The sequence below is a fragment of the Microtus oregoni genome, unplaced genomic scaffold (assembly GCF_018167655.1).
Source record: "Microtus oregoni isolate MIOR12 unplaced genomic scaffold, Mior012 000031F_ref0000149, whole genome shotgun sequence".
Lineage (NCBI taxonomy): Eukaryota > Metazoa > Chordata > Mammalia > Rodentia > Cricetidae > Microtus > Microtus oregoni.
The window spans coordinates 17,486,622-17,558,710 of NW_024543090.1; positions in this window are offsets into that span (position 1 = coordinate 17,486,622).

Sequence of the window (72,089 nt, forward strand, 5' to 3'; positions counted from 1 at the left end):
CCTGGGGATTAAGCTCAATTTCTCAAACTTGGCGACAAGTGCCTCTACCCCGCGGAGCCATCTCACCCTTCCCACCTCACCACCATCTCCACCGTCTTATCCTCTTTGTGGTGACATTGCTATTTTTTTTTTGAGTTACTTACTTTTTATAAAGATTTATTTATTTTATGTGTGTAAATGCTTTGTTTACCTGCATGTCTATGTACCACATGTATGCCTTGGAAGTCAGACAAGGGCATTAGAGCCTCTGGAACTGCAGTTAGAGGAGGTTAGGAGCTGCCAAGCATGTGATGGGAACTGAACCTCTTCTCCAAGAACAGCAAGTGCTCTTAGCTGCAGAGCCATTTTCCCTGCCACTGTGACATTACCGTTTTCAATGCCAGTCAACGATGTCTAGACTTTGGTTTTCAGTGTAGTATTTGTCATCTAGAGAAGTGTCTATAAACTTGGGCTGAAACCCGAGTGTCCTTCAAGACTCCACGTGCTGATCTTAGGAATGATCTTATTAGGAGGTAGTGACACCTTTAAGAGTTGAGCCTGATGGGAGGCTGGGTGTTACTGGGTAGCTCTCCAGAGAACTAATGTGGGCCAAACCTTTTCAACACTCTCTATTCTCTACCTCACAGAATGGTTTTCTCCTGCCATGAACTTACTCGTGTCTTGATGTACTACTGCTTTGTCATAGGTTCAGAGCAATAGGGCTGTCCAGTTCGGGAATAAGACTGTCAAGACTGTAAATTAAAAGTGTGCTAACCCTCTTATAAATGAAGTGTCTCAGGTAATTTCTTACAGTAACGGGAACCTAAGTCAGGCAACAAACATGTAAGTAGGTTTATATAGATATATATTTACATACATTTATTTTGTCTAAACTCTTGTAATGACCGTCTTTGGGAATAAAGCCTTTGTCTTTTCTTCAAAATCAGAATAGATTTCCTTGAATTAAAAGAAAGATGGGTTGAGGGCTTCTTGAAAATTTAAGTCAGCATCCCCAAGGTTTTCTCATATTTGGACTGTTTTGAGAAAACCCCCGGGAGAGTCTTTACCTCTTTGACTGAAGGGTTCAGAGTTTGTAGGAAGTATTTCTGAGCCTGCACACTCCCCATTTGTGGGCAGTCATCCTCCGTAAGTTGTCCAAATTCGACAGGGACTTTAGAAGGCATTCTCCCCTCTTCTCTCCTTTGTCTCTTTCTCTTTCCATCTTTTCTCATTCCTCTCTTTCCTTGTTCCTTTCTCTACCAGCTACTCAGAACCTTCCAACTGTTCTCATCTCTCTAGTTCTCCCTGTTCTACTTCCTGCCTCACCTAGACCAAGGTTTTCTGCTGTGAGTTTTCTCAATATTCTCTGCTCCATAGTCTTTGGGACTCCCTGCCCCTAAATCACAGTGTTACTGTTTTTCATGCCCACTAACTATTTTTCTACTTCTGTTTTTCATGATGTACTTGCCACAGAGAGAAGAGTGCAGACATTAAAGGAGTATTTGTCAACCAGCTACCCAATATTTTTCATCTTCCGCTTCCCCTCTTGGAATAAGTACTGTCTGTCCTAGTCAGTAGTTGGTCAGTGTGCATAATATTGAACTGTATGTTAAATCTCAGATGAATGATCTATATTATATATAGTAGATATCATATGTTATTAATATATTTACCTGTGTACACACAGAGTCACACTTATGTCTATTATGGCTTATGTTCTGTCTTATGTAAAAGATTTTTCTTGTTTTCTGAGGTTATAAAGATAGTTTTTCTGTGAAATTATTTAATTCCTAATTGCTTTTTCTTTTCATATGACTTAATCTATTACCAACAGGGGATTTCTTTTTATGCATAAGAGCGTGGGAAGAGTCTTCTTTTGTATTTTCTATATAATCAACCTGCTAACTCCATTGCTTCTTTGGTGACTCTGATGTCAGTCTGTAAATTCTCCTTGGGTCTTCAATTCATGCTGATAAAAGTACTATTGCCTGCAGAAAATAATAGTTTCTCCCTCCCTCCCTCCCTCCCTCTCCCTCCCTCCCTCTCCCTCCCTCCCTCCCTCCCTCCGTGTGTGTGTGTGTGTGTGTGTGTGTGTGTGTGTCTTTCTTTCTACTTTTAATTCTCCATCCCTTAGCCCAGCCCCCACTTCTCTTACCGCCTTATCTCAGATCAGATCTCCAGGACAGGGCTGGAAAAGGGGCATTCCTACACTGAACATGTCATTATCTCCTCCCTCTGATCTCTCCCTTACTGTTTACTGTGGCGAACTGACAAGCATCTTGATCGGACTGAGGGACTTCACCCCCACTTTGTGCCGAATTTACTGAGACCTTACTGTTTTAAATGAATGGTAAGTATGGCAGTGAGTTATTTGCTTCCTCTTCTCACCATGTGGTATTTCGCTTACAGTACTAGAAGGCACCTGTGTATCTCGACTGCATCCATGACTACGGTAAGGTACTGTATTGTGTAGCTAGATTTGGCTAATGTCATTTGGCTTCTGAGCTTTGGGTTTCTGCTGCTATAAGAGAAGAGCTACTCATCTCTCCTTTCTTTTTTCTTTAGCATTTTTAGAAAACATCATCTTTGCCTAATTTTGGTAAGAGGATTTTGTTACCCTCACACAAAGAATCACACATAAGGAAGATTTCTTTCCAGTTTGTTTTCAGACAAGAGAGTATCTGATGAAAATGAGTGATTTCTTAAAAATGTGGTAGTGTTCATTTTCAAAATAATACTTTTAAAGAAAAATTCCTTTTCTGCTTTTTCGAGACATGGTTTTTCTGTATAAAAGCTCCGGCTATTCTGAAACTTTGTAGGCCAAGCCTTGACAAAGAAATCTGCCTGCCTCTGTCTGCCTCCCAAGAGTTGAGCTTAAAGGCATGTGCCACCATTGCCTGGCCAAAAATGGTTCTTTATCACTTTTTCAGTTTTTTTTTGCTTTTTCGAGACAGGGTTTCTCTGTGGCTTTGGAGCCTACCCTGGAACTAGCTCTGTAGACCAGGCTGGTCTCGAACTTTTTCAGTTTTTTTTAAGAATTATTAACTCACATCTGTTTTTCTTTTTAGTCATGTTCTAGCACATAAGTTATTTTTATATGAATTTCTTTATATCTTATTTGTTTTTAACTCCTTTCATATTGAAGCATATTAGTTCACTAATAAAATATTTTAAATGTCTATTTTTCTACATGTATACTCCCCTTTTCACCCTAATTTTTATGACCAGTAAAATTTTGTTTACAAGAATGGCCAGTGTTTTTTCTTTCTATAGCTTAAAAGAGAAAATAACAACAATAAAATACAAAAAAAAAAAACAAAACAAAGAAACAAGTCGAAGTATAAAACTGAGCTGCATGGCATGGGTAATTTCTCACCGAGATAAACTAAGCATCAACAACTAACCTCAACCATTAAATTTTATAATGTATTCATTCATGCAAATTCCAAGAGCTACTATACCTGAGAAGTGGGTGTTGAAAAGAAAATGGTGGTTGCCTGGGGGTCAGATGACTTACTTCTTGTGGTATGACCCTAGGCAGGGCTCTGGAATTAACTGTGGCTGGCCCCTTAGATAATATCAAAGAATGTCTCCAGACCTATGGGTCTTATGTATTTCAGACAATAGAGAACTACCTGGTCTCCCCTTTTACTGATTGTTCAAAGGCATCCTGTCTCTATAATTCTGGGAGCCTCTGGATAAGATTAAATCATGAATAAATAGCTCAGGGATCACAGGGTAGAGAAAACACAAACTGATTCTGCTCTATGAAGAACTTCATTGTCGACTCCTGTTAAGTGTTTCTTATTTTGAGCATCCATCCCGTTATCTAGGTTTCTAAAATCTAAAGCAATCTTGGTTTGCTCTTATCATACAGATAAGAGATTAAATGTGAGGACCTTAACATATTTTAAAATTAAATATAGTTGATCACATTCAGCAGCTGGAAAGAGGAGCAGGAAAATCTGAGTGAATGAGAACTAGAAAATCACTTCATTGGTGATGGAGTGGTGTCATTCTACTTTGCATTTGTGATTTCAAGAAGACCAAGAAAATTTATAGGACATGATAAATGCTAAGGACCAGCAGCCTGTGGTCTGAGACCAGCTGACAGAGCATTGAACAGGTGGCTATGAATTCACCCTTTGCTTTAAATTCTGCTGAGACAGGTAGGACACTTGAGTTCTGTGAGCTGTGAGGAGGCAGCAGGAAGCTTGAATAGCTTTCTCTGAATATCATATTCTACTTTCAGAAAGACATCTGCGTTGTGGAGATGTGACTGGGCGATGCTGAGAAAAGAAGCTGAAGGACGTGCTGCGTGTTTACACTTGAGCAGAAACTCGGGCTCTGGACACTCGGGAGTTTACCTCCCTCAACCACTTAAAATGTTTCTTGGCTTCAGGAAATAGAAAATCCTGATTTTCTTAAGTCATAACACACACACACACACACACACACACACACACACTTCTTTATTCTCAAGACTGAGGCTGGTCCTGTCCCTTCTCTTGAGCTCTTCCATCCTAAGCTTTATCCTTAGACTGGAAACCAGATTTTACAGCAGTTCCACTTTCCTGTAACCGCACTGTGAGGAAGAGTGTTTGTCTTCCTCTGGATGCTGTAGGGGATGCTATGGTGATAGACAGAGACCAGAGATGGGGATGGGGGGTGGGGGAGTGCAAAGAGAGACAAGGACAGACAGACAGACACAAACAAACATACAGAGAAACAGAGATAGATAGATGATAGAGAGATGACAGATATAGAGTTAGGGAGGAACAGAGATGGAGAGAGAGATAAAGATAAGTAGATAAATAGATGATAAGAGAGAGAGAGAGAGAGAGAGAGAGAGAGAATGAAAAGAGAGGGACAAGAGGGGGCAGAGAGATAAAGGGAATGAGAGACAGAGAGATACAGGAACAGCGACAGAGACACAGAGATAGAGAGTGCTCCAGCTCATTGCCTTGACCCTGTGGAAGGCTTCAGCAGAATTCCAACCAGAGCATGGGTTGGAGAGAGGTCCTAGCCTGAGAGTGGGGTGGACGCTTGACGCGTATTGTAGATGCACAGAGGAGGCAAGGGATAGATTTTGAGAGGACAAATGTTGCTCATTCTAAGATACAATTAACTAGAGACTGGGCAGAGTTTTGGTAAAAATTAAACCATAGGGAGAGCTGTTCTGTGGTGAACACGGACCAGGTGCCAGCCAGTATGCTAAATCTCCATTTGAATAATCCCAGTGGATTTTCATAACAATGTCAGTAAGGTGGGTTCCCTGTTCCCCAGGCCCTAAGATTCAGTCTCTCTGAGTGAGAGCCTCGCTCCAATTTGCATAGCAATTTAGTAAGAAGTATCCTAGAATGAGGGAGCCTAAAGCTAGAACCCCTGTTTTTAGAAGATTTCTACCTCCCAGGAAAGAAAGTTCACTTTTGTAGGTCAGAAATCAGGCTGCATGCAATGAACCATTTAGCCACAGGTCCAATTACAGTAGACTTTTAGGTGCCTTAAGGTAACAGGATGGATCTATGAAATTTGGTTTCCAAAGTAGGGGGAGTAATATTGATAGCAACAGTCATACAGACAGTGATAAAGTTAAGAAAATAACTTGAGTACTTTGAGACAAAGGGCAACAACAGCAAAATGCTTCCTTGCAATAAAAAAGAAATGAGGGACTGGAGATGTGTTCAGCAATTCAGAGCACATGTTACTCTTGCCAAGGACTTGAGTTCAGTTCCCAGCACCCACATCAGATTCACAACTACCTAAAACTCCTGCCCCAAGGATCTCTGCCCTCTTCTGGCCTCTGTTGGCACCTGTATGCGCACACACACACCCGCATACACACACAATTAAAAATAAAGTAAATTTTAAAATGATTACCGAAAAAATTAGCATCTTTTGAATTGATATACTTTTACCTAGGAAATATTTATTACTGAGGACCAATGAGAAGTTTGTAAAATGTAAATGTGTCCTTGGCTACTCCAGATGAGCTGAGGTGTGTGACTATTCAGATTGGAACTGGGCAGTGAAAGTCAAAAGTGTCCCATCGCTTCTCTACAGGTGGAGCATGAGAGCTGAGCGATGACTCAGTGGGGGAAGTATTTGCTTCAAAAAACATCAAGACTTGAGGTCAGACCTCCAGAGCCCAGATAAAGCCTGACACGATATTACATCTGTAGTCCCAGTGTTCCTACAGCAAGAAGAGAGGTGTGAACGGGGCAGTTCCAAGCAACTCATTGGCCAGCTAGCCTCACATGGCAGTGGTGAAAACAGCCAGAGACACTCTCTCAAACAAACTGCAAGATGAGGATTGACACCTGAGATTGTCCTCTGACAGTGTGCACACGCACGCGCGCGTGCACCCCCCACCCCCCCCCCCCCCCTCGCGCACTCACACATACACAGCAACTACATTGTAAACCCATTAGCTTCCTATTTTAGTACAGGCATAAAAGAGATTTGTCTATCTGGATATATATAGGCTGTGTGGCATATTTAGTTGTTTGGATTTTCTTAGAAATCGAGATAGGATCCAGAAATCAGTTATGAAAGAGATGTTCTCGACTCCACTTTTTAAAAAAATATACTTTCAGTTTGTCCTCAAACAGGTTTTGCAAGAAGAAGCTGCTTGTTCCTTAGTCAGGTGGCTCGCTGTGCTGCAGTTGGGGAGCTTCAATCATCTTGACAAGCTTGTAGTCCACAGAGTCCTGGGTGTCTCCTCCAGCTCTCACTGTCTGAAACTTTGCAGAGGTTTTTGTAGTCCTCTCAGGTCTCTTCTCATGCATTCCACAGTGCAAGTGAAGAAATTCATCCACACTCAGATGAAGAACTCTATTCTGCTGGAACTTACTGTTTTTTTTTTTTTCACCAGAAATAATCCTTTCTTTTGTATAATTCTCAGGCTCATCCACAAATTCTTAGACTCCTTCTTAAAGTCATAGTCCAGCAAAATCAGAGCTCCGCCTCCCGAAATTGACACCAACCAACAAGTGGATGCTACTTTTAATACCAAAGACAGGTTGTTGGAAAGAATAAGCTTTCTAAGTGGCAAGGTAGAGACAGTAGGCTGGGACCTCAAAGAGTCACTCATCAGCTGCTCCTGCTGTTTTTAAGCCGACTTATTACTCTTTAAAAATTATATTACTTCAATAAAACAATCCGCAAATAAACACACAACAAAAGGGCACGTGTAGGGACATATTGAGAGGAAGCATGCATACCAAAAAGGTAAGTGCAAATTGGATTTGAATATTCATGAGTCACAAATCATTGACAGTTTGAAATAATGCAAAACAGCTTTATAAATGAGGTTAAGGCAAGGGACATCAAAGAAATGCATCATTAAATCAATAGAAGTTTGATTGTGCATGTACTTGTAAATTGTGGTTACAGTGTTTGTGACAAGACAGAAAAAAATACTGTGTACCTGATGAAGAGGGACGACACATAAATATTCCCTTGGTACGTTATAGTTTTGCAATTCATCATGTGCTTGGAGCCAAGCCAGGTAGAAAGTGGTTGGACATTGTACTTCCTGCTCAAGAGTTTCCTTGTGCAGAAAGTGAGCTTCAGACCTCTGCCTGGACAGTCTTTATTTTCCCTGCTAAAAAGAGTTAAACATACAACCATTCACACAGTTGATCCCAAAAGCAGAGGTTAGCATGCAGCATATATAATTTGGAGAAAGACACCTTTATATCCGTTCACGAGAAATAGCGCCCACCTGAGAGCACTGGGTCTTAGAGAATGCTGTACTACTGCTTAGAAGGGCACAGAGGGGGGGAAAAGCATGGGGAAGAGTTTGTAAGACCCTACTGAAATCAAAGCAAGAGAATTTGCTACACTATGTTGATACAATTGGAGTTGCAAAATGCGGACAATCCAACAGCTCGAGTGGAAAGGTTTTCGTTTTGTTCAGCAGTGACCACTCACTTGTAGGAACCTGATAGAGTCTGTAGGAAATACTTAGCCTGTGATTGGAGCCATATTGAGACAGTAGGACTTAGAAACCAAAGCCATGTTTGAGGCTTGTGTTAACACAGGGGCACTTCTAAGTTAGGCAAGTCCTCTTAGAAGTTTACTTTGGATGATCTGTAAGTTCTGAAGCGTTTCTAGAAGACGCTACTCAGCAAATCTCTTTCTTGTATATTCTGTCTTGGGTTCCTGGATGATGACTCAACACAAAAGTCATGGTGCCTATGGCACTAATTTGAAAGAAGCTAAAGAATGTCGTCAGTTTAGAAGAGTCTTCTCTACCTTTTCGCTGGGCCATCCATCCTTTAAGGCAAACATTTAGATTCAAGAACTACAATCCAGCTGAAACATGGCTTGTGAGAAAGAAATGTCTGCATTTCTCCAGTTCACTGCCACGTAGAGAAAGAAGGTAACACAACTTGTGTGGCAAGGACAGTAATAAGTTCAGAAAACAACAAGAACAATAATGTGGTAGTTTTTAATAATTTTTTTGAGACAGGACGAGATCTCATGTATCCATAGATTGAACTCAAACTCCTGTTGAGGCTGGGGAGGGGGATGACTCAATTAGTAATAGTGCTTGTAACCAGGGGGACCTGAGTTCAAATCCCTAGCACCATGTGGAAAGCTAGACATGGCTGTGTGTGCCTGTAACCTCAGCATTGGGAGACAGAGATAGATGGGTCTCACATCCCAGGAAGTTCTCTGGCCAGCTAGCCAAGCCTAAATGGTGACTGTGTGGTTCATTGAGAGAGACCATTAAAGACATAAGACAGATAACAATAGAGGAAGAAAGACACCTCATATCCTTCTTTGTCTACCTCTGGCTGCCATATGCTTGCCTACACACCCACATGCATGTGCCACATATATACAACATGCACACACATATGCATGCAAAATAGAGATTAAGTAAAAAGTAAAAAACCCTAATTAATTAGCTTTTAAAAGTGCACTATATAGCCGAGGATGACCTTAAACAATTGCTCTTCGTGTCTCTACCTCTCAAGTGCGAGGATTGTAGGCCAACCCTACCAAAGCTGGCTCACGAAGTGCGGGGGATTGAATTGTGGGCATCCCACATACTAAGCAAGCACTGTACCATCCAGCCACATACACCTGAGCCCTTTAGTATTTGACAGAGTTTCTCTGTGTAACCGCCCTGGCTGTCCAAACTTTATATTCGTTAAGTATTAGGCCCAAATTTCCTTGACAAAGATGATTAGCAATACCTGCAAAGTTGGTCCTTTTCGGTAGTGTGTATGTGTATTTTAAACCACACTTTACATCTAAACTAAAACACAGTATTTTGTGCTCATCAGGAGGGAATCCAAATATTGCCTTCCTCACAGGGTATTAGGCGAGACGAAATTCATTTTCATTTTTTCTGTCTTTCCATTATTTTAGTGTTTCTTTTTGGCTGTCTTGTGGATTGAACACAGGGCATTGTGCATGCTAGGCAAGTGTTCCATTATGAAGATACACCTTTAGCTTATCTTTGTTTTTATTGTGAGAGTGTTTCTGGCCGTGTAGCCTAGGCTGGCCGAAAACTCCTCCTGCCTCCTCTCCCAAGAGTTTTACTTATAGGCAAGCCAGCATTTAAGTGCTTCATTTTAAAATAGGAGAGACTCTAGTGGACTTCTGGACTTCCGTCCCTACAGCGGGTGTGTCTGACAAGCTAATGCTAGCACTGAGGAAGTCTTTGGCATGTTCCCCCTCTTGTCAGAAGCAAAAATTTAGAGGATCTAAGAACTGTCATGTCTCGTAACTCAGTATCAAAATGGATGAAAGTTAGAATAGAATAAAAACTTAGCTTTGATTCTGAATTATTTAACAATAAATTACTGAATTCTAATAAAGTCTTTTCTTATCATAAAAAAGAAACAGTCTCTATCCTAAATGTCACCTTGGTAGACCCTTGGACCTCATGCTCATTTTGCTATCCAAATAGAATTAATTTTATCTTGAAGGAGCAGAGAAATGACAGCTAAGTCACTTTCATTTACTCTTCTGCCACTAACTCCTGTGATGAACTTTGCACAAGGTCCTTCAAATTCTTTGGATCTTTATTTTCCCCATTATGAAAGAAAAGGTTGGTTTAGACTATGAATTGTGAACTGTGGCTAGCTCCTTGGGGCTGCAAGGAACCAGCAGTCCAGCGTGTGGAGAAGTTCCTGGCAGTTTGTTAATTCCAGTCCACCTATTTCCCTTGTTCTGTGAATATACATTGAATGTTGACGTGATGGCCATGTACTTGGCTCCTCCTTGTAGGTTAAGATTTTGTGAAAAGAATTAATGAAACCTTATCAAAAGAGGGTCTAGAAGAGAGAATCTGGAAATCAAATAAGAAGAAGTAAGCTTATAAACCATGTCCACACAACTGTTTGACATGATGGACACACCTCTGGATCACACTTGCTCTTTTCCTTGGCCTTGCTCAGCACAATTCGTGGGACCATTTTGCAGTAGTTTAACTGAGGGACGAGCTTGAACTATATTAAACAACATATCACATACATGGCTGTATCGGTGTTTCCTTCTTCATTACTTGGCCAATAGCTACTTCTCTCATAAGGCATACTTCAGAGATGCCAGAGAGGTCCACATTCCATCCCAGCATCATTTTTCAAAGAGAAATGACTCTCTGTGGTTTCAGCACATTCTGTTTGAACCTTTCTGACACCCCCTGACACTGAATTATTACTAAGTGGTATTTGAGCAACTGTCTACCTCTTGGAAGGCTCTTAATTGTTAGAGTTGTTGATCCAGGATCATTGCTAGAAGTTGTAAACACGGAGGGTAAATGTTCTTAGAGTAAAAAAAAAAAAAGGAATAAATTTATAATAAATTACCTAAACAAACAATACTTGAGTAATTTTCCTTGATTAGCATGAGTAAGGCTCTCAGGTTGGTCTTAGATTATTTACAAAATAAGAGGTAACTTTCCATCAGTATCTTGCTAGAAGATGGTAGGGTTTATCCCTTTTACTACATATTCTCAAACTTTCAGTGTGGCAACTGCTAGGCTGATTCTATATGCGGAGGGTACCTTTCATGATTATGAAGCAATGAATGATCAATACTATTCTATAAGCACGACCAAAGTGCATTGGGTGCTCTTGGCTTAGCATGGATTCAAGATTTGTCCAGGTAGTTAGGACTTTAGTTTGGGAGACCAATAGGATTTCAGCTTATAAACATAGAGATTAGGGGAGGGGCAAGACAGAGTACTATAATTGAAGGGGTTTGAGAGAAAATGGTCACATGTTAGATTTAGAAATAGTATCCACTTCCCAGTAGTTGCAGAGAAGCTGGAAACATCACAGAAGACTTGTTTAAGTGCCTTAAATTCTTTTCTTTTCTTCCCTCCCTCTCCCCACCTCTGCTATTTTTTTTTTTTTTTTTTTTGAGACAGGGCATGGGGGAGCAGGAGCTCAAAGTCCAGAAGAGGCCTGTAAGGGACACATTCCTGGAGTTGAGTATGGGACATGGTGGATGCTCACCTTATTTATTTTGTCATTCCTGTTACCCCATGTATGCCACAAATCAGATGCCACTGTAGCCATCTGATCTGTAACGAAGCAGTTCAATGGAAAGCATCACAGTACCTGCAGCAACCATCAAAATAAAATCATGAAGTGAAAATCCGTGAGTCTGTGGAATAAAGCAACCGATCATTTCTCACAGTGTACTGGGATTTCTATTCTAACCTGTCAAAAAGGATAGTGTTAGAGTTAAATGAGTAAGAAAGCAGAAAGAAGGAAGGAAGGGAAAGAGGGAAAGGAGGGAGGAAAGGAGTGAGCGAGGGAGGGAGGGAGAAATGAAGACAAAGAAAGGCCAAAGTAGAAGGGCAGCTCTAGGGAGCAGCAGCTCTCCTTGTTCCTGCCCTGAGCAGTCGCTAACAGTTCGCCTGGCGCCTGCTTTGCATAGGAGCTACTGCCCGAGGCCAGGAGCACATTTCAGGGCTCTGCCTAGGGTTCAGACTACAGGATTCCAGCCTCATGACACTAAGGAGTTGACTTCAATTTCAAGACATTTCTTGTGACATTCTTTTCTTTCATAAAAATGACAGATCAAGATTTACTTGAAGATAAAGTCCAGTACAAGATCGGGGTGGGGGGGGGTACGGTAGGGGTACAGCCTGTTCTCTAGAAGTTGGGCAACCTCAGCCCGGGTTCTGCCCTGTCAACCTTGGCTTTTCTTTTGGTAATTCCCCCTTTTCAAGAATGGCTGAAAACAACACTCTAGGCTTTATCATGGCTTGGGTTTCTAACTCTGAATTAAAAGCAAATCACTTGTCCTGATCTCTGTGTGCTGCCTGTGAGTCTCTTTATTACCCCAACCCCTATAATCTCTTTCTTTTAACCCAGTCTACACAAGAATGGTAGCAGAACTGCCCAGTTAACATGTCAAGAAACCTCTACCTCAGATAAGAATCTCTTCGCGTCTACTCTGAGCAAAAATATTTAAAACCCAAGGCAACCATTTAGATGTTGTTTATTTTGATGGCCCCGACAGATTTCTTTGTTTTGTAAAGTGCCGCTGTGCCCAGTTTTTGCCTTCTTGGGGGGACTTTTTGTTCCAGTATCCTATCATTATGTTGCTCCCGAACTCCATATCTTTTGTTTGAACCATCTAAAAATAAAAGTCGTTGTTTAACCACTTTTCTCATGAGCTTAATTTGGCAATTATCAAATCACATTTGTCAATACAACGACTGAATCAAGAGTGACCCAGAAGGCAACACTTTTAAAAGCTTCTGTAGCCTTTTCTATTATTTCAATGTATAGTAGCTACAAGCAAAAGCCTTGATTGGATCAATAAGAAACAAAACTGCACTCTCCTCTGTCATTTCAAAGTCATCCATTACAACAACTCAAATATAACATTCGGCTGCATTGGAATAGAACTGCATAATGAGGCTTATGTTTGGAAACGGAAAAAAAAGCAGTTTTGAGAGTATTTTAGGAAGTATTAATATAATTCTAGATGTTAATTTTTTGATTTTCATTCTTGAACGTGTGGATGCTATAAAAATAATATTAAAGTTTAAGATGCTTTCTTACCCCACCCCCTCCTCTGTCCCTTCCTCCTTCCCTTCTTCTCTCTCATTGTGGTGCAGCCATCCCGTGCTGTGGAGTAAAACACTTCAGGGAACTGATTTTCCCCTTCTCCCACCTCAGACATAGGAAGTTTATGTGAATATTGAAATGATATAGGTAACTCAGGAAGAGAAACTTGGAAAGAGTCATATGCTAATCCATCTCATTTTAAACTAGATTAGTGCATTATCAATAATTGTATATTCTCTTGAAAACAGTATTTTTTTAAACTAATTCATTTTATGCTGAATACTTATTTTTTAAAAATAACCAGTGACAGGTACTAGCAGTGCCCTGTTCCATGCTCTGCCTACTGACCTTAGCTACTTAGAGACGTGGGGGACAGTTAAATAACTGAACCTAATTCTTAAACTTCATAGTTTAAAGAATTAAATTATTCTTTAAGTTTCCAAACACAAGGAAATACCATTGGAAGCTTAACAATAACTGCATGTGTCTGGAACCCAACGCTAATTTTTGCCATCGTCATAAGGAACTCCGCATCTTCTAGATCTTGGTATCATATCCCGTGTACAGAAAGTGACATCTACTGGAGAAAGGAGAACTGAATATTTACTTTCCAAACTTTTTTTTTTCTGCCAAACTTCCAGACAAGTTGCAGTACACTGGGGGTTATTCAAAACTTGTAAAACAAAGAATTTTGTTCGGTTCAATGCGGTAACGTCTGGAATGCCTGTGTTATTATCTTCTCAAGGATGTGCATTGGGAAACAGTAGTTAGGGGCTCCCACAGTTATATCCTAAGAAGTCCTGCTGAAGTCTGGGAAAAACAGCTAAGGAACAGTCCCTTTGGGGACATTAAGGATTTATGTAAAGCATTGAGTAGATTTGAACAAGTGCCCTTCCTAATAATTAGTCCCAGAACATCTTTAGAAAAGGCGTAACTTCTGTAAGTGGTTTAGAAATGGGAGCTGTAAAATCACATATGGGATTTGAATATACAGTTTTTCTGGGATGGGTCCCTTCCCAAATGATTTTGTCATTTTCATCCATTTATGCTAATTAGATGGGTACCTAACTCCAGGTCCAGTTTGACATCTTGTCCCAGTGAATTGGGGGAATCCTCCCCGGGCATTTTTCCTTTGTTATTAGGTCTACACGGAGGCAACCTAGACAATGGAAGACATAAATGACATATATCACTTTTGCTGTTGAGACATTCTCCATCCGAGTAAGCACCTTATGCTGTGGTTTGAGTTCTCCTGATCATAGCAGAAGTTATTGGTATCGTTATCCTTCAGGCTTGGAGAAGTCAGGAGAATCCTGCTAGTCAACAAGCCTGTAGACTTTAGCATCCACGGGAAGTGTCCTTCCTGATGGTACGCCACAGGCATTTCGAAGGCTGCCTCCGAGCTGAGGTTATGGCACGGCAGCTCAGCGCCAGCTTTCCAACTCCTGCTTGGCAATGACTTTTCAAAATTTGATTTCTTTTTATTGTTTTTTTCTCTTCTTTATTTTTGTGACAGTGCTCTTGCACTCCCTCTGCTGGTCTTGCTAACTAACAGAATCGGCCTCTAAGACAAAGTCTTGTGAAAGAGCAATGCTGGAGGACTATCAAGGAGGCCAATGGAAGGAAACTCTGAGGAGGACTACCAAGGAGGATTCCCGAGGGATGGCTAGCGCTGTGTCAGAAATTTATGTTGTTTGGAAAGACGACCAAAGAAAATTTGCTCGTGAGTGGTAAAAACAAATATATAGCATGATTGTTTTTATGTCTTGAAGAAAGAATGTCATTAAATGGGCCATTTCACACTTCTCGAAAAATGCCATTCTTTCCCCGCCCCCGCACAGTAGAGCTGGTTATTCATGTTCTATTCAAATGTATGTGAAATTAATAAGATGCAGAAAAATATGGTGCACCAATTTCATATCTGAATCGTTACACCCTAAGAGGTTAAAAGGAACGTTGCTTGGCTTTGATGGCGGAATTCTCGGGTTAGAGACCCAGCTGCCCAGTGGCTCCACTCCCACGCCTTAGGCTTCCCTTGGAGAGTTGCACGGAGAGTGACAGCTCCTGGCAAAGCCCAGGCCTAATCACAGCTCAGAGAAATGACTTTTGGAAGGTACATTACCAAGCAATTAGGAGCCATTTAATAAATTACCCCTTACGAAACACTTTGAACCCTAGTGGTCTGAAGAGGTTAATGCACCTCTCACAACTGAGTGTTACTACTCGCTTTCCAGGGGGTAACACCAAGGCCACAGCTCAACCAAGCCCCTTCTCCTCCATGGCCTCTTACTCTTGAACCACTTCCCTAGTTGGTATCTAAAGCCAACGCATTTGCCCTCCCCCCTCTGCGGGTCACATGTGACATTTTCTTATTGCGCATCCATTGGGCGCGTGGCTCATGGTGCCAGAAGACTTTGCGCTGAGGTTAACGTAGCCCTGAGCGTTTCCTGCTGTTTATTTGCGAGGCTGTTTTTCTTATTTATAGAGAGCTTGACTACTGAGTTTTCTTTAAATGTTACATATGATGCAGTTTCCTTTCTTCTGAAATTGTTGAGTAGCAACCACATCTTAAATGGATCCAGTACTCTGAGTTAATTTTTAGAACCTTAAATTTGGAAAACATCCATGGTAGATAGATATTTATAAGCTAAAATTTTTACTATGGCCAAACACTTAAAAAAAAAAAAACAAAGAAAAAGTTCAAAAAGGCGGGAGTGGGGGTGAAGGATGCGCTATTGGATAGTAGATTACATAATTAGATTTTTTTAAAAAACGCTTTTGATTTTATTTAAGTTCAGCTTGAAATTTTTGAAACAAAAATGTTTATGATCCACCAATCTTTTTTATTTTAAAAGATAGTCAAAGAATGGAATTAAAAGAGAGGGAATTTCCGGAATACTCCTGTGTCTCCATGAAGACACCACACTAGCCTTTGGATGGTCTGCTGAAGGATGGTCCCATAACCATGATCACCATGGTCACCAGTTGTTGAGTGCTGATCCTCACCAAGGCTCTGCTAAGAGCCACAGGAGATGAGCAAGACATGGGGTAGGACTCTGAGACGCTCACAGTTATATGGTTGAGCAAGCGTTTATGAGTGTGAGAAAATAGCAACAACGAGTGGAAATTCCTGAGGAGAGAAAAACCTGCTCAGGAAGATGTGGTGGAGACACGGCATCTCCTCAAACCGTTGCTTAGGACCTGAGAAGAACCGAAGTAGAATATTCCAACACAGAAGAAGTCATAGTTATGTTTCTTTTTGTAGAAAGACATTTTGAAACAGCGTTTCATTCTATATCCCTGTCTGGCCTCGAACTCTTGAGCCTTCTGCCTCAGTCTCCGAACACTCCAGAGCACTAGGATTACAGGTGTGGATCACTGTGTCCCAGGACCACGGTTTATTGGTTGTTGTTGTTAGGGAAGGGGGACTCATGCTCTATAAAGGCTCTGCCTCTGAGCTGTTTGCCAGTGCTATATTTTTTTCCCTTTGATAGCTTCACATTTTGTACAATGTGTTTTGATCAAGTTCACCCTCTTCAGTTCTTCCTAGATAACCCCCTCATTCCCCACCCACATAATCTTTGTGTGCCCTCCACTCCACAGACCAGTTTGTGCTGCCCAAATATTCCTGGATGTGTGTTCTACCACTGGAGTGTGGTCACCTTACTCCTTCCCCAGTGCCCCCTGCAGCTAACAACCGCTACTCACTCCGCTCCCCCCTCCATGCTGGGTTTCTGTCTGGCTTGTGCTTGCAGGGGCTTTGGTCAAGCTGTTGCCACCCCTGTGAGTTCATTTGTGCACTGCCCCGCCGTATCCAGATGCTCCTTCCTAGTTGTCACTTTCTCTGCCCTTGTGGTCTTTCTGCTTAGTCTCGTGGAATGATCCCTGAGGGTTTGAAGGTGGAGTGGAGTTATAATATATGGTCTCTTTAGGGCTGAACATTCTTTTCTCTCTTTTTAAATTGAAAATAGATTCTTCTTTCATACAATACACCCCAACCACAATTTCACCTCCCTCCATTACTCCTAGTCCTGTTTCCCCATCTCACCTCTCCCCCATCCACACACCCTCCGTCTCTGCTGCACACTGAGGACAAGGCAACCCAACAGGAGGAAAAGAGTCTTAAGAGCAGGCAAAAGAGTAAAAAACACACAGGCGACACCTTTAATCCCAGCACTCGGGAGATAGAGGCAGGAGGATCTCTGTGAATTTGAGGCCAGCCTGGTTTACAAGAGCTAGTTTCAGGAGAGGCACAACAAGGGCTGGAGAGATGGCTCAGATGTTAAGAGCACTGACTGCTCTTCCAGAGGTCCTTAGTTTAATTCCCAGCACCCACATGGTGCCTGGCAGCATCTATAATGAGATCTGGCACCCTCTTCTGGCCTGCAGAATAAGTAAACATTAAAAAAAAGACAAAACAAAACAAGAGTCAAAGACTCATTCCCTCCCACAGTTAGGAGTCCCACAAAACTTCTAAGCTGACTGGCACAACATATACACAGAGGACTCGGTACATATCCACGCAGGCCCCGTGCTGGCCTCTTTAGTCTCTGTCACCCTCTATGCGCCCTGCTCAGTTGATTCAGTGGGTCATGTTCTCCTGGTGTCCTCCATCCGCTTTGACTCCTAGAATCCTTCTGCCCCTCTTCCGACAGATTCCCCAATCTCTGAGGGGAGAGATCCAGTGGAAACCTCCAAGGGAGACTCTGCCTAAGGCGGTTGTGGGTCTCTGCATCTGCTCATATCTGCTGCCAGAGGAAGCCTCTCTGAGGATGACGGACAAGGCACTGATGAAGAAGATAGTAGAAGAATATCATTAAGGGTCATTCATTGATTTTTTTTTTTTATTTGATGAGTCCTGATTGTTTCTCTCCTAGGTCTCTGGATTATGCAGTTGTTGGTCCCTGGCCATCCGAGCATTGTCAGGCATGGGTTCCCTCTCATGGAGTGGGCCTCAAGTAAAACTAGATATTCGTTGGCCTTTCCCACAAGTGCTGAGAGACCAATGCAGCCCCAGCTCATCTTACAGGCAGGACAGTTTGTAGGTCAAAGGTTTTGCGGGTGGGTTGGCGCCCGTGGTTATCTTTTGGTAGCCTGTAAAGCATCTCTTCTCGCCAAAGAGCCTGGAACATAGAGGTAAAGGCTGCCCATTTTCTGAGGGCACCCCTCTGTCCTGGTAAGTTAGCCTGCGTTGTTTGGCGATCTCCACAGGACATTCTCTCATTCTCTTCACTTTAGCCGGTTGTGGGTCTCTATGTTAATCACCAGCCATACGCAAAGAGAAGGTTAAATGATGATCTGGAGGAGGTCAATATTTTCTTTAGTCATGGCTGTGAACATCCCGCGAGCTCTGTCTGGGAGGCAGGTTTTCTTTATTTCATTAGTTATGTGTGCTTCCCTGCGCAGGTGTACATGCGACTGCAGATGCCAACAGAACCAGAAGAGGGCATCAGACCCGATGGAGCTGGAGTTGCAGGGGCCTGTCAGCTGTTCGGTGTGGGCGCTGGAAACTGAACTCCAGTTGTCTGCAAAAAGACTCAACCCCTGAGACCTCTCTCCAGCTCCAGGAAGTGGATTTTCAGTACTCAACAAACATCACGGAATGTTCTTGAGCTTTCCTTTGATACACACAGGGAAGGATAAAAAGGCCAACGACATTTTTAGTCCAATGTAATGAATGTGCAAAGCATTCCTGCTGTCAAGTTCATAATCAGGATACGTTGTCAAGTTGTTTTTTCTTAATAAGCGTAGCCATAAAATGCCAAGATACCCTTTTCCCCAAAAAGAAGAGAGCGCTTCACCAGCTGAGTCACAGCTTCCCATTTCAGCTTCTTCCACTGTGCCTTGGAGATTTTCCATAGCACAAGCCGCAGTTTCTAGATGCCATGAGCAACGAAACCCTTGTTTGGAGACCTAGATGGTAGCAAAATCTTCGGTCCACTTACAATGTGGGTTGTGAAGTTTGAGTCCTTCGCATCTGTATTGCGCGACTTGGTGATTCTTATCTAAAAAATTTTTAAAACACTCAGGCTACAAATTTGACATTTTTCTCTTACCAAGTTGCGTTTTTAAAGATTTATGGAAAGACCTGAACATGTTATACTATCCTGGGTATAGTATGTGGCACCCCTTGTTGTGACTTAAAAGAAACCTCTACTTTCACAACAGAGTACAAATCTAGTTTCCTGTGTTAAGCATGGTGGTTCTTGTTTTTAATCCTAACACTGGAGAGGTAGAGGCAGGAAGATCTCTGTGAGTTCAAGGACAACCTGGTCTATATAGCGAGTTCAAGGCCAGCTAAGACTACACAGAGAGAACCTGTCTCAGGAAAAAAAATCCAGATAATTTAGTCTAGCTTTGAGCTGGAGAAATGGCTTATAGTGGCTAAGGGCATATGTTAGTCTTGTTGAAGATCCACATTCAATTCCCAGCACATGTAACTGGAAACTCACAGCTGCCTGTAACCTCTGTTCAAGGGGGATCTGAAGTCTCTGGCCTTTGTGGTACTTGTAGCGATATACACACACCCATGCATACACATAAACACCAGTAAAAATAAAATAAATACAGCTTTATATATTTTTGGTTGTGGATCTAGCCTTTAACAGTTAAGCTACACTATCCAGCATACGACATCTCTCTCTCTCTTTTTTAAAGTGTCTCATTATTTTCTTTTTGAGTACCGCTAAGTAAATATTTTAAAAACTGCACCTGTCCTCGGAGATGTGGGGTTGAGTTACATTGCTTCGCTTCTTACTCCGAAGTGCTCCAGTCCTTTCTCCTCTCGCTCTTCCCCTGCCCATCTCTTACGTGGTTGACACTCACATTGCTCACAAGGATGCCAGAGTAGAGCTACGGATACTAGCTGCACTTGGCATTGCTCCATACACTCTGAGCGTTTACATTCTGGAATAAACAACATTCTCTGAGAGATGAGTGTAGCACAAGCAGAAGGCACATGGTTGGGAGTGTTCTCCCATCTAGGATTACTAAATATACCCACGTCATCCACCAGGAAACATTGACTGAGGCAGGGTGCAGCGTCCCAGAGATGCGGACTCTTAAGAGAAAGTCCCTTCAAAGAACCTAGAGATAGCTATGGAAGGTCTGTCATTCAGGAAAATTTTCATGCTAAATAGCATGACATAAATTATTCATACAATAGAAGACAGTGCAGGAGAATATGGGGACCATCCTGTGTGTGGCTACTGAGCATGTGGAATGCAGAACTCAATGTCTTGCCAAGTGTAAAATATACACGGGTGTCTGAAGACAGAGTGACCAAAGGAATGCAAAATATGACATCAGTAATGAAAAACATTGGTCCAGGTGTGTAGCTTAGTGATCATGCCTGTACTTAGTATGCACAAGATTCCTAGATCAACCTCAGAATACTTAAGTCCCTCCCCAAATATAAAAATATCGATTACATGATGAAACTATATTTTTGATAAAATGGGCTAAATAAAAATATTAGTAGAATATAGTTTACATGGTTTAAGATTTTAGCTTCTACCTGGCTTTATTCAATTTATTTATTTTATTTTATTTTGGTTTTTCGAGACGGGTTTCTCTGTGGCATTGGAGCCTGTCCTAGAACTAGCTCTGTAGACCAGGCTGGTCTCGAACTCAGAGATCGGCCTGCCTCTGCCTCCCGAGTGCTGGGATTAAAGGCGTGCGCCAATTTAAAATGACAAGTGTGTCACACATTGTAAATGTTTTGGCCAGTGCTGCTACAGACCTTCACAGAATTAACTCAGCGACTTTCCTAGCAGGAAGAGAAAAAAGTGGACATCAGGTGCAGCTGAGTCTGGAAGAACACACCGCCCTCAAATAAGAAAAGTCTGCGACATTGCCTGTGTGCTTGAATAGGAAATTACGGTAAAGTTGAATGTAGCGGAAACCTGAAGATTTTATTTTAGATAACAATGCAGGCATTCAGGTAATTTTTATAACATTCTGAACATTTAATCCAAATTTAATGTGGTAAACACAGTTACCAGTTATTGAGTGATAACTGTCTAAACCTTTGTGCATAAAATTTCCTTTCAAGCCAATACAATCACGCATGGCAAGTTCTGTCATGTTTGTTTTATAGGTGTGGGTTGCCTGAGAGCTAGAAAGGGAGTGGAGTCTGCATGTTCCTGACCACGCAGCTGGTGCTCATAGCTGCACCATGGAGTCAGTGCTCCTCCCTTCCCTGGTTCTGTGCCTGACTGTGCCTTTTGCATGGGCGGTCCTGACACAGCCTGTTCCCAGTTTGGCCTGTGAATGTATTTCAACTTCCCTCCCCCGCTAGGCAAGGTTGGAGACGCAGGTTTTGAGATTTTGATAGAGGGGGCATCCATGTGGCTAGAAACTTGGTCGGGACTTACGAGTGATTTCCTGTTTGTTTACTGAGAGCATTAATTAGCATGACCGACTCCAACAGCTCACATGGGGGCTTGGCAAAATCTTATACAATTACAGAATAAAATATATTGTTTTTAGCTGGTCAGTGAGAGTGCACACCTTTAATCCCAGAATTTGGGCTACAGAGGCAGGCAGATCTTTGAGTTCAAGGCCAGCATGGTCTACAAAGCAAGTTCCAGGACGGCCAGGGCCGCACAGAGAAACCCTGCTTTCCCTGCTCTGCTCAAAAAGGTTGTTTTTATTTCTGATGTGATTCATAGAAACTAAGAATTTCCAAATACAAACCAGTAACAGGACCAGAGGCAGTTGGTATAGCCATGGAAAGTTGTCTCTTCCTTTCTTTATTTTTGGTTTTGAGAGTGTGTGGTATTGTTGCATACACATATGATTTGTACACATGTGGTATGTTTCTCTGTGTGTGTTTGGTCCACATACAGAGGCCCAAGATCTGTATCAGGTGTTTGTCTTGATCTCTTTTCATCTTTATTTTGAGATACTGGATTTGAAGCTCATTGTTTTGGCTAGGTTGCCTGGCCAGTACGCTTCAGGGATTTGCTTGTTTTAGCTCCTGCTAATCTGAGGTTCTAAGGAAGTAGGATGTCTGTTTTTTTATGGGTGTTCTGGGGATCTGAATTTAGGTCTTTGTGCTTTGTGGAAGGCAGTTTACCCACTGATCCATCTCTTCAGCCCCTGAAGTCACCTTTGCATGGATCCTTAATGTAAGGCATTCTGTTTTAACCTCCTACACATTGTCCTGATAGAATTGGCACCTTATCAGAATCACTTTTTAGCAAGAAAAATGAGAGGAGACCTTTTCAAGATATAAAAATTAACAGTAAAACTTTGAGCTGAAAATATGACTGTTTCTCTGATGCAAATCAGAAATACATGAGAATCCAAGTCAGCATATAATTAAGACAACAGCATGTCCACATATATTTATATACATCGTGGCAGTATTCCCAATAGGTGTGATGTGCTGTAAGTCTAGGTGCCCATCAACTGATGAAAAAGTAAAGAAAATATGGTATAGCTACAAAATGAAATTTTATTGACTTAGAAAGAAAACCAAGCTCTGTCATTTGTAGGGAAATAGAGTAACTGGAAACCATCATGGTAAGTAAAATAAGCAAGATCTAGACAAGTGTTTGATGTTTTCCTTCCTATGGGGGATAGAGTTGAGAAAGAGACAAAATATAGAAGTCCCCACTACTTGCAAAGAGAAAAGGGAACAGTGAGATTGAGGTGTGGGAAGGGAGACCAGAGGATTAATACTGGATAAATACGATATATACATGTATGATATTATGACTCTCATTATTTTATACAACGAATATATGCCAGTTTCCAAAATAAAAATAACTTTCACTAGTTTTGGTATACAAAAGAATATATTACCTTTATCTATCCTGATAGAATTATTTTTGTATAAGGGAGTATGCAGTAAAACTTGTTTTAGAGCGGGTACCAGAGAACAAATTGAGATGTTATTTTTCTGCATTATGTGATGTTTGTGGGACTTACAATCTTCTAGCCTAGTAATTTGTTGTAAGTTATTTCTTATCCTATAGAAATATTGTGGGTTTAATTTTCAAAAAGTATTTATTTTTATTTTTATTTTATTTGTATTCATGTTTTGCCTGCATGTAAGCATGTGTTTCTCATGAGTGCCTAACGCATATGGAGCCAGAAGAGGGCATCAGATCCCTTAGAATTAAGGACAATTGTGAGCTGCCATGTGTATGCTGGGAACCAGACCCTGGTTTTATGGTAGCTATTGGGCCCTGGGGAAACCAAATGAGTGATTTCTGAAGGCCACTCACCCTTCCAGAATGTTATATTATGGAGTCTTGCAATGACTCTTGGCAAACAGCAGATCAAATGTTTTCCAAGTACAGAAAATAGAATGTACACAGACCCTGTGTTATAGATCAAGCTTCTATGCAGAGGTGGTCATGCCTGCATGGACGTCAATAAGATCACCATGAGTGGGAGCAGACGTCTGGGAGTAGGTGAAGGAAACACATCAGCCTTCACAGATGGGACTTCCTCTTCGCCAGGCCCTCCGCTGCTCATTCTCACACGTCATTAACTAAGGTTAACGAATCTTCAAAAGTCCTGAATGAAGGAAAAAATGATATAAATATGGTGCACTGTCATTTTTTCTTTTTTGACTTTTCAAGACAGGATTTCTCTGTGTAGCCCCGGTGTCCTGGAACTCTCTCTGTAGACCAGGCTGTCCTCAAACTCAGAGATCTGTCTGCCTCTGCCTCCCGAGTGCTGGGGTTAAAGGAGTGCACCGCCTCCTTGGACCTGTCTGTGATGCTTATAACCCAGTTGGGAAAGAGGACTCTATTGTCACAGTCAGAACGTTCAGAGATATATAACCATAAAACAAAGAAATAAAACCCAAAACTTATCAGTCATATCAAATGACATCCTAGGGACGTTTTCCTTGAGACCACAACTACCAGTCCAGCTACCTAGCCGTGGTGCCGTCTGATAATGGATCTAGGTTTAAAGGAACTAAGCCTTTCTTACTCACTACAGAAATATCCATCTGATTCACCATAACAGTGAGAAGTAGCTGCCAACTCATGTTTCTTGCTTGTTTTCTCAGATGCTTTTTCTTTTTATTAAATTTTTATTTTTAAGTGTGTGTGTGTGTGTATGAGTACAGGTGTCAGTGCAAACCAGAGGTAGTGGGTTCCTCTGGAACTGGAGTTACAGGAGGTAGGAAGAAGATGGATGCTGGGACTCAAACTTGGGTCTCCTGCATGGGCAGCATATGCTCTCAACCACTGAACTGTTTCTCCGGCAGCATCGAAATGGTTTTGAACTTAACACTGAATACTAGAAAGCACAAACGACATTTTACACTACTGATCGTATGTCTTAGGATTCTGAAGTCCATCCCTTCTATGGAGGAGCCATACATATAATTATAAGTGGCCTCAGTAGCTGTAACCCTTTCCATCAGCAAACTGTTGAGCTAGGCTGTTCTCCTTGTCTGCTGAGGCCGCCATGCCGAGTGTGAAGAAGCCCGCAGCACACTCTGAGGAGACAGTCTTGGATGTGGCTTTCTTTGGGAGAGATCTGGAAACTGCCATTTCCACGTTATAGGCAAGTTGTTTTCCAATATAATCTGATGACTTCACTGTAGCGTTCTTCTTTTCGGAAAGTAGTTTCAAGTATCCTTGAATTCTGTGCCCTATTTTTCTTTGGAAAAAACTAACTTCTACATCTTCATGGAAATGTCAGGCAGTGCCTTAGTGTTTTATTGCTTTGAAAAGACACCATGAAGAAAAGCATTTAGTTGGGCCTAGCTTAGAGTTCAGAGGTTTAATCCATTATCCTCTTGGTGGGAAGCATGGTGGCTTGCAGGCAGACACAGTGCAGGAGAGGAAGCTTAGAGTTCTGGATCTGCATCTGCATGAAGAGGCTGAGATACACTTCCTCTAACAAGGCCACACCTCCTCCAGCAAGGCCACACCTCCTCCAGCAAGGCCACACCTCCTCCAGCAAGGCCACACCTCCTAATGGTGCCACTTCCTGTGAGGCTTTTCTTTCCGACTACCACAGGTAGAATCACGAGTGCGCACTAAAGTACACAGAACTCTAAATGACTGGATCTACAAGCAGGTGAGAACTGATTGAATGTGAGGAATCTGTGATGCTTTGAAGTCAGGTAACGTGTGGTCCTTTGAACACTACTTTTCTTCTGTTGAGTTTACACAGAGTGAAACGTGGTGCAGGAAGGACAGAGATGAACTTCCTTCAGTTTGGGGCACCTTCCTGAAAGCATCCTCTCCGACAGCGCCTGACACAAAAGTTAGGGTGTGCCAGCTCCCCACAAATCAGTTCTGGAAGAGAATAGCCACATTTAGCTACTTTCTCTGAAGTCCGTGTTCCGTGTGCCTGCAGCACAGCGTATTTCTAAGATTACAATAGGATGCAAAACAGAAAGCCATTGACTATTTGCTTAGTATATGTATATGTGTGCAAGCACACAAGTGTGCCTGTGCCCTCCGAGACCAGAAAACGACACTATGAGCTGCCTGGTGTTGGTGACGGGAACTGAACGCCACCCCCATTTTTTAAGGAGAAAGTAATTTTGTTGCTGTGTTTCGAGAGTCTCTCTATAGCCCTGTCCTGGAACTCCCTACACAGACTGGTCTTGCCCATAAAGAGATTCATCAGCTCCTGACTTCCACGTGAAGATGTGACCCGCTAATCTGGCAGAAAAAGAAGTCACCTTTTAAAGACCTATTTTGCAAGTTTAATTTTTTTTTTATTGAAAAAAAAATTTCCGCCTTCTCCCAGCCTCCCATTTCCCTCCCCCTCCTTCTGCCCCTCTCCCCCCTCCCTCTCCAGTCCGAAGAGCAGTCAGGGTTCCCTGCCCTGTGGAAAGTCCAAGGTCCTCCCCCCTCCATTCAGGTCTAGGAAGGTGAACATCCAAACTGGCTAGGCTCCCACAAAGCCAGAACATGAAGTAGGATCAAAACCCCGTGCCATTGTCCTTGGCTTCTCATCAGCCCTCATTGTCCGCCATGTTCAGAGAGTCTGGTTTTATCCCATGCTTTTTCAGTCACGGTCCATACTGATGAATATCTTGTATATCACCATAGAACCTCCATCTCGCGATGGATGGAGATAGAGACAGAGACCCACACTGGAGCACTGGACTGAGCTCCCAAGGTCCTAATGAGGAGCAGAAGGATGGAGAACATAAGCAAGGAAGTCAGGACCACGAGGGGTGCACCCACCCACTGAGACAGTGGGGGCTGATCTATTGGGAGCAAGTTTAATTTTTTAAAGACAACGTTTGTACGAATTCAGGGCTAACTACACATAATGCCAATGGATATAATCAATGACTAACTCTCTGGGTAGAAAAGTTTAAAGATTTGAATAGTTGAGTATGTAAGAGCATTGCCTGGGAAACTTTATCAATGAAACTTCAAGTACGTACAACTTGGGCTGAACTGACCAGCTGAAGCTTTCTGAAAGCCGCTTCAGTTCCACGGGTGCAAGTCACTCAGAATAATGCAATCTCTGTACCATGTTCACCCTCATGAAATTAAAGTCTGTTATTGCTCAGGAAGAACTTGAGAAATTAGATGATACATTTTTTTTGACTACCATACAAGGGGAGCTAAATTTGGGGACTGCATTTGCAAAACTAATTTGTAAAATTATTATCTATAATTTTTCATAAAAATTTTCAAATGACATGTTTCAACTCAATTTTCTTTGAATCTTTAAATATTGGAAAATAATCATTTATCATTAACTAAGTATAAGTAAATTATGTAGGATATATATTATATGTGCAAAAATAAAGCATAAGTATTCTGTATTTTCCTTTTTTTGTGTGTATGCACTTGGTATATCTGTGGTGTATGTACATGTTCATGTGATATTTATTCACATGTGTGCCAGTGCACATGTGTGCACGTGCATGTGGAGGGCAGAGGTCAACATTCGGTGTCTTCCTCCACTCTTCTTTACCTTCCTGTTTGAGATAGGGTCTCTCACTGAACCTGGAGCTTCAGTGAGCCTAGAGCTCACCAGTTCAGACTGACTCTAGAGTCCACCTCTCACTTCCTCTTCAGCTTTGGGTTTATATATAGAGGCTGCTGTGCCTGCCTCTAGGTCTCAAGAATATAAACCCAGGTCCTTATGCTTGCCTGGAAACTACGTTAGTGGTTGAGCCATCTTTTCAGACTTTGGATTTTTCTGTCTGTCAGCTTTGTGCCAACTTTACGCAAATGCAGCTAGAAGAATTCTACTGTTTCACAGCAGTTTCTAAATGAGTTGAGGCTTCCTTACCAGTGCTACCTGCTCCCTCTCCTACACGTCTGCTGCAGTCCTTACTCAATGACGTGACCTTTTCCTGTCCTAGTTAGCCATAAAGTCACAGTATGTGCTATGTGTTGATGCAATTCATAGAACAGAGAGAAAAATCTAAAGAAATTCAGTGAGAAGAAGCCTCATAAGACTCCTAAACTAACTGAGTAACAAAATAACCGAAATTAGGCAAATGCATTATTCTTATCTATATATTAACAATGTATATATTAACAAGTTCATTGCTGTTTTTAGGTCCTGACAAATTTGTAGAATATTCTCTTTAATGTATGGCTCATTAGTGGATTTTAGGTACTGTTCCATTTTAAAGTTTGTTTTCACTCTGGGGTAAAAATTAAGCTGTGCTCACATGGTGAAAAGTAATAGCTGTCTGTCTGTCTTCTGTCTATCTATCTATCTATCTATCTATCATCTATCTATCTATCTATCTATCTATCTACTGTCCTGTAATATGTTCATTACTTGTATACACACATTTCTACACACACACACACACACACAGATACACACAGATACACACACACACACATATAAATATTTGTTGGCACATATCTTCATGGATGTTACTCAACTTTTGCATTTATCAAAATTGCTAAGTAATCAGATAGATATTGTTCTTAACTGTGATCTCAATGCCAAGCTGTTAATGACTATCATTTGTGATCTGTATATACTGGATTTTTCCCAAAATAAAAACTAAGTAATATCATCTACTTCCTCATTTACAGTTTTTCCTCTGCTGTTTATTTGAGACGACATGCCAGAGCTAGAGACATGTTCTTGTTTACTTGTAACTGGATGTTTCTCTCCTGCCTGGCAGTTCCCAAATAATCGACTCTGAGGCTTAATACAAATTACAAACTGTTTGGCCAATGGCTCAGGCTTCTTATTGGCTAACTCTACAGATAAATTAACCAATTTGTAATAATCTGTAATAAATTAAAACAATTTAAAAAATGAAGTGGCAGGGAGGATGCTTGTTTGACTTTTCAGAGAGCTTATTTCATACCTAAAGCCCTGGACTCAGCTAAAGGTGGAGCTACTTATCAGGTAATAGGAAATCATAGATGGAGACACCAGACAGACATTCATTCAGCAAAGGGGTGAATATGAAATGTAGTGATGAGGTGAGCAGGCCTGCTTTTCATCCCTCCCGACTCCCACATGGCTAGCTTTACACCCGAAATAACAACACACAAATTGTATTCATTTGAACACTGCCTGGCCCACTATCTCCAATCTCTTACTGGCTAACTCTCACATTTTGATTAACTCATTTCTATTAATGTGTGTAGCACCACGAGGTGGTGGCTTACCAGGAAGATTCTAGCCTACGTCCATCTTGGGTCGGAACTTCATTGCATCTGCCTCACTTCCCTTCTTTCCAGCATTCTGTTCTGTCTACTCTGCCCACCTAATTTTCTGTCCTATCAAAGGGCCAAGGCAGTTTCTTTATTAACCAATGGAAGTAAGACATAGACAGATGACCCTCCTCCATCAATGAAACAATAGAAAAGGCTAAACTAAAAAAACATTTCCCCCCTGTGATTCGTTCATTAGAGCTCAGCAAGCATCCGTCTCTGAACTCAATCCTTTTCTGACTTCCCTGCAGAATTTTGCTTGTTATTACTTGATAGGAGTTGCTTTCTCATGAGCAAATAATTATAGATTTATCTAAATTAAATCTTGTTCCATTTAAATTTTCCACCTAAGATCTTCCATGTATAGAGTTCTTTCTCTTTTGGAAGGCTCACAGCTATTTACTTTCTCCATCAGGGCACGAGTATGGGTGTTTCATTTAGCTCCATTCCTAGTTCTTAAGCTATAGAACCTTACTGTCAATTTAGTGATACATTATTAATAGATGCTTATTATTTCTATTTTTACTTATTTGCAACAATCTTAGAAATCCAGGGAGCTGCTTACACCAATCTTTATTAAGTAGCTTTCATGATATATTTGTAAAAACAGAAAGATGGCACATTTGTGTTATTGTAATTCATTAAGTGTAAAGTTACAATGCTCAGAGTGTAATCCTTAATATAAAGCAAAAGATAGGTCAAAGAATAAAGAAAGGGGACTGGAGAGAAGGCTCGGTGCTTAAGATTGCTTGATACTCTTGTAGAGGGCCCTGAATAGCCTCTAGTTTACTATATAGACCAGGTTGGCCTTGACCTCACAGAGAGCCACCTGTCTTGAGCACTTCTATTACATGGGTGCGCCACTATGCCAAGCCCAAATTAAAAATTTTGTCTAGCTGGTTCGGAGACACAGTTACTCATTCTTACCAGCTTTTATCTTCTTCTTAGTGTTTACCATTCCTACAAATCCCCTGTGGCTTATGGACAGAGTGCAGGGAGGTAGGTGCCACAGAGTCGAGATTTGAAGTGCTCTCTATAATGGTGGGCTCTTTCCTTAAAATTGGACTGGCAGTACTAAAGGATGCAGCCTTCAAGCTCCTAGCAGGAGCAAAGATGATATTTCTATAAGACAGGTGGGTACAGCTGCTAAGCTAAAAAAAAAAAAAAAGAACCCTGGATACCACAAAATCTCTGGAAACTTGGGCCCACACAGTTTGAAGATTCATAAATCCATTCCCAAACAGAAACATTATTACATTATTATTTATGCTATTGGCTGGAGCAACAACCAATGAACTATTTTTCTCCTGAAATCTAAGACCCAGGCCAGGAATGGGAGGTTCATGACCTTGAAAGATATGTAGAAGAGATGACAATGACACCCAGGCTCACTGAATTCACCTGCTGCCTTAAGACAATAGAAGTCCTTCCCTGTCCCTGGGTCTGAATGAGAACAACACCAAGGGAGAGCATTAAATAACTGAATATCGCGAAAACTCTTCATTACATGATATAAGTAGTTTCCTTTGGATTTGTCAGAAAATGAGAAAGAGGGGAAGGCACGGAAGCCATTATAAAATTTAAAGAATGGAATAAAATTCTAAGGGTAAAGAATATGCATGTAAAAGGAATTTCAGAAGAGGGTACCGTGGATGTTTAAAGACAGGAGCTTTTCACATGCTATGGAAGGCGACCAGATAACAGCACAGAAAGGAACGAACTTCTGGGAATCTTGAGCTTTTTGAAGGCTACAGCGGAATCTGCCAACTAATGAGAGACGAGGAGGTCACACTGTGAAATTAATAGCCAGTAAATTTAGAACAAATAAAACAGAAATGCTTTTGCACAGCACTTAAGCAGCCTGTGGCACTGACAGCTGCAGGGGGTCAGGGAGTTAATGCTGTCGAGCCAGAATCAAAGGAAAGCAGGGTTACACTGTCGTTGGCACCGTCGTCATCTGCAGCCCTTCGGATGATGGTGTGGGTGACTTCATCCGTTGCTTTAGAATTTAATTATGATTGCCCTTTGGTGAGAGCTAATAAGGATATAAGACAAACAGCAAGAGTGGAAGGAGATAAGGGACCCTCTCTGTGAGCCCGCACTTCATCTTCACGACAAGAAAAGTATTTCAGGACAATAGCAATTGTGGAGTTTCAAAACTCTCCCCAGATACGCCAGCCATCTGAACATGGAGAGTAGCTTGTTTTTTCAAATGCCCCATCTTTAGACAGCAGAATACGCAGCATCCTTATGGCCTCAATCATCCCCAGAAAGTTCTGCCTTTGGCTCCCAGTTTGGGAGGGGACAGAACATGCCTGGCCTTGTATTTGGACCCACTATGATGAGGCAGCACTTCATCACGGGAGAACATGGCAATGCCCAGGTGGGAGCCAAGGAGAGAAGAGGAGAGGGTACACATCCAATGGCAGGAAGCACCCCCACTTAGCCCCACCCCTGAAAGGATTTGCCAGCTTCCAACAGTGCAACAGGATGTGGACCAATCCTTTTACACATTGGCCTTTCGGGACATTCCAGATCCAAAGCATAGCATTTACAAAAGCAGAATTCCTTTCAACTAACAAAAAGTATTTGCTGAAGGATAATTTTTTTTTTATTCCCTTCACCCCAGTCACGTTCCAGTAAGTTCTTATTTTCTTGTGGTCCTAACTGGTACCCCACACACCATCCCTGGAAAATTGGGTTTAACAATAATACCTGTCTGGTTCTTTTTTTTTTGTTTTTGTTTTTGTTTTAACAGAATAGAAACAGTAGGTTTTGGGTGGACAAAAGATATTTCTATGTTTCTTGTGGGCTCATTATAGCAACCCAAACCTAGTTTCTGTTAGAAAAACGAGCAGTTTTGCAAAAAAGAGTCTTAACACAGGCTTTTGTTTTTTTCACTGCCTGCAATCACGGAATCATTCTGACTCTTGCTCCTCCTAGAACAGAGGGGTCTCTGTGTCTCCCTTCTTCCTCCTCCATCCACAGCATATTGTTGTCAGGTTGGGTTAATGTTCTACTCGGAATTACGTGGTGTGATGGGAAGGTAAAATGATAGGAACATTTAATTCTCCATTAATCTCTTCCTTGCTGTAATTAGCAAAGGTGTAAATATTAACACCTCTGTTTTTAGACACAAGTTGAAACTATGATGTGTAAATTCACTGCCATGGAAACCTCACTTGCAGGCAAACCTCAAAAACAATGGCTCTGGATCATCTCACCCACAATCCTCATTTGTTCATGTTTTGGTTGCTAAGAAGTCTGCTTTCTGTAGCATAAACAATTGAGCTCCGTTAGTTTATTATTTTATTTTACTTTGCCGTAAAGTTTTTTTTTTTTAAATCACAACCATTAGCATTGGTTGTTAGGTTGAAACAATAACTCTCTCTGTAGTTATCATATATATATATATAATAACTATATGTGCATAAAGTTAATATTTCAACAGTTCAGTCACATCATCCTATCTATTTTGGTCATTATTTCTCTTTGTTTTTACTTTAAATGCAGTTACTTCTTCTCCACAATGAATACTGTTTATATTTCAGTATTTTCATTGTAATCATAGTTATAATTGGCAGCTTTAGAATACCAGGGGGCACAGTTGAGGTCTCTTTCTCCTTTCAAACACTCTTTCTGACTCACAGCAATGGCTGTTTCTCTTTGTGTCTTTGCTGTCTGAGAAGAGGCAGAAGATCAGAGAGCCTTCCTGGCTGTGGAGAATATTACATTCCATTGTGAGAAGTGGTTTACATAGATGATGCTACTGAGTATTCAGTGAAAACAATTGAAAATGACTTTTCTTTTTTCTTGCGCGAGCCTAATATTTTCATAAATCTTGGGGGGATCGCTTATGGTTTTGAAAATCTGAAATATTTGTATCCTTTTTAATTGTTGATGTGCCGATGTCAAGCCACCATGCTGGGTATTTTTAGCTCCTAGCCCCATGACTGATGATGTGCGTAGGAATCAGAAGTCAAGGTATCACTCCTGGCGGAACTGGAGTGAATTAGAAATTCTGTTTCCAAGACATTTAAAATATTCACTTTTTAACCTCATGTAAAAGCCACCTCTTGCTGTATTTTGCTAGGGTGGGGATTTAATGCGTGGCACCTACACATGTGTACATAATATTCTCTACCTTTTGTCTTTAATGTTCCTTGGTTTTTAATTATTAAAGATAAGTATTTGAATTATAAATATTCTAGTTATACAGGAATAGGCAAAGCAGGCATATACCCTCAGGCAGAATTCTTCCGTTACCCATAATCCTACTGCCTCCTGCCTCCACTTCTCTGCTTCCTATCTTTATATTACCTCAAATAAAAAAAAAGAAAGAAAAGAAAGAAAGAAAAACCCAGAGACATTCTTTTCATCCAAGTTCTCCTCCCCACTTAAACCACAGAAATCCCTTCTCAATATGTATAGGAGCCTCTCCCTTGAAGCGGGATGTCATACTTGTCCTAAATATAATAAAGTGCTGTCTTCAAGGCATTTCTGCATCGAAGACACTCCCCAGAAACCTGCCGAACCCTCCCATCTAACCAGGCTGAGTGTCACGAATCATAGCCCAGAGACCGCTTTAAAGTGAGTCATTAACATTGTCAGGAGTGACTCGGCAGAGGAAGGATGCTTTCCATTAGAGAACTGAGCGAGGGTACACAGACGACAGCATCGCCACCCTGTTCTCATTGTTTTAGGAATCCCAGACTGACTGGTAATCGTCCATTGCAGAGTGGTAGGACTTCGTTTCTGTGCAGGGTGTGTGGCAGTAGGCATTGTTACTGATTTTTTTTTCCCTTATGGTTTAGGCTTCATGATTTAGTTCAAATAAGTTTTGTTTTCAAATTATACTCTCAGTGCTGAGAGAAGTTCCTTGGGATGAATAAAAGTGTCACAAAAGGCATAGATGTATGAAAATACCCAACCTGATTATTTGTACGGGAAAATCCAGTTGTTTTGTTTTTTGTCTTTAGATACTTCTCTGGGATCTTAATCTTCCTGATTTACTTACCCAGCTTGAGTGGCTGAAGAGGGGAGTGCCCTGCATTAAGACAAGAATGAATTTGGAGGAGTGTTCTCTGTCTTGGACTACAGGTCTTGCTTTCTGAAATTAGAGGCAGTTGTGATCTGAAATCAATCACTGCTTACAGTGATTTGCGCTTACCTTTTTTTTTTTTAACATTACAAGAGTCAACAAAGATTCAATTGTTTGCTCCTCATTTGTCGTGTTGACCCTCCCCTTACCCTAAGTAGATAAGATGGTCTGCCATCCAGACTCACTGAGATGAAAGATCTCCTTTTCCCAGAGGTAGGAATGTCTCCCCCAAAAGCTGACTGTCATGTCCTCCCGCAGAATTTGCCTGTATCTTTCCAAAGACAGATATCTTGCTCAACATTAGAGTCCTTCTCCATGGACAGTTTTGTGAATCTATTAGGTGAATCCTGCCTCAGTGAGATGTTTCTGATGGCTCTACCCAGCTCCGGAGTTCTGCAGGGAACTGTCTGAGGTCTCTGTGGTGACTACATTATAACTCAGCATTCTTCTCGCAAACCCTGGTTCTTTTGTTCCTTATACACATTGCATCTTGAAATATTCCCCAATAAGCTACCTAGTTACCAATTTTAGAACCAGTTTATTTTACAGGAAAGCCAACTTATGACAGCTGGTCATGGTGGCATGGTCCTATGATGCTGGCTCTAAAGTGGGACTTGGTAGTCAAGGCAGTGAAATTTCTGCTGAGTGGTGGAAATGAGGACCGTGGGATCAGTAAGGTGCTGATACCTAGTAACACAATTGTCAAAATTTTCTCTGACAGGAGCTTTGTGATGGGTTATCCACAGAAAGGAATATTGTTTAAGATGCCATATCTCAGGGTGCCTGGATAGTGGGCAATGCAGGAACTGCAGACGACATAAAAGGCTCAGGGTGATTAATCATAAAGCAGAGGTAAAGTCGGAAAGCCAGAGGGCACCAGCGGCAGCAGAGAAAGAGACCGCCAGCCACTGCCGCTGGAGAGAGAGGAGAAGGGCCAAGGAAACAATTCAGGATTTAATACTGAGTGCAGCGTCTCTACAGCGGTTTTATTTTTAACTTTAAATTCTGACTGCCAAGGCTTGGGCTCTGAGTGGGAAGCAATGGAACCCTGGGTCAACAAGCTTCAAAAGCTCAAATCTCTAATTCCCCTGAGCTTCCCAGGTCTGTACAAGTCTCTCGCTCCTCTCTTTTGTTTTTATTATCTGAGACTGTTAGATATGTGTGCAGTGAAGTATGATTATATCCACCTCCATTTCTTCCCTCTACCCACTTCTGCATCTTCCCGCACATGTCTGCCTCTCAGTTAATAACTTTAAATAGCTCCTCAGTTAGGGGTGGATCCTGGTGAGATTCTTCCCATCCTTGCTGGAATTTTGTCTGGCTTTACCTTGTGCAGGTAACCACAGCTGCTGTGAGCTCATGGGTACAAATGTTGCATCATGTCTAGCAGACAGTGTTTCACAACAGTCTTCCCCACCCTCTGCCCCTTACGTTCTCTCCGCCCCTCTTTCCGGATGGTCCCTGAGCACCGATGGTAGTAGTGGCTGTGGCTGCCAAGGATGTCCTTTTTTTAGAAGCCAATGCTTCTTCTTACTTAAAGAAATAGAGAGGCCTCTTGTGTTCCCCTCAAGTTATACTACCAATTTGCCTCCTGATTTTTAGATCCATAGCTCTTCACAGGATTAATTTATAATATTTTTCAACTGGGAAATTGCTGGATCTTTGGAGTTGAAGGATCCAGCCAACATGTCACAGTGATGTCAAGAGAATGTTTAAGGAAACTGGACACCGAAGGTGCTGAAACAAGGAAAAGAACACACTAAAGAAATTTACTGACATGGGAACTCTGTTGTGTGGTATGTAATATTCTATCAAAGATCCCAGTGGATGTGGTGAGTTGTTAGCATGTTGCTATGATGGCTATTTTAGGTATGAAGGATGTGATAGCTACTGGCGGCACAGGCCTTTAATCTCAGGACTCAAGAGGATGAGGCAGAAGGATTCCAAGTTTGAGCCAACGTCAAGGTCAAGGTCAGCTTAGCTGGTAGCAGTAACTCATCTTAAAAAAAAAACCCAAAGAAATATAGCGAATAGAAGAAAGTAGAAGGGGAAGGAGGAAGAACAACTCATGCCAGTGTGCAGGGCAGATGATGGAGACTCAAAATCTAGACGGGTCCTATAGCGTGTAGCTTTTTTTTTTTCTCTTCTAAGTAAAAACAGGGTCTCACTGTGTGGCTTTGGCTGTCCTGGAACTCACTCTGTAGACCAGGCTGGCCTTGAACTCACAGAGATCCGCCTGCCTCTGCCTCCTGAGTGCTGGGATTAAAGGCGTGAGCCATCACACCTGGCAGTGCACAGTTTATTAAAATGGAGGCTCCAAAGCAAAAATGGAATTCAGTAATCAAATATGTGAGTCATAAAAACTTTGGCAACAGCGAAAAGGTTCTGAATACATCAAAATCATTAGCTCAAATTCAGACACACAGTGAGCGCCAGTGGTTTCTGGCAGGGCTTGCAGGTATTGCAGTGTGACTTCACTGAAGCCTTAGTTCTGAACACAGGATGTGCACACTTGGTAAAGTCTATCTGTGCCTTCGTGACCAATGAACACCAAATACACACCTCCACCAAGATCTGAGACCGCTGTCTGCTATGAGCTGCATTTTTCCCCATATATACAGGATTTTCTGCAGTTATGGGACATAATGATGAATTGCAGAAAACAAAGACTTAATATTCTCCTATCATCAGCGCTCAGCATGTAAGTCTGTTTTTGGACTGTATTATATAAGAATGTTTCCTTTTAAAAATTGCTGTTTGAGTTGCAGACTTAATTTTTATACAAAATTATTCAAAGAATTATGATTTAGGATTTGGACAGAATTCTGAACAGTTTCTGGAAAGACCCCTAGGTTTACTTCTGCTATTTTACATTATACATTTATGCTGAATGATGGCCTCAGCATCGATGATTATAATTCAAAATATGGACTAACTCTGAAAAACATTAAAGATACTCTGTGTCATGTGATATGAAATATTTAATCAAAATTTAATTTATTTTTGAGACAGGGTCTCATGGTATTACCCTGGCTGGCTTAGAACTTACTGTGTAGACTGAGCTGGCCCCTAAGACTCAGAGGTCAGTCTGCCTCTGCCTCCACACCTTTGCATTAAGATTTACACCATCACCCTTGGCCAAGATCTGATTCTTTATATGAATCAAACAGTGCACCTGTCAATAAGTATGGAAACTTGCTTTCATCTTTTTCTCTTAAAGATTTTTTTTAAATGTGTTTGAGTGTTTTGCCTTCATAGATGCTTGTGTACTTCATAGGTGATGGGAACTGAACCCAGGTCCTCTGGAAGAGCAACGAGTGCTCTTAACCACTGAGCCCATTCTCTAAATTCTCATCTTTACAATTACATGTATACCAATGAATTGTTTTAAAGTAAATTACTTTATGATTTATTAATATTTGATTTTCAATATCCATACATGGATATCCATCTAAATATGCCTATATACTGGGAAGTGTCACATAAGAGTTTCTTATGTGGAAAGGATTCATGAGTGGAAAATATTTAAGGAGCCCTGATTCAGTGGATAGACAGACAGGCAGAAAACTATCCACCAAAATATTTTCATGAAGAAAACCTAGAATTAACTTTATCAAAACCACAGGGAATAGATAGGTGCATGAATTGGATTGCATTGTGGCTTCCCAGTGCAGGCTGAAGTACATGCTGAAGTCCTCCTATAGAGATAGCTCCTTAGGGGCTGGTGAGATTGCTCCACAGTCAGAGTACTGTCCGCTAACCCTGAGGACCTGAGTTTGAGCCCTGAGACCACCCAAGAGAGAACTGGGTAGAGTAAGCTGTCCTCCCTACATCATCCACTGCCCACAACACACAAACAAAATGAGTAAATAAGCACCAAATTTTAAAACAAGAAAGGGCTTCTTACCAGCGATGATAAAGATAAGACACAGAAACCCAGAGACCAGGGAAATGGCCTGCAGCTCTAGCCACACCTAGGGATGCACAGTCACCATGAGTGTCAAGGTAGGAGTAGCAGAGTCCTTACCTGCAGAGTGCTCTGGGGATAACGAATAGACCCCAGGGACAAGATGGGTGAGCAGTTGACAGTGGTATTTCTCCTCTCTGCAAAACAAAGGAGTTTCGGAATGTATAACGCTTGGAGCAGCTTTGCTAATGAAAAATGCTGACCTCTTGCCCAGGTTTTGGACATGAGCCAGTTTTCAGACTCAGAATTTTCAAGAGAGGACCCCTCCACACCGTAAAAAGCACACCCAGCAATGACTTTCTAATTCAGTTCCCAACGGGACCCCTGGTTCATTGACTACAATCGCTGGTCACGGGGTTAGGGGAACGACCAGATATATTAAGGACTGCTGACTTGGAGACCCAAAACTTCCTTATGACCTTTTAGCATGAGGGTATCTAGAGCCTGGAAATAAATTCTGGCTGAAGTCCCAGCTCAGAATGGTTCCACTGGGTCCACGAACCAACTCTGGGGTCATTTTCCCAGTATCAGAATGCGGGCTTAGGAGGAAGAGTTCTTAGATTTTTTGGTAGAACCTCTACATGTGTGGGATTAGACCCATTATAGTGGTACAGATCTCAGAAATGGCAAACAAGAAGCAATATTAGGTATGACAGCGAATGAGTAAAGCTGGCGCCAAGTGTGAGACATAAAAATTTCAGGGATGGAAGTCCCTGCATAGTCCTTTATTTATTTATTTTGATTTTTCTCAGCTTTTAAAATTTTTCATTCTCTACATGTATTTAATACTATAACTGCAAACAAATTAAAGCATATTACCAATCTTCATTTTTCTCTCTAACCCACAGTGTCTGTCAAACTTTACATAGTCCAAGACAATTATCATTTCCAGACTCACACACAAATGTGCTATGACCCTGGATAAGCTAGTTGACCTTTGTACCTTCTTTTTTATATAAATGTGTAAAATAAGACTAAGAACAGTGCATAATCCATAAATTTCTGATGAGGGCTGTATTACATTCTTTGAAAAAAATCAGGCATGGAATATTAGCAATTATCGTTAATAATGACCACATAACTACTATAAGATTGTGCAAACATCAATGGTGTTGTGACGAAGCCATTGTTTCTTTCAAGACACCTGTGTTCGCAGAAGACAAAACACTCAATCCATAAATAACTACCAAGAAATCTTAAAAACAATATCCAACAATTAGCTGCAGACAGCAAAAACTGCAAACCTTTTACTCATCCACGTTCATGTTGAGAGATTTGCTTTTCAGTCCTTAGTAGCCCTAACTCGGTAATCACATGTAAATGACAGATTGCAAGCAATGTACACATTCAACGATCCATCTTGAAACTGTATGATCTGGAAAAGGTGCATTGTGTACCCCAGCTTTCACTTCCTCTTTTGCAATGGTGTGATGCTAATAATGGGGAGCTTGGCTTCCAGATTAACTGCAATGAATTTAACTTTAAAGTTTGAGGAAGAGAAAAGGCTATTAACAGTAATGCAATTTTGTTTAGAAAAAAACCCATAAAATGTGAAGGTAACAAAGTTAAATTCATTTATGGTCCTTAGTTGCAGGTGCGTTTTGGAGAGACAGTGCAACCGTATGGGAGGAAATACAGAACTGAGGGCAGGCACTGGAAGTTCATAACCTTATGGCATTTCCTATTCTCTCTCTCTGCCTCCCGTCTGGATGAATATGTGATGCCTCTGCTTCCTGTTCCTGACCCCATGCCTACCACTTCCTGCCATGCTTCCTGCTTACCATGATGGACTCCACCCTCTGAAACCAAAAGCCAAAATAAACTTTCTTCCATAAGTTGCTTTTTCCTCCAATGTTTTATTACAGCAACAGCAACTAATACACCTATTAAGCTTTAGGATATCGTTGCCTGCTCTTTTCATATTCCGTAGGCCAGGAGAATAGCATGTGTCTAGGAGCAATGGCTTCATCTGAAACAAGTGAATCTGAGTGGAGCAGTAGGTGGGCTAGTGGAGACCATGTCCAGGATAGGGCAAGACTGCTCCAACAGCCAGAAGTACTGTGGGTTGTAACTCATAGCTAAGAGATTCATTTTCTGATAAAACAGCCCCTCTGCCCTAGGAAATGCCTCCTTCATGGGAGCAGCTTCATTGAAGGACTGGTAGATGCAAGGGTGCCATGCCCTGGGCCTCTGGACCCAGCCTGGACATCTCTGAGGGGTCATTTGTGTTCGGAGAAGCTGGGGACCCACTTAAGCTTCTCTTGCCATCTCACCATGACTCAAATAACCTCTACTGCCTTCCCTCTCTGGCCGCTGTCCTATTGAAGAGTAACACTTTACAAACCTCTTGATCCTAGAACAACCTGGCATCCAGCAATGGTGGACTCCAAAGGTGACTATTATCTGTTATTTATTTTTTAAGACAAGGTCTTTTTGTATATCAGGCTGCCTTGAACTTAAGATTCTCCTATTTCAGGTTTCATGTACTGACTACACATGTTGGTACCACATCCTTCTGAATGATAATTTTTGATGAAATAAACTGGATTGTTTAGGACAAAAAAAGAAGCCCCAAGAATTTTACTTTTTCTTCCGTGATTTGAGTGGTTACTGTTCTGAGATCTCAAGGACATATTATGGGTATAAGTTCCTTTGATAGTACTTGCAAAATCATCCAAGACATTTTAGGGCATTTTTTTTTTAGCAGAACATTATTAATGTTTTCCTTCTCATTTTTTTGGCTGTTGCAACATATGTTAATCTAGGAAATGCTGCATTTTCTCTGCATTTTAAGTATAGTAAAGGAAGCTGGTTTGATCAATATGTTTTCTGCAAACATGCATATTATGTACACGCTGTAAATGAAATTTATCACCTCCATAAAAGGCAATTGCACCACATTTTGCACATCTAGCTATACACAAAGATAGGAACAGATTGGACTACAAGTAGTTATATACAATAAAAGAGTACCATCTTGTTTGACACCCAGCTAGGTAAAGGCAGACAGAACTAATCTGATTTGACACCACTGAGCCCTGCGACACCAGCTTGCTTTTGGCACCATTTCCCCTGAAGTTCAATGTGCTTTGCTGGAGCAAGGACTACATGGTGGGTTCACAGCTTTCCACTGTGGGCATGCATGTGAGTCAGAAGCCATTTCTCAGGTTTCCCTCCTGTTTGAGTTTAAGATTTTCATATGGAGTTCTGTTCAGCTGGAGGCATGGCCTAGAGGTTACAAGAGGTTTCAGAGGACATCAGAGCACTATGGTGTCCTGGTAACTGAGTCGGCTGCATTGGCACAATTTTGATACTTTCTTCAAAGGTTGTAAGGGTGTGTGGGGACATCATGGGTCCTGGAAACAATCACTGAGGTTCACTGAATTTACAGAGGACTTTAGTCTAGAACTGGGACTACACAATTCCCGTTTTGTATCAAAGAGTGAAGTGATTCTTCATTCTGGAACTTCTAGAACTATCAGAAGTGTTGGACAAGCAGCCTTAGTCCCTGTTCTAGTTTGTTGTTCTGTTGTTGTAATGAGGCATTCTGACCACAGCAATATCTGACTGGGGAAGAAAGAAATTGTTTCAACTTATACTTCTACATCACAGTCCATTATTGAGAGAATTCAGGGCAGGGATTCAAGAAGAAATGGAAAAACCTTGGAGGAACACTGTTTACTGATTTTTTTCTCAGGCTCATGTTCATCTAGCTTTCTTATATAGCCAAGTACAAGCTGCCTATGGAGGGTACCACCCAAGGTGGGATGAGCTTCCTATGTCAATTAGCAGTCAAGAAAATGCTTCCAAAAACATGTCCATAGGCCAATCTGATCCAGAAAAATTTTCAGTTGACATTCTCTCTTGCCAGGTGACTCTAGGTTGTGCTAAGTTGACAATATAAACAAATCAGGACACTCCCTGTGTGCAGCCTTGAACACGAAATAACAGTTGGCTGCTAGTGTTCATTTGGTGATTCACTTCATGGCCACATACTTGTGAGATTAGCTTTAATGATCAATGACTTGATATTTGGTTCCCCAAACTTTTCTTTCTTCACCAAATAAGTGTTAAAATATTGTGTTAACTTTTTAGTATGAAAAAACTATGGCTATTTCATAAATTTAAGAACCATGGTCTACAAAGTAAAATTATCAATCTCATACTCTTTGCTTGCAATTCCTGTAATTACAACATGAACCTTAGACTGGGAGATTAGAGGACAATAAATAGAAGAGGTTTGTGCTCTCTCTCTCTGTCTCTCTCTCTCTCTGTCTCTCTCTCTGTATCTGTCTCTCTCTCTCTCTGTCTCTCTCTCTGTCTCTCTCTCTCTCAATATGTGAAAAAAATAACCCATTGAGTCCCATTTGTGCTGCCCATAGAGTTGTGAAGGTGGGACTATCCCTTAGAGCATGGTTGATCTCTTAGGGGACACACCCTTGATGAAAAACTGATTCTCCATCCTCCTGAAGCCATCAACTGTCAATTGCCCTTTGACTAGGGATGGGGCTTATGAGTCCCTGTTCTTTCCATGCTAGAATTTTGGTTGGCTTGGTCTTGTGCAGGCATCCAATACTGCTGTGGGTTCATGAGTGCAGGTCCAGAACACAGCATTTCATGATGTTCCTTATGACCTCTGGCTCTTAAAGCATTTCCACTCCCTCTTCTAGTATGGTCTCTAATCTTGGCGTTTGGAGGTCATGTAGATATCCAGTTTGTGACTGAATTCTCCCCAACACTTAATCTTTGCACCAGTTGTGAGTTTATGTATTGACCATAGTTCACTGCACAAAGAAATTTCTCTAATGAGGTCCGAGAGATGTATCAGTCTACGGGCATACCAATAATAGTTAAGAGAAAGTTTGATATACTAGAATAATATAAGGTATACCTTTGTACCCTGTGAGTTTCCCAACCATGGGTTGTTGGATAGATTTACAGTACCAGGTATATATTTACTCTTGTGGAGTACATCTTAAATCCAACCAGAAGGCAGTTGGTTACCCCCATGGTATTCCTACTACTATTGCACCTATGGGAACAGCTTGTCACTTGACCATAGTTCACAGTGTTTGAAACATAGTTCGCCACAGTGTTTTCATCTAGATAAGACTATGGATTCCTCTCCCTGCCTCCCAAAGCCTGCATAGCATCTTTCAGTACTATGAATGTTAGCCAGCAAAGAGGAAGTTTCCTGATCACCTTGATTTCTCCATGCCCTTTGGCCAAAGTATATGGTGTCTTTAGCTATAGGGTCTTTTTTTTTTCTTTTTTAATGGTTTATTTAACTTTATTTTATGTGCATTGGTGTGAAAGTGTCAGATCTCGTGGAACTGCATTTTCAGACAGTTGTGAGCTGCCATGTGGGTGCTGGGAATTGAACCCGGGTCCTCTGGAAGAGCAGTCAGTGCTCTTAACCACTGAGCCATCTCTCCAGCCCCCTAGCTATAGGGTCTTACCATCAGGTTCTTGTACACTCCCAATAGTAATGGTCATAGGTAGTATTCTTTAAAATTTATACATTTTACTATTTTTACACACAGATTTATATTTATAAGTAAATTATATTTATAAATAATTTGTACTTTTTATATTTATTGAATTGCTTTAAAGGAGGCCTATTAAGTAAAGGACGCTCTTCTCTGTCTCCTGAAAGAAACCTTTATAAGGACACTCTATAACAAACACACCCTGAGTCTAGAAAGGGGTGAACAGTGGTAACCATGTTGGCCTGGCTAAAGGTACTATTATAAATCTCTGATCAAAACTTATTTCCACACCAGAGTGTTTTAGCAGCATCAGAATGCAGGGAAGACTCCCAGATGGCCATCCTGAGTCAGCTGGTTTGCACTATCCAGAAGAAGTCACAGTGCCGCATATTCCTGGGGAATGGGCAGAGTCTTCATAATGCTTCCTCTTTCTACTTGCCTGGCAAAACGCTGATTTCCAAAGTCCAGAGTGGTGGTGTGGGAAATTCTCTGCTTTCTCTTGTTCCACCTTCTTCATCTTTCTCCGTCCCTGCCCCTCTGTTTGATGAGGTGAATAAAGTACTGGTAGCCTCAGGACCCGGGACAGAATAACAGGGAGGAGCCTGAGCAGAGCAGCTATTCCTTCATCGCGGTAGGTGGGCTTTGAGGAAGGGAAGAAAGTGGTCATTATGTAGAGTCTTAGAAAAAGGGCACTTTCTTGTCAGGTCAGAGAAGGAAGAATACTACCTTCAAGGAGTCAGATCAGAGAATGGGGTAAGTCGAGTTTCTGAGAAGACTCTTTTGCAGGAAGTGGCCTCATGGGTAAAGGTCAGCTGTTTTAACGTAGTACTCCACTAGACTACAGTGAAATTTAGTTACAGACTACAAAGTATGGCAGAAAATGATTATTTTAACTTTAATAATCAGATACAAATGTGATTAAACTATTTCATTACAATTTGCACTTGAACAGCTTTATTCATTTGTTTATTTACTTATATATTTTTAACTAATTAAATTTTTTTTTTTTACTTTGTTTTTGTTCTTTGAGACAGGGTTCCTTTGTGTAGTTCTGGCTGTCATGGAACTTGATTTGTAGACCAGGCTGGCCTTGAACTGATGTGGGATGTCCTTTTGTGTATGTGTTGCTTTTATTGGTTGATGAATAAAGTTGTTTGGACCAATGGCTTAGCAGAGTAAAGCCAGGCAGGAAATCCGAATAGAGACAAAGAGAGAGAGTAGGTGGAGTCAAAAAGCTGCTATGTAGCTGCCGAAGGAAAAAGGCGTCGTGTAGCTGCTCAAGAAGCAATAGGTAACAAACCACAAGCCTCGTGGTAAAATATAAAATAATAGAAATGGGTTAATTTAAGATGTAAGAGCTAGCTAGAAATATGCCTGTGCCATTGGCCAAACTGTTATAATTAATATAGTTTCTGTATGTTTATTTGGGTTTGGGCATTTGGGAAACGAATGAGCAGTCTCCAGCTACATTGAACTTACAGAGATCTATCTGCCTCTGCTTCCCCAGTTCTGGAATGAAAGGCCTATGCCACCACCTTCTGGCATTTTGATTTCCTGAGACAGGGTCTCTCTATGTGGCTCTGGCCATCCTGGAATTCACTGTGCAGACCAGACTGGTCTCAAGCACACAGAGATCTACCTGCCTCAGACCCCCAAGTGCTATGATTTCTGCGCCACTATGCCCTGCTGATCTGCTGTACTTAACCGGCTCGCACAACCGCCTTTGTATCCATGGCCTGCAGACTGGTCACTGCACCACACAGTCTGCTGCCTCACAAGCTAGTGTAAAAAAGTCCCAGGAAGGGAAGCCTCTGTGGATTGAACTTGAGACCTGACGAGTGCAAATCCGTCAGCTGCTTATTTATTCCTGGTGGTGTGGGAGTCATTCAATGTAGGAGGCAGGACAACACGGAGACACTGGGGTATTTGTGTGGAGTCTGACGAGGTAAGGCACATCCTGAGATGTGGATGTTGTTGAGGTTGGGAACTACGCTATTCATTGTTTAACCTCCAGAAGATACGCTACATAATATTAAGCAGTTTTAATCCCAGCAGTAAAGTTTTGTTACACCTTCCTCGCAGGGTACAGGCTAAATTAAATACTTAATAGTGATTAACTTATTTTCTAATTAGGTGAAGAGCTTCAAGGTATACTCTACCTGTGTAAATGCCTATGTATGTTCTTTGATGTGGAGGGGATGATTCAGAGGATAAAGGATACAGTTGAACTCACACTGTGGCTATTATGAAGGCTTTATTCAGATCTTTTAAATAGCAATATATATATATATATATACACACACACATATATATATATATATATGTATATATATATAATTTTTCGAGACAGGGTTTCTCTTTGTAGTTTTGGAGCCTGTCCTGGAACTTGCTCTGTAGACCAGGCTGGCCTTTAACTCACAGAAATCCACCTGTCTCTGCCCCCCAAGTGCTGGGATTAAAGGCGTGCTCCAAGACCACCTGATTTGATATTTTAACTTAATCTCTGGCCCTGGCTTAATATTTGAACTTTAATCTAAGGACTTTGCTCTTTTAGCTACAAATTATACAGAGTTAAGGTATAAATACCATACTGTTTAGTGTCAAGAGTGAAGAATTTTATAGTAAAATGATGCACATACTCATTTCCATAGTTACCTATGGGACTGGTAAGTATTTTCCATGAACAATACCAGAGTCCCGACATGATTATCTCTCTATTTATTTGTGTGTGCGTGTGTCCTTGGAAGCCAGAAGAGGGTGTCAGATTCCTTGGAGTTGAAGGTGGGAACTGCCTGATGTGTGTGCTGGGAACTGAACTCTGATCCTCTGGAGGAACAGCAAGGGTTCTTAACCACTGAGCAACCTCTCCAGCCCAGATTTAAGTTATTATTCACCTCTTTACCTTTAGGATCATTTCGTATAGTACTGGCATATAGTACTTATTAAATAAATCCCCGTTAACAAATAGAAGGCCATCACAGTCCACACTCCACGTGAGGCAACTTCGTCTTTAAGTCTCTTTGACAAAGACACTTACTTGGACTTGTTAAAAATTAACATTCCACTCTATCTAAGTAAGCACATATGCCTCACACGTTGGGGCAAGCCACCAACGACCCATTTAAAATAAGTCTTTCCATTTGATTTTCAGAGTAAAAATGGAAGCTGTCTGTTTTGATTTGAGTCTGTCCCAGAGCAGTTTCCATGAGTTAGCACAGTTGAATTGCAAACATAGGAACACACGGCTGAGTAGCCCAGTGGATTTCAACAGCCCAGGCCTGCTTGATTCCCAGTGGGTGAATCCCTATCCACAAGGTAATTGGGAGGTTGCCATGGAAAAAAACCCGGGACGACGGCATGGGAGAGAATGCAGAAATACTAACAAGAAGAACAAGCAGGACAGTCTATTTAATAACCTCACGGCCACTGTTCACATCAGAGTGACAAACAGCCTAATATGGTGGAACTCCTGTGTCCTCTGGCTGCTCAGCACTGCCGCCCACACTTTACTGTGTCAGGACAACTTAGCCTCTGCCTCCAGCCCTCACACACATCAAGTCGACAAGGGACAGAGGAAGCCTGCCATTGCTAGCACAGGAAAGCAGGAGAGAGATGAAGAAGTGGGTCAGACTGGTCAGGGGGATAAAGGTAAGTCTTGACTAGACATATAGGGGATAAGACAAGCAAGTGATGGAAAATTCAGTCCATTTAGATTTTAGTTTATGGATAAACAGCAGTCCTTGTTGTAGCTTTTGCTTATTTTGACCCCCCCCCCCCCCACGACTCCCGGCCAGCTTCGGCCTAAAATAATGTTACTGTTGTAGTGTTAAATCTCATTGTTGTGCTCAAGGCTCATTACCATAGCCAGTGCAGTTTCCATAGAAACAGGAGAAATAAATAAAACCAGGAAAGGGTATTGAGGTCATCACCTTACAGATTCTAAGATACACCTTTTGGGAGGTGCATAGGCATGTTGAGAAGGTATGTAGGCATGCTGAGGAATGTTGGAGGGTCCCAGGGCAGAGTGCTTGGCATCTCCTTATACAAAGACATATAATTCTGCCTTGTTGGGTTCTGAAAAGATCAGGGAGCAGCAAGCACATGCCAAGGGGTTACAAGAGCAATGCAGAATTGGCTAGGAAGAAAATGGGAGGGAACACTCGGATATTAGAAAAGGAATTTCATTTCTGCCAATGATAGAATGAATCCCACTCACACAATGAATGCAAAAGATAAACGGCAAAACACTCATTTGACCGCATCCAAAGAAGGTGTTAAGAATAAAGGAAACACCTTTAGAGGAGGCAAACCCTGTCTGCTTTTCTTCTACTCTTTAGGCTATGAGAGAGTTGGCGATGGTTTTAGTGGCTCTGTTAGTTTTACAGAGCCCACAGTGTGAATGGAAAGGATTTAGGGTAGGAGGTAGCTTCAGTGGACTAGGGTTGGGGTGGAGCACTATTAAGTCAAAGGGGACTTTAGGGGTTAAGATCCTGAAGAAAACTGAATGGCAAAGAAATAGGTCCATTTATCTATGTAAAATTTAGAGACAGTTGTAACTTTTAAAAGAAATGTAATTTTTAAAGCATCCTGGAAAGCAAGCATCAAAAGCCCAGCAGAAGAAACAGCTAAAAAGAAAGCAGCCAAGAGAAGATGTGGGAATTCACAAGATGTTGGGAAAAAAGTGTGGGTGGGGGCGGTTGTAAAACCTTCAGGTCTTCAGTTGCGGCTTCATGAAGACCCAGTTTTAGTGGGTCAATAAATACTCTATCTGTTGGAAGAATACTAGACACCTGACTTTCAGTCAAAGCTATCAGATGTCTTAGAAGGAGTTTCATATGACACAAAAGAAAGTATAAAATCATAAGCTAAAATCAGAGGAGTAGAACATGAAGATATTAGAATTATCAGATTAATATTGAAGCAACAATAATTCTTATGTTCAAGAAAATAAATGAAAAGATGGAAAATTTACTGGAATGGAAAAAATCAAAAGGAAATTCTAGAATTAAATAATATAGTTGAAATGAGAAATCTGATATGTTAAACAATAGACTAGAAAGAAGGAAAAAAAGAGAAGCAGAGAATGTTTGGGTAGAAACGTGAAATGTAAAATAGCTTTAAAAATATGAGATTTGGTAAAGAAAATCTCTCTCCCTCTGTCTCTCTGTCTCTCTGTCTCTCTGTCTCTCTGTCTCTCTCTCTCTCTCTCTGTGTCTCTCTTGCTCTATGTAAAAGGGTATATGTAACTGTGTGCAAGCATATATGTGTATATGTCTCTGTGAGTGTATCAGTCTGTGTTGGAAGTAGTTATGTGTTTCTGTGCATGTCTGTATGTATTGTGTATGTATATGTGTGTGTGTCCATATGTGTTTATGGGTATGTGTATGTGTGATGTGTGCATGCTTGTATGTGTATGTATGATTATGTAGGCGTATGCTGCAGGCATGCGTGTGTGTGTGTGTGTGTGTGTGTGTGTGTGTTTAATTAAAGCTCCAAAACAAGATGAGATGAAAATGGGGCAGGAGACTGGCAGGTGTATCTTGGTGACAGCACTTACTTACTGTGCTCAAGGCCCTGAATTCAGTCCAGCCCTGTTTCCATGCAAAATGGGGTCAAAATACTTGAAAATATATTAGATCAAATTTTCTTTTTACATTAAACATCAGATGAAATAAGGGCTTCATCACAACATATAACGGTGGTTCCTTGAAACACTTGAGGGAGAGTGTATGTATGTAGGTATATGTATATGCATATATGCTCAGAGTGCAGCTATGGGCTTCAAGTTGTTTCAATTTCTGCCTTTTTCTGTCTACTTTTTGAAGATGGATGATAGCCATAACCCAGGATGGTTTGGAATTTTCTCTGTAGCTTAGGCTTGCCTTGAGTTAATGGTGATCTTCCTGCCTCAGCTTCTCAAGTGCTGGGCTTATAGGTGTGAGCCACACTGGACTTTTCTCACCTTTCTCTCTTTGTTTTGAGGTTGTATGTTTTTCTTAAATAATTTAAAAGCACATTATTTTTGTATGAATGTGATGTGTGAGGGGTGCTTGCGTGGAAGTCAAAGGTCAGTCAGCTTTGTGGAGTCCGTTCTTTCTTTTTACCTTTACAGGAGTTCTGGTGATTGAACTTGGGCCGTCATGTTCCAGTCATCCCCCCCTCCCTAGTAAAATTAGCTATTTATTTATTTATTATTTATGTGTGTATAATGTCAATAAAACATATGCCTCAGTGTGTGAGTGAGGTTATATGCTTAGGTGTATACAAATCTAAGATGGTGGTGTTTTCCAAACTTGCGAACCTTAAAGGATCATATTTTCACATTCTACCTTATTATTACATTTTTTTCTTTGTTTGGAAGACATTATTGAGGGAGAGTGGGAAAAATATTTGTAACATGTATTCTTTTATTTTACTTTGTTTTTTTAAACTTCTACCACTTTCTACATAATTTTTTTAAAATATTTATTTATTATGTGTACAACATTCTGTCTGTTGTATATATCTGCAGGCCAGAAGAGGGCACCAGACCTCATTACAGATGGTTGTGAGCCACCATGTGGTTGCTGGGAATTGAACTCAGGACCTCTGGAAGAGCAGGCAATGCTCTTAACCACTGAGCCATCTCTCCAGCCCCATAATTTTCCTTTGAAAGAGAATAGTACTCCTCCGTCTCATTGCCTCTGGGATTAGCCATGTGACTGGTGTTGGCCAATGGCATGAAAGGACATAGGGTATTTTCCTCGACTGAATCAGTGCTGTCAAAAGCCTTGCTAGTTTTCTATGACTTTCAGTCATGGAAACTCTTATCTTCAGCCAGATTCCTAGAATGAGAAAGCACATGGAGCCACGAGAAGGCACATGAAGCCATGAGAAAGCAAATGAAACCATGAGAAGGCACATGAAACCATGAGAAGGCAGGTGAAGTCATGAGAAGGCACATGAAGAAGCCATGCTGAATCAAGAAAAACTAGGTCCAAATTAGCCTGGTAGGATCCAGAATGGCTGCATCTGACCTGCCACCAAAATGGAAACTGGGCATGAAATATATGTTTATTATTGCACACCACTGAGGCTTTTTTTTTTCTTTTTGAGACAGGGTTTCTTTGTAGCTTTGGAGCCTGTCCTGAAACTAGCTCTGTAGACCAGGCTGGCCTCCACTGAGGTTTTGAGGTTCTTTATTAAGTGGAATGGCCTGGAAAAGTGAATTATAAACAGACAGAAATCTAGTAAGTGAATCTACAATTCAACAGAGAAAACAAGAGCCAGATTAGCGAAAACACATGCAGGGATTGGACATCCTCAGAGAAGGCTCTCAGAAAACCAGGGATTCAACAAGTTGCTCAAGATGTAACTTAAACAAAAATTAAAACTAAAAAAAAAAAGAAATATAAATATGTGTCCACAAAAATGCCTAAAATGTAAGAAAAAAGGAACAAAGTTAATGGAAGAAAAGGATGTGTAATGACACCAACATATGAGCTGGTCGGAGAACAAATGAGTTGAGAACACTTGCAGAAATTACTTAGCTGTATTTATCTCAATTTATACATCACCCTGCCACAAGAATTTTAGTTCTGGGCATTTACCCAAGAGAAATGAGCAAAAGATCTGACAAAAGACACAAGAATATTTACTATATCATTTACAATAGCTCCACGTTGAAAAGATTCAAATACCCTCACCAACATCAGGTTAGACATATAAATTTGATATATTTATTTAAAGATATACAATATATCACAAAGAGAAGGAAGTACCCTACAGTGCACCAAAATAGATGAAAACTCAGGGCTGAAATTCTGAGCAATAGATTCCAGACATAGAAGTATATATTGTATTTTATTCTAGGTTTTTATTCTAGGCTGTAGCATGCATTAAAATAATTCTTCAGGCAGAACACTTGAGCTTTTTATTTTATGTTATTCTTAGAAAAAATCATATAAAAACATAGATTGGTCATCAACTGAGAATTTTAAGGCGTATATACATGTAATACTGTATAAGGAATGTATACTCACACATCCACACCTACAGATATACATATTGACATACATATGTACACATCCACACACAAGCTCACACATATCTATAAGAGCACACACACATACATATATGCATACATACCTACATATACACACAAATACATAATGCCCTCTGAAGGAACTCAAATTAAACAAAATAAAACAACATTTTGAGAGGTAAAATTACTTTCATGTCCTCTGCTGAAGGGATTTAGCTTCATCTTGTACCAACTGAAAATTGAGGATAATTTTTTCATTCATGTGAATATTATATTAGGCATGAAAGTAAGATAATATATAAATAATTTATAACATCTTCTATTTTTACATTCAAATCTTATACTGAAAGGAAAAATATTCAATGTTAATAGATCCCTAGTGATACTAACAATTGAATGTGAAAAATACTTTATTTCAGAACTGTATTTCCATTAAATATAGAGTTAGATATAAGATAGGCATTAAAACAGAGGCAGGGATGGAAGATTCTTAGGGGCTGCTACTGTATTCTGTTTTATCCACCGTTATCACCTAAATTCCTAGGACTTTGTCATATTTGTGACAATACTCAATAAATATTTGAGTTAACATAAAATTAGATGACTTTTATTTGGTATAAAAAATTTAAATTGTATCCTTTTGTCTCTGTGCACCTTAAACACCCAGTTAGAAGAATGATCTATATGATTCTCAGTTTGCTATTAGAAATATTCTATTACAAGCATGTTGTCATCTTTCCACATGTTACATTTTGCTTAGTCTTTGATTTCTTAGGAACTTACTTCAGATAGACCCTACAACACTTTGTTTCAGTACTGTGGGACAATGGTCTTTTACCCTGTAAAGATTTGTCACTTATATTGGTTTAACAAAACACTGATTGACCAGTAGACAGGCAGGAAGTATAGGCGGGATGAAAAGAGGAAAGGCTCAGTCTGCAGTTGTCATTCAGATGCAGAGGAAGCAAGATGAGAATGGCTCACTGATAAAGGGACCAAGATATATGGCTAACACAGACAAGAATTATGGATTAAAGTAAGATGTCAGTGTTAGTTAAAAAGAAGCCTGAACTAATAGGCTTATCTGTTTATAATTAATGTAGGCCTCTGTACTGATTGACTGTGAGTCCCAGCAAGACAGAAACCTCTGTCAACACTTCAGCACTGAGATTTCCCCCTTCCATGTCTGTTGATGTTATAATTGTTCAGGTCTTGTTGAGGCAGTCATATTGTTAAGGTACCATGGTTGAAGCTTCTGGGTATTTCTATGAGACATGCTCTCACAGAAGATTTTCTAGTGCCTGGTATCTTCAGCAATAGGGACATTCCTTCAATCTCTGGGAGGAAATGGAGGGCCAAAGCAATAGCCCATGTTGTTTTGTGAGTCTTCTTGGATTCTCCTAGCCAACAACTCAAAAGGGAGTTTCTCACATTTGGTAATTTGGAACTAGAATTTCTGTCAGATTGTCTTTGGCTCTTTGGGAAACATTGTCAGCTAAGGTGGTATAGTCATACACACACACACACACTATATATATATATATATATATATATCACATTCACACACACATATAATGCACTTAATAATTTTGGATAAAAATAGTATGATTTCTTGTGGCTTTTTCAAACACCCTTTTCCCCCCTATTGAGACAAGGTCTTTCTACAGAGGCTTGGCTGTCCTGGAACTTACAGAGACCCACCTGTAGTAGGAAGCTGCTTGTTTGTTTCCCAGCCACCCAGACTCCCAAAATAATCACACAGAAACTATATTAATTAAATCACTCCTTGGCCCATTGGCTCTAGCTTCTTACTGGCTAACTCTTACACCTTAATTTGACCCATTTCTAGTAATCTCTGTATTGCCACATTGCTATGACTTACCAGGTAAAGTTTTGTCCTGCTCCAGTGGGGCTACATGGCCTTTCTCTGACTCTGCCTCCTTTTTTCCCAGCATTCAGTTTAGTTTTCCCCATCTAGCTCTGCTCTACACTATCAGTCCAAGCCAGTTTATTTATTCATTAACCAATAAAAGCAACACATAGACAGAAGGACCTTCCATATCATTTCCCTTTTTCTGTTTAAATAAAAAGAATTATGGTTATAATATTTATGTATACTTTACCTTTTATCATAACTAAGGAAAACTATAATTATAACTATCTACTCTTCAACACCATCAAAGACTCCAGAAGGATATAATGTTACCTAAGTAAACTGGTAGTGCATTGTAAGCAACTTCCAAAACTCTAGAATTGACAGAGACATCTTGTTGCCTAGACAGTCACCCAAAGTTCTTCTGTACCTCGTCCATCTTCAGTCTACAGGCCCAAAGTATCCAGTGGACTTTTCTATGAAGCAGGAAATTTGAAAGACAGGTCTGCCAATATGCCAGTTTGTCAGTCACTTTCTTCTGTGTTCAGCAGAATGTCTGGCAGACTTTTTCATGAAGCAGGAACCCTAAAGGACCATTCTACTTTTAGGCAAGTTCATCAGTCATTTCTCTGTGGGTCCTGCATATACAGTTCATACAGCATAGCATCAAGCAGTCCAGGCAAGAGCAGTTTCTTATCCAAATGGCTAGCAAACTCCATAAGGAGCCTCTCTGATGCCCATAATCCTTTTGAAGTAGCTTGGTGCTCCAGGAACAGATATGTCTCACTGTCATAAAAAGTCTTAAGTTCTTAAAACATTTTTTTTTTTTTGGTTTTTTGAGACAGGGTTTCTCTGTGGCTTTGGAGCCTGTGCCGGAACTAGCTCTTATAGACCAGGCTGGTCTCGAACTCACAGAGATCCGCCTGTCTCTGCCTCCCGAGTGCTGGGATTAAAGGTGTGTGCCACCATCGCCCGGCTTTAAAACATTTTAAATGCCATATTCTGTAACGCTTTGAAATGGTTGAAGAATACCTATCTATCTGAAATATATCTCTGTACATCTAGAAAACCTACAAGATTGACTATTATAGATGACTTTCTATTAAGTTATATTTCTTAATTACACATTACATTTTTAAATGAGCTGCACAAACACAATACTTTAATGAAGAATAGAACTATACATATAACAAAATTGACCTTTAATTTGTATCAATAAAGCAAAATCCATACCAATGCAAATCTCTATAGCATATCTCCCTTTAAATGTAAACAAACATTTATAAATATTTGGGAATATAGACATAGTCCTCTCCAAACTGCTTCCTGCTTTTTGCTGGACAAAGTATTTTTGTGGGTGTTGACAGGGACCTTTCAGGGTGTCTTGGTCCATCAAACCACATTAGTCTGGAATTGATCCATAGGTTCTCATCTTCAGTAGAAACAAAGCAGAACCTCTTTTCCAAAGCAACGTATCCTTAGACCCATATTTTGAAGTCAAGAAACCTTTAATATATATATATATATATATATATATGTGTGTGTGTGTGTGTGTGTGTGTGTGTGTGTTTGTGTGTGTGTATGTTACTTAGCTTTCACAGTCAAACAATTCAAGGAAAACACAATAATATACATAACCCAGACTCTCTGTGTATATTCCATCTTTACATGGCTTATTTGTTTTTACTATATTACTTTTTAATATTTTAATATCTTTACTCCTTTAATCTATGACTGTCTGTACTCTGTCTCTTTAAAGACTTTTTTTTTAACCATTTATTTCTTTTTATAACTCTCTATCCTTTTTCTTCTCTCTCCCAGGCCTATGTACATTTATCCAACACTGTGACTTGCTTAGAGTTCTTTTATGTCTGAATCTGTCCTATTGTGTATCTGTAATTCTTTTCTGTCCAGGTGCATATCTTAAAATGCTAAGTGCTTCTAAGGCTGTTTTGCCTTTTGGCTCTGCCTAGTCCAACACAGCCCAGGAAGCCACAGTTTCAAAATGTGTGGCTTTTTTTTCTGATACTACTGAATCAGAAAAAACTCTTTTAAAGGAGCTGCACCTTGCTGCCAGCCCCACCTCCAAATACAGCTAAACTTTGTTTTTATTTGTCTAGAATTCCATTCCAAGCTTTTTCAGGTTTTACGTGGATGTAGCTAGCCCCAAAGTGGGTGCCAATTTGTAGTAGAAAGCTGCTTGTTTGTTTTCTGGCAGCCCAGACTACCAAAATAATCACACAGAAACTATATTAATTAAATCACTGCTTGACCCATTAAATCTAGGTTCTTATTGGCTAACTCTTACATCTTAATTTAACCCATTTCTAGTAATATGTGTTTTGACATGTGGCTGTGGCATACCAGGTGAAGTTCCATCTGGCTCCATGGGGGCTCCATGGCTTCTTTCTGCCTCTGCCTCCTTTCTGTCAACATTCAGTTTAGTTTTCCCTGCATTTATTAACCAATAAAAGCAACACATAGGCAGAAGGACCTCCCACACCACCCACCTGCCTTCTCCCATTCAGTGCTGGGGTTAAAGACCTGCGCTACCAAGCCAGGCTTTTAAAAAACCATCTATAGATTGTTTTTCCTTCTTCCTCCCTCCTTCTGTACTGTCCCTCTCACTTCATGCCCAGTTAAAGTCCCCCTGTGTTTTAAAATTACTTATTTTAATTAAATTAATTTTTAAAAATTAAAACATGAAATTCTGACCCCTGTCCATAACATAATTGAACTTATTTGACTACTAAAAAGAGGACATGAAATTGGTTAGGACCTGTGTCGGTGGAGATTTTGGGGATAGTTAGACTGTGACAGGGTAGAATGATGTGTTTTATTGTTTAAATGTATGAAATACTCAAGAATGGAGAAAAGTTAAATTAATTAAAATTTTCTTTAAATGGGATCTTTTTTCTTTTAAAAAGACAAACTTAAAATTATTTTTTATTTATGTTTTTAATATATAATATAATTCTTTAGTGACTTTTTGGGAATTTTATATCATGCACCCTGATCCTGATCACCCCCCAGTTCTTCTATATCTGTCATCACCCCTAAAGTGTCCCTCCCAACAGAAAGCCCCCTCCCAAATTAATTAAAAACATAAGAAGGCAAACAGAAAAAACCCCACCTTACTCCTCCATTGTTTTCTGTCTCCCCAACAACTTTTCCTTTGTGCTAGTGGTGCTGGGAGCTGTAGTGTTTCATGCAGTACACTTTTTTTTTGCCAAGTAGCCCCACCAGCAAATGTTCATTGCAATGAGTCATTGGTCTGGTTCAAGGCCTCTGGCCTCTGGTAGGCCAGCATCACCGGACCCTCACCAAAACTCCTCTCTGTTTCATACACTCCAGCAGGTCACAGATGGGGTACATATTAGGGTGGATCCACGATGTAGGTCTGAGTGGCAGCTGATCTGGTCAGTCTGGGCTGCTTGGACTGCCTTGCCCCCAAGGTGATGAGGCAGAGTCAGCTGAGAACTTCTCTTGGATTTCAACACTCATGGTTCCTACAGCCCCCTGTAGTAATGTGGGCCTTGGGCATCAACACAGACCCCAGCTGCAGTGGGATCACAGACCCAGACATGGTCCTTTTTAACAGTTTGGGTCCAGATGTCGCCATGGCCCCAGGGGGCAGTGTAGGTCACTCAGATTGTCATGCTCACAGTGGTAGCATGGTCCTTGGATACCAACATGTCCCCAGATGATGGCCCAGAGCCCTGGCATTGACATGGTTTTCAATGATGGCATGGCTTTCGATGGTATCAGGAGCCATGGACATCAACACAGACCCTGGTTGTGGTATGACCACAGATCCGTACACTGTCCTCTGCAGCAGCCTGGGCCAGGATGGCACTGTGGCTTTAGGTGGCAGGACATATTTAAAAATTTTAACTTATATTTTAATTTATGCTCGACCAGAGATAATTTTTGCCACAAGGCAGTTACAGAAACTTTGTAAGCTATTGTATTTGGTAGTTTCCATCAACTTGATACAAATCTAGTTGTAACGGGAAGGAGGAAATCTCACTAGAGAAATTGTTTCTATCAGATTGCCCTGTGCGTCAGTCTGTTGAGCATTTGCTTGGTTGGTTATAGATGTGGGAAGGCACAGCCCACTGTCTGGATCACCACTCTTGTGCAGGTGGGCCTGGCTTTTATAGGAGAGCAAGTTGAGAAGCCACGGAGCGTGAGCCAATAAGCCGTGTTCCTTGTGGTTCCGTCTCTTTCCCTCCTTAAGTTTCAGCCCTGACTTCTCTCTCAATGATCGATTCTGTTACAATGTGGAAGCCAAACCAACCCTCCTCCCTACAAGTTGCTTTGGGTCAGAAGCCATCCAGGACAGATGCTAATATGTGGATGAGAACACAATCCCACAGCTACACAGCTCGGGTTGTGTTTTGGTGTATGTTCTGTGACTCAGTTCTGTGCATAGTTTGCTGTTTGTTACAGCTGTCAATACTCACGTTGATTTGAAGGCTGACTTTGGGAATTAACAAACCTGACTTTTGTCTTTTCAGTGCTTATATAGTGACTAGAAAGTGCATCAGCTTAAAATGCGTTAGGGTATTGAGAGCAAATTCTTCTTGGTGTCGGAACTGCTCCTTCCCCCATTTATGGCTTTTAAACTTCATGAGAGCAGAGGGAGGGTTTAGGGGAGGTTGACACAGACATCATATTGAGGGTGCAGAACTCATCGTCACTCACCCTAATCGTGTTGGCTAATCACTCTTACCTCTCTGAATTAACTGTCAAAGAAGTTTCTCTGACCAAGGTTGAGAACAGCCCACATCGGTGAGAATGAACATAAATGTTTAGAAGACACTTTGACAGTATATCCATTCAACAAAATAGTAGCAGTAGGCTTGCCCCCCTGGGGCCTATGAGCTCCACAGACATGGGATTTTGAACAGATTTACAGTAGTATGCATCCAGACATAATTTCCTCCTGTGGAATGGCCTCAAGTTCAGTCAGAAAGTGGTTGTTCACCCTACAACAACCACTGTTTGCGCTTGCAGCAATGGGCACATCGTGCCTGGCAGGTCAGTACGGCATGCAAGATCCAGCATTACCTAAGAGCAGATTCCCTCCCCACTCTGGCCTGCGTAGCCCCTTCCATAACAATGAAATTTAACCATGAGGGGGCAAGTTTTCTCAGTCAGCTCCACATTGATTTTTCTATGTCCTGCCGTCAAAATGTTTCGTGTCCTCAGCAATAGTGTCCTACCATGTAGTTACAGGCAGACAACCACGAGCATCGGCAACAGCTCATGTTGTTTTGAATGCCTTTAGGGTCTCTGTGGTCAACAACTTGTAGAGATGCTATGCCGGGTACTGAGACTTCATTTATACCCCATGTCTTCGGAAAGCAGCACTGCATACCTATGTAGGGAACCTCCATTTTTAGTTCCCCTAAAAAGTGCATTTTAAAATTAGCTTGCAAAGTAATGAACAACCCCATGCATTCTTCATTTTGGCTAATTCACCACACCATCTCCTTTTTGCTATGTTCTTGCCCCATTACCCTTAAGTGTTTGATTCCTAGTGTTTCCTCCCTCAAGATGTTCCTTATGGCCGAAAATGAGATCTTATTGAGGAGAGTTCCACGGGATGCTAAAAAGAATGTGCATCCCATAGTTATGAAACTGTTGGGAGCTGTGAACCCCTAGATCCTGAATTTCTTATAAACAACTTGTTTTCCCCAGATCTGAGTGCCTACAGCTGCTCTGAGCCCGAGACCCTCAGGAGTTCCTGATGGCAGGGGAGTGGTTTCTGGTGCGTTTGCCTGGGGCGTGGCTATCCCTATATAAGCTGCCCCTGGACACAATAAAGGGGGCATTCTTGGGACATTCTGGCATCAAGGATGACCTGTGTCTTTCTGTCTGTGAGTCTTTGTGTGTTTCAATCTCCAGCCCCTTGCCCGGTTCATGAATGGTATGGCGGTGCATAGAGCGCAGACAGGCGTGGTGCGCTGCAAACGGAATATTCAGTAGATGTCTATTAAGTCCATTTAACCTGGGGTGCAGTTTCACTCTGAAGCTGATTTTTGTTGTCATTAATTTTTGTCTTAGTCTAAATTATCGTTGTGTTCAGTGAGTGGGATCTTGAACTCTCCCACCATTGCTTTAGATGGGCCTGTGGTTATTTCTGTTTCTCATACTGTTTGTTTGATAAATAAGATTCAGCCTTATTCGATGCATTCATTCATATACATTTCATATTCATTTCTTCTTGTTCCCTTTTTAATACAGTTATTTCCTCGTCTCTTCTAATCAGCATTGTCTTAAAGTCTAGTTTATCAGTGATGGGTGTAGCTACTCTGGCTTGTTTATGGTTTCTATTTGCTTACTATATATTCTTCATTCTTTCAAGTTTCTATGTTTCTTTGCCAGGAAGCTGTGTTTCTTGCAGACAACAAATAGTTGGTTCTTGTTTTTGAATCCCATCAGTCAGATTATGTCTTTTGAATGGGGAGATAAAACCATTTTCTTGTTAGGTTTATTATTGAGACTCGTGTACCAATTCCTCTAATTTCGCTGTTGGTTCAAACTCTTCATGTTTGTTTTCGCTCATTTGTCTGAGCTGGGCATGCTAGACTATTTTTCAATTTTTGTTTGATTGTGGATTCCTCTAACTAAATCTATTCTTTCTTAAGCTCTCATAATCATAAGCATATTTTTTCTTTGTGTTATAGTCTTTTGAATAATTTCTGTAGGAATGACTTAGTGGATATTAAAGACTGTAAATATATTGGTAAATGTTTATTTGTCTGTCAATTTTGAATAATTTCTTTGCTGGATATAGTAACCTTGGTTTACAATTAACTGCTCTCAGAACTTGAAATGTACGATTCTATGTTTTTGTAGTTTCTGCTGAAGGGTTTGTTTAAATTCTTATTCTTATGAAATAATTTCACATGTGTATATATATACATACACATACACACACACACACATATATATATATATATATATAATTTGCTTTATGTACTCTTGATATGTTAGCTGTAATATAATATAGATGGATCCTTTTAGGTTCTGTCTGTTTGTGGTTCTGAATGTGTCATATACTTGAATATTCATATCTTTCTCTCAATTTGGGGAGATAGCTGTATAAACTTACTGAATAGGTCATCCATGTCATTATTCTATATCTTAGCTCTTTCCTCCATCCATGTATTTTTATTTTTGGTTGTTTGATAGTCAATGAATGGGTTTTAAAATTGGGTTTATTGACTTCTGTTTCAAAGATTTGAAAATTTTCTTGAGAATATCATTTTCTTTACTGAATTGCTTATACATATTACTGAATTTCTTGTTCAGTCTGAGTTGACTTTCTTGCATTATTCACCATTTTATTTAGATTGTTCTTGAGGTCACTGATTTTTTGTCTTTATTTTATTTTTTTAAAAAAGAAAACAAACTCTCTTTTCTCACTTTACATACCAATCCCAGTTCCCACACCCTCCTCTCCTCCCATTCCTTCCACCTTCCCTGCACCCACTCCTCAGAGAGGAGGCACATTGCTTTGAGGAAGGTCCAAGGCCCTCCCTAGGCTGAGCAAAGAGAATGGGTTCCAAAAAGCCAGTACAAGCAGTGGTCACTGATAATTTTAAAAGTATACTTTTGAATTTTGTGTTCAGCATTTCAATCATTTCAGTGCCTTTGGGTTCAATTGTTAAGGGTATTGACGTTTTGGAAGAGATGAACTATGGCCTTCTTTCATATTCCTTTGTTTCTACATCACAATTGTGTGTCTGTTGGAAAGGTACCTCTTTCAGTTTTACACATGGATCTTTAAAGTGGGTAGTCATCTTTTAGGTACTCAATGCTGTTGCCCTTTAGAGGAGAGAAAGCAGACAACAGTAATAAAAGCAACAACAACAAAAATAAAAAAAAACCCAAATCAGATAGATGAAATTACTTTAAAAATAGAGACATCAACTACACTCCAATAAGATAAGAAAGGTGATAGGACACTATAGGCTAAATGAAAAAATTTCAAGATAATTAAACATAAAATTATTGATAATTTGGCAGTAAAGGAAAGAAAAGTTGGAAGAAAAAGGGTGGAAAAGTGACAAGCAAAAGCAATGCAGGGATGAAGATCTCAAAGATAATAGTGAGATACAACACAGGAAGCACAGGATAGATACGATCAGAAAGACAAGAAGAATAGGGTTTCAAGAAAGCTTAGTGAGTAAACTGTTTGCTACAACGCCTGACTACCTGAGTTCTGACCCCATAAACTTCATGGCGGAAAGTGAGAACACGAGTGCCATGTATACTTCCTCCTGCTCCTGTAAACACCAGACACACACACGCACACACACGCACACACACACACACACACATACACACACGCACACACATACACACACACACGCACACACACACACACACACAGAGAGAGAGAGAGAGAGAGAGAGAGAGAGAGAGAGAGAGAGGCTGGAGAGACAGCTCATTGGTTAAGAGCACTTGTTATCAGTTCCCAGCATCCATATGGTGGTTTGCAACCATCCTTAATTACATCTTCAGGGGATCTAGCGCCCTCTTCGGAACTCCATGAGCACCCGACAGGCATGTGGTAGACATATTTGCATACAGACAAAGCACTCACACAGAGAAGATAAAATAAAGACATCTAAACTTGCCATCAGTCAAATTAAACAATGATGACTCAAAGACTTTGCCCACTCAAAGACTAACAAGACTAAACAATATGGCTTCCTCTTTGAGGAGACACAGGATAGAGAAATATTGCTCTTTCCTTAGACTTTCTATTTTTGCTCTTTACTTAGTGTCCAGGTGTTGAAACATTTCTGTCCCTCACAGGTTGGACCATAAAGGCCTGTTTGCAAGCTGAGTTCTGACTGTTTTTCTTGGTGTACGATCTTGTGTTCTGCACCCATGCTCTGCAATGTGAGGTTACAAGATCCACTCTCAAATTGCTCCTGCCAGTAAGCTTAAGGCCTCTCTTCCTACACTTGGGTGTCTCCTCATAGCAGACAAGTTCTTTCACTGCAGGCCTAAGGGTGGGGATATCCAAGCATGTTGCAATTCCACAAAGTTTTCCTGGGGCTCTGAATTGGACAAAGCAGTTAAATCAAAGCAATGTAGCAAGAGAGAAAGAATACAGGTCCTGCCAGCTCTACCCAGGACCATCTTTCTTCTAGCGCTACCTCGCTCCTTTCCTCCTAACCCCACACCTGTTCTCTCTGTCCTTAAAATGCTGGACAAATGCATTAAACCTGAACACCTCTCTTAGCACAGCTCATACAACCCATGGAATTAGATCTGTGCCTGTGAATCTGCCCCCAAGCCACAGCCAATTTTGGGATTCCATTTTGATTCTTGGAAGAGTTGGTTGCTTTCCTAGTATGGTGTGAGGAACCTTTGGGAGAGAAAGATATAACAATGCCAACTTCTGATTTCCTGGACCATAAGACTTGTCTTGAGAAGTTCTCAACCATGGCATCAATGAGCAGAAGGAAGGACAGGCCAATGAGTTCCTTATCCACATCTGCTCACTGCACACATCTCAGGCCTCTCCACATCTGCCCACTGCACACATCTCAGGTCTGTCCACATCTGCTCACTGCACACATCTCAGGCCTCTCCACATCTGCCCACTGCACACATCTCAGGTCTGTCCACATCTGCCCACTGCACACATCTCAGGTCTGTCCACATCTGCCCACTGCACACATCTCAGGTCTGTCCACATCTGCTCACTGCACACATTTCAGGTCTGTCCACGTCTGCTCACTGCACACATCTCAGGTCTGTCCACGTCTGCCCACTGCACACATCTCAGGTCTGTCCACATCTGCTCACTGCACACATCTCAGGTCTGTCCACATCTGCTCACTGCACACATCTCAGGTCTGTCCACATCTGCCACTGCACACATCTCAGGTCTGTCCACATCTGCCCACTGCACACATCTCAGGTCTGTCCACATCTGCCCACTGCACACATCTCAGGTCTGTCCACATCTGCCCACTGCACACATCTCAGGTCTGTCCACATCTGCCCACTGCACACATCTCAGGTCTGTCCACATCTGCCCACTGCACACATCTCAGGTCTTCACTACACTTGTGCAGAGTTCCAGATTTGTTCTATTTTGTTGCTTTCTGTTCTGTTTTACTGAAAGTTAAAGGACCTCAGTTTTTCTTTCTGTTTTGCCTGGTACCTGCTATTAGTGTCTGTTGTTTCTTTTCTAAATAGAAAGTTCAGTGTCTCTGGATTTCATTTGGTTTCTGTTTACTGCTTGCTTTTTTTTTCTATTTATTGTGCTTCCATGGCTTTCTGGGCCACCCTCCTCTCTCTGCAGCCATCACACACAGAATCTTTGTTTCATAGTCATGGAGACCCAGGATAATGCTGGGTTTCTATTCCTCCATCATATCTTCCTTTTTTATCTCATTTCTTGTTAGTGAAGACACATATCTTAGAGTCAGTGAAGAAAGTAAGACAACAAATTCCAGTTTGTTTAGCTGTTTTGTTTATTTCAGTAATTTTGTTCTTTAGTGTGGTATCATTAATTTCTTTTAAATATTTGTGTTAATTGGGTTTATTGCAAATTAGACTCAAGGATGAGTTATGCATTCTCTTAGAGAACAGAAAATTATAAATATGAAAGGCAGCAAAAACATTAGCTACCACTTTTGCAAACTTAGCAGCTTGCTAAAAATTTCAAAATGCTATTAATAAAATCAGCATAGCCAATTTGCATTTTAAGTGGGTAAATTAAAGAAAGAAAATATTTTCTTCTAATCAGAGCAAAAGGAAATAAGAAAGCAAAAGGGTCCTTTAAAAATGTACATTAAAAAATCTTATGATGGAGCCGAAAGATGACTCAGTGGTTAAGAGCTGGAGAGATGGCTTTCCTGTTTATGTAGAGGACCCGAATTCAGTTCTCAGCATTCACATCTGTCAGCTCACAGTCACCTGTAATTCCAGCTCCAAGGGATCCAAAAATGCATGCAAATTTATATGCACACACATGTGCACATCTACACACATAGACATAAATAAAGAAAATAAATATTTTCTAAAAATAAAAATATTGTGTAGTAGATTGTAATTACTATGGAAACTCACAGTTGGCCAAAGTGTGGAGAAAAAGTGTCTGTGAAGTGCTTATCTACAAATGAGACACCGGTATCATCACCCCCAAACTCAGGGACCATTGTGGAAGAGGGCAAAAAAAGATTGTAGGAGTCAGAGGTTGGCGAGGGCCTGAGTGGAATAGTGTCATTTGGATATGACTGACATGATCACTTCTCATAAAATCACAGTAGCTATGATTGTCTGTCCAAGACCTGAACAAGATCAAGCCAATCAACATTACAGTATGGTGCAGTAAGGGGACTAATAACCCAACCCCTAACCGAGAATCTATGAGCAGTTAATGGCTTCAGGGAGAGGGAGACTCAGTTTTCCTTAAAATCCCTGTAGTCTGTGGTAGGCTGACCATTTCCCACTGGATGGCCACATACACAAGAGAACATGGGCAGCACAAACTTTCTTAATTCCTTGTTTAAAACAACAGCAACAGCCACAAAACCCCATGAAACTGGACTTGAGGTAGGGAGGATGGAGTAGATATGGAAGGAGTTAGGGGGAAGAATGATGGGTGAATATGAGCATAATGCATTGAATGAAAGGCTTAAAGAATCAATAATAACATATTAAATCAAAAATATCATGTTTCTTAGTTTAGGATTGGACTGTAATATGATTTTAGGAGCCCAATGTTTATGGAATGAGTATAGGGAAGTTGTCCTGCACCTATCCAATGCTAACAAGCATCCCTCCTCACCAAACAGACAAGAGCCCAGTTCTACAAATTCCCCGCATGTCTCCGGGCACAGCACTCCTCCCTTGAGAAGTATACGGATAAATAAGCTCAGAAGATGGGGAGAACTGGCCAGAGCAAGGGCGACATACTACTGACTTTGGAGAACAAATGCTGTAGCAACGAGTTGAACCTTGTTGAGGTCACAGAACCTTGAAAAGGTTCAGCAGTTTGTAACCTCACGTGTCTCTGAAATTAAGAAGACAGGCTTTAATCGAGCAGAAAGTCTGTCTAAAGGGGAGTCTGAAGGCAAGCAACTCAGAACATATGTGACTGTTCCCACATGTGAAAGACACCCCACACATAGTTTGACTTCTAGCTCATTTTTCTAGAACCTTTCCAGACACAACTGGACCCTCTGGTTGGGAGCCTGGGATATGTCTTCCTGGGATACTTCCTAAATATGCAAATCTCACAGTTTTTCTGGTAAAACAAGCACCATCTCCCTTCAACAAAGCTTAGTTCTTGAACTTGAAACTTAACATCAAAATGGAGAACTTTATTTTCAGTAGAGTTCTATCTGAGTAGGAAGTCAAGGCTCATTGGGTCTATTAAAAAACTCCTCCATGGGACAGCTAGAGACATAAACTAAAAAAACTATCGCCTAGTGGGAACAGCTCAGGTTGAGAGAGGAATGTTCTCAAACATTGCCGGTGTCTTCAGAAGATAAAATATTGCCTCTTTGAAGTAAGGTTACTATGAGGAGGGGATGTCAGAGATCAAAGGCTATTGGGAAGCAATAATGTGAGAATTAAAAAAAAAAGAAAAGAATGGAAAGAGAAAACGAAGGAAAGAAAGAAAAGGAAGTGAGGAAACAGACAAGAAAATAGAGCTAGTACCCACAGAGGAAAATGGTAGATGCGACAGATAAGAACAAGAGAAGGATGCTTCTGTTCCAGGAGGTGGATGCAAAATAGATGGGATGAAACTATTCAAAACCTGGAAAGAAAGACCGTCCTTGGCTTACTTCTGGTACAGCCTGATAAGCAGCTGTGTGTTCATGGTTTAGGACATCTTCATGTCCTTGGCAGGTCAGAGCGAAGCTCAGTCATCTCCCCGCTGGAGAGTTGGAGTCATGCAAAATTGTTCGTTTGAGACCTGAAGGACCAATCTGGACGGCTTGGAGCCATTCTGATTTGCTCTGAATGAAACCCACGTTAGCACAAGCAGCGATAGCCTGTCCACTGTGAAGGTCAGAACTATCCAAAGTCAATCCAGCTGGACTGGGACTGCCTCTGAGAGCCACTGACTCCCCACACCACTTTCTGGGAACGCGACTTGAACTGAAGGAGATTTAGTTTCAAATAGGTCATAGAAATGGCTGTGGCATCTTTCTAATTAAGCCCTCTTTCTTGAAGGTATTTTTCCCCCCTGAATTATAAATCTATTATAGAAAAAGTTTTACAAAGGTATACAAATGAAGTGACATTTAATTTGTTAAAAGGGATAAAATTATACAGAATTGGATATGCCCCAGAAACCCCAGGCTACCCGCAGATGCCTTAGGTCATAATGCAAATATATTTCATTATAATTTTGTTCTACAGTAAGTGCAGCATGCATAAATAAGCCAAGAAAAGCTAGACTCTGATATGATCAGCTTTGGTTGGTGGCATCTGAGTACTGTGTCTTTTGGAATGATAGCTTTAAAGGGGAGTTATATTTTAATGATAGCTTTATTATTTCAGGTTTTGTTGGGGGGGTTCAAGGTTTATGTTATTGGTATAACCTGTCATGACATTCCATAACGCTAGACTGCAGGTTTTCACTTAGATACAGTGAGCATGGGACATAGGGAATAGGAAACGATTTTCAGGGGAGAAGTTTGAAAATGAAATGTTTATAAAAATCCAAGGTCGAAGAAAACCCATTTGTGTTTGCAGTTAGATTACAGTTCTGTAAATTAATTGGTCATCTCGGAGACCACAGTATAGCAACTCAGACTCCTTTGAAAAGACTGAGTCTCAGTGCCTTTCTCCCTTTTTTCTGGTTAAGTTTAGACATCTCCACTGTTTAGTCTGGCTCTTTCCCCATACTTATTTATATTTTTTGAAATGATATTTTAATATGTGTATGAGTGTTTTGTCTCCACACATGTCTGCGTATCACTTGTGTGCCGTGACTGCAGAGCTCAGAAGAGGATGACGGATTCCCTAGGACTAAAATTACAGACTGTTGTGAGCTGCTATGTGGGTGCTGGGAAATGAATCCAGGTTCTCTGGAGGTGTAACTGGTCCTCTTAACCAACCAGCCATCTCTCAAGCCCTCACTGTGGTTATTTTATGGGATCCTTGGATGTTAGTTAGACTTAGGATATTGGTTGCAAGGCTTGGAGGGATGGCTCAATGGTTAAGAGCACTGGCTGTTCTTTCTTAGGTCCTGAGTTCAATTCCCAGCGACCACATGGTGGCTCACAATCATGTATAATGGGATCTGATGTCCTCTTTTAGTGTGTAGGCATCCATGCAGACAGAACACTCAGACTTAAAAAAAAAAAGAGTATTAGTTGAGTTTAGGTCAAGAACCACGCAGGCTGTATTACAGCCACATGTGTGAGTGTAGCTTGGGTCATCTCAGAGAATTTGTCATTTAGGGGACTTGGAAATATCTAATCACTATTAGACAATACAGCAGTTTGGAGGTTGGAAAGGAATGAACTTAGAATTCTTTCTTTGAATTAGAATGGAAAATATTTCATTGCTATCCAATGGATTTAAACTTCTAATCCTGCCGTTACTCTGACTCCTGGCTAGTAGCAATTGCGTTGAATCTCCTTGTGAGCTGTTCTTCTGCAGGTCATTGTAGGTTCATTCTCTAAACTCTGTCTAAAAATATCTAAGTCATTTATCGTTATTATTATCATCATTATTATCCTCCTCCCACTCTCTCTCCTGTGTGTGTATGTGTGTGTGATGGCGCATGTGTACCATTCCACATTCATTCTGGGAAGCAGACTCAGGTCACCCCCCCTCCCCCATCCTGGATTTCATTCTCTACTTCTTGATGCTCAAAGAGTTCTCCTACAATGGCGACACACATAGATGAAGAGGGAAGCACTCAGTTCCAGCCTAAGAGTTGGGATGTTGTCCAGTTAATACTAAATGATTCATTGGGCATTGGATTTAAATGACGTGTAGTGGTACCAGGAGCTGGGACTTCACTGCACTGGATGCCTGGGAGGGAAATGTAGACTTGACATCTGTGGTACAGTCCTGTGAGTGAACTCATTAAGGTTGCATGAACATGCTTGATTTGAAATGTTAAGCATTTCTTGTCTTCTTATAACATCCTCCTTTTTTATTTGTTTTTCCATGTATTTTTTAAATTGACTTTGTATGTTAAAATATAACATCATTTCCTTTCATTCCTTAGGAACTTAACACGTGCAAAGGAGTAATCACCCATGCCACTTTTCATTAAGGAACTTCCAGAGAATGGTGGGAAACAGAGATGTGTGAAAAGAACTGCAAAATAATATGAATGGCTACCATCATGGGAGATCCTACTATGAGTTGGGTACTCTATTAAGGTCACAGAGAATTTCATTCATAGGAACTCTCCAAGGCTGGTTAAAATTGTCCTACGTGTGACAAGTAAGGAAATATATATTAAGCTTGACGGAAGAACTAGGCTTTCTGGTGCCAAAACCAATGGACTTTTGTACATCGTGGTGTAACCTCTCCAGAGCGGAATCATATAATCGATCTGGGTAATATACAATCTAAATGTTAGCTATAGCGGGCTGGTGAGAAGGTTTACTGAGTAAAGGCTCCTGCAGTCAAGCCTGAGGATGAGAGTTCCCTCAGGACCTACACGGTGGAAGGAGAGAACAGACTCCGGCAGATTGCCCTTCAGCTCCCATACGCCATAAGTGCAACCTGGCATGCGTGCCCTCCACACCGCACAACAAACAACTGTAGTGTAGGCCATATTACCTGAGGGCGAAGAGAAAGGGCGAAGGTAGGAGAGCAGAGCGGGTGAACTACAGACTATGCTGTGGAATAGGTGTAGTTTAAATTGAGCCTTGAATGATGGGGGGAGGACAGGTAACTTAGCTTTCTTATTCAGCGTAGTCTTCAGCTGGGTTCTACTGGGATGTGCTTGGCGTTCGTAAAGAATAAATGGTTCTTGGAGTTCACATAGCTGTTAGAAGCAGAGGCAGGACTAGGCCAGCATCATCCTTTGAAGGTTGAATTGGTGTTTATGCTGTCACAGCTCAAAATTAGCTCAGGAAGTTGACCCAGAGGCTTTAGGATTGCCTTTGGTGAAGGGAGTCATAGTGTGTCCTCTGCCTGGAATGAGTACTGTTAAGTTCTTAGCCAGTAGTATTTTAATAGAAAAAAATTCATGATGTTACTGAAAAGGGAAAAAAAGAAAGAAAGAAGAAAAGGAAGAAAGAAAAGAAAGGAAAGATGGAAGAAAAAGAAAAAAAGAAGGGAAGGAAGGAAGGGAGAAAGGAAGGAAGGAAAAAGGTCTTTTGAGAAGAGAGTAGACGTTTTACCCTGGTGAAGAGAAGGAAAGGTTGGTGTCAAATTTAGATTGTCATGTATCGAGAGAGGCTAGCCACCTCTACTTTTTGCTGTGTCTAAATATAATTCAAGAATATGTTTTAAATATAAACCAGGGCTCAGAGGTCAGTGTTGGCAAAAATCAATTTTTTTACTTTGTTTATTAAAAAAAAACAACAACAATGGCAAAAGCCTTGGGATAAAAGGAACAGTCTGAAAGCTGAAAGCTTCACAGAGTTCTATTTTCTTAGTGAAATGATATGGCACCTGACTTACATAAACATACAAAATGCACATGCTTTCATACACATCTAAAAACACATGTGTATACATATGCATGTAATATTCATGTGCCTATATATGCACATAATAGTCATTTAATTATGTGCTATCTGCAGGAATAAAAAAGGTTGCTTTTATCAATTATGGAATTTGCTTTAATTAGCTCATTAGTGTTAATTATTTAATCACATGAAGATCACTGCAACATAAAAATTTAAAAGCAATGAATGATTTATGTGTAATTTAGAAGATTATGAATAACAAGATCTTGATTAATCATCAGCAATATCTCTCACTGAAGGTAGGGGGAACCTGCTTCTTATATATAATTCAATAAAATTTATTATTATTATACATTCATCACACATACAATATGAAATAATAATATTCATGAATCTGTGTGTTCCATTTACCAGGCTTCAATAATTGTCAAATTTTTTGCTAAAAAACTTGTTTTATGAATCTCCTACATTTTAATTTTTATCATGTTATTTTTATTAATATTCTTTGCCTACATTTTCATCTTTGCTGAAGTCTTTTTAAGGGGGATCACACAGGCCATGGTGTTTTATTTTAAGGGTTCACCTGTTACTGCTAGGTGATTCGTGTATGGCAGGGTGTTTGGAAGGGAGCTCTTGGATGTGTAGAATCGTCTGGACTTCCTAATCAGCTGATTCTCTTCTTGTCGTGCCAGATAACTGTATTTTCTTCCCTCCATTTTTCTCAGCTTAGTGTATTCTGACTTACCTAATTTCTTAGAATATCAACTATGTTCATGGCAGCATTGTTTGTAATAGCCAGAACCTGGAAACAACCTAGATGCCCTTCAACGGAAGAATGGATGAAGAAAGTATGGAATATATACATATTAGAGTATTACTCAGCAGTAAAAAACAAGGACTTCTTGAATTTTGCATACAAATGGATGGAAATAGAAAACACTATCCTGAGTGAGGTAGGCCAGACCCAAAAAGAGGAACATGGGATGTACTCACTCATATTTGGTTTCTAGCCATAAATAAAGGACATTGAGCTTATAATTCATGTTCCTAGAGAAGCTAAATAAGAAGGTGAATCCAAAGACAAACACATAGGCATCCTCATGAATATTAACCTTCATCAGGCGGTGAAAGGAGACAGAGACAGAGACCCACATGGGAGCACCGGACAGAAATCTCAAGGTCCAAATCAGGAGCAGAAGGAGACGGAGCACGAGCAAGGAACTCAGGACCACGAGGGGTGCACCCACACACTAAGACAATGGGGATGTTCTATTGGGAACTCACCAAGGCCAGCTAGCCTAGGTCTGAAAAAGCATGGGATAAATCCGGACTAGCTGAACATAGCGGACAATGAGGAATACTGAGAATTCAAGAACAATCGCAGTGGGTTTTTGATCCTACTGCATGTACTGGCTTTGTGGGAGCCTAGGCAGTTTGGATGCTCACCTTACTAGACCTGGATAGAGGTGGGCGGTCCTTGGGCTTCCCACAGGTCAGGGAACCCTGATTGCTCTTCGAGCAGATGAGGGAGGGGGACTTGATAGGGGGAGGGGGAGGGAAATGGGAAGCGGTTGCGGGGACGAGGCAGAAATACTTAATAAATAAATAAATTTTAAAAAAAAGAGTGGGAGTCTTTTATTTTAGTATTTCTCCTGTAATCAGGAAATCAAATTAATACATTTTCCTGAAACACTGTATGTAGGGTATGTAGCATGATTAATAAAAATTCAGAGACAGACATTGGGGTTCAACCTGAAGGCCAGAAAAACAAAACAGCCAGTCACTGGCTCTTACCTCTACTTCAGTCCAAAATGGTGGTCCTGCCTCCAGGAATCTCAGAATGAGACTGAGCCTGAGAGCTGTCTTTTCCCATTTTACATTCCTCTCTAGTGTTGGGGTTAAAGGCGTGCACCCCTGCTGTTCAGTTTCTATGGCTACTGGGATTAAAGGTGTGTGCCACCACTGCCTCATCTGTAAGGCTGATCAGGGTGGCTCTTTTACTCTATAAACTTCAAAAAAGCTTTATTTATTAAGATAAAATGAATTATCATTGCAGGTGTGTAACACGAATATATATTTTCTTAGTTATTTGGTTGAAAAATGTTTAAAATTTTCTGTGGTTTAACCTTTGTCTCATTTATTTATCTGTTTCTCTGATTCTGTGAGACAGAGTCTTACTAGGAAGCACAGTCTGGCCTCAAACATAATCTTCCTGCCTTAGCCCCCAAGTGCTGGACTTACAGAGGGGGACTACCCAACTGTTCTTGATCTGAGCAATTTAGACAGGTGTGGCATTTTTCTAAACA